At 34.7% G+C, this 60948-nt stretch overlaps 2 protein-coding genes across 3 annotated transcripts in view; one reads left to right on the top strand and one right to left on the bottom strand.

Annotated features, from left to right (window-relative positions):
* Positions 1-5660: 5660 nt before the first annotated feature.
* LOC129257965 (kinesin-like protein klp-3) lies at positions 5661-34664 on the bottom strand. The gene is made up of 17 exons (XM_054896414.2): positions 34522-34664; positions 32213-32852; positions 23934-24041; positions 21919-22149; positions 19454-19567; positions 18297-18506; positions 17497-17568; positions 16823-16954; positions 14706-14865; positions 14019-14158; positions 12905-13078; positions 12168-12365; positions 11278-11492; positions 9047-9233; positions 8155-8250; positions 6568-6679; positions 5661-5775 (listed from the first exon to the last, which is right to left on the bottom strand). Exons 2-17 carry the CDS (start codon positions 32684-32686, stop codon positions 5750-5752), a joined length of 2649 nt encoding a protein of 882 aa, XP_054752389.2. The 5' UTR covers positions 32687-32852; positions 34522-34664; the 3' UTR covers positions 5661-5749.
* Positions 34665-59547: 24883 nt separating this feature from the next.
* The window catches only part of LOC129257966 (interferon-related developmental regulator 2-like), an 18896-nt gene continuing 17495 nt past the window's right edge, over positions 59548-60948 (top strand). For both annotated transcript variants that reach the window (XR_010292869.1, XM_054896415.2), the window contains exon 1: positions 59548-59704. Coding sequence is in view for 1 of the 2 variants with exons in the window: in XM_054896415.2 (XP_054752390.1) it covers positions 59575-59704 (130 nt within the window). In the remaining variant the exon portion in view is untranslated. The remainder of the gene's footprint in view (positions 59705-60948) is intronic.

Below are 60948 nucleotides of genomic sequence, written 5' to 3'. Positions count from 1 at the left end.
TTCACATTATATTTGAATATTTTATTTTTCCACAGCACAACAAATATATTCTAAATTTTACAACAAATATATCCATATATATATAGACTGCTAAAAATTCTAGTCACTTCAAATAAATAAATTACATCCATGATATAAAAATATCTTAATTGTATGCTGGAATACATTATTATATAATTCCTGATATCAAATATTTGGCTTGATCATAATTATAGTCAATTCATTGTCAGTGAGAACTATCATACTTTTTAAAAGACCTTAAAATAATGCTGGAATAAAGTGATTTGATAATAAAACTACAAAAATATATTCCCTGTAAAATGGGGAAGTGAACTATGAAGACACTTCATTTGATTCCACAATACCCTGTTAAAAGCGATTCTCATATAATCTCAAGTATGAATATATATTTTACAATGAAAGCAGCATCTCATAAAACAAACGCATGAAATGGAAACATATCTCATCAATGCATTCCTGCAAAAAAAATATATATATCTTAAATGTTTGACAATATGGAATATCAAAGTAGAAAGTAGAATGTAAATCTTGCTAATCAATGTCTCTTTTGAAGAAACAACACAAGCTGTCTCTTATTTATCAATTTACCCAATAGGCTTTTGTTGCCTGAATGTCTTGATATATTTTTGTGTTTTGAACATATTTTACTCTCATTTAAAGGAAAATGCTGACTTGAATAAATAGAGAAAAATCAAACTAGCATCGTGCTGAAAATTTCATCAAAATCGGATGTAAAATAAGAAAGTTATGACATTTTAAAGTTTCACTTATTTTTCACAAAACAGTGATATGCACAACTAGGTGACTCTGTCGATGATGTCCATCACTCACTATTTCTTTTGTTTTTTATTGTTTGAATTATACAATATTTAATTTATTTATAGATTTGACAATGAGGACCAACTTGACTGAACCATATAGTATTAAACAATGCTAATTCCACATGTTCAGGGAGGAATTAATCGTTGTATCACTTGACAATGAGGAGAAAATTAAAATATTTCACATTTCATATAATAAAATACAAAAGAGATAGTGAGTGGATGACGTCATCAGTCTGCCAATTTGCATACCAGCCAGGATGTGCATATAACTGTTTTGTGAAATGAAGCGAAACTTTAAAATGTCATAATTTTCTTATTTTACATCCGATTTTGATGAAATTTTCAGTGTTATGCTTGTTGGATTTTTCTCTTTTTATTCAAATCAACTTTTTGTTGGGGTGGACTTGTCCTTTAAGGGGATAAGTCTTGATAGGCCTTCACTGGTTCCAACATCAATGTCTGTTAAATAAAAATCTAAAATTCACTCACTCTTTATTTTCCTAAATAAAAAAAAATACAATGGCAATACACATTCAACATTGGCAAAGAAGAACACTCATTTCAAGTGTACAAAAAACAACATAATATATCAAACAATAGAAATATATGAATGAAGCATACTTTAAACATTACAATATAACATAGGTAAATACTGTATATACTTGATATATCACAATTGTGCTATTTTCATGAATTTTGCTAGAAAAAATGTGGAAAATTTCCCTTTATGGAAAAATGGCATACATTTTCAAAATACTTCCCATGTACATCAAATCCAGAAACATTTATGAATGTGATGCATGCGGCAAAAACATTTATGCAAAAGAAAATGGTCCATAGCTTTCATACTAAATATTTTTTATTAATATTGTAAATGGCATTTCACTGACAAGTTTATGGCAGGTAAATTGTTCCTTTTTAAAATGCATTATATAAATGTAATTGAGAACCTAATTACACAATAAATGTTCCCTATCAAATAAAGAAGGACCTATGAACGATCGATGCATAGGCCATTCCATCTAATTTGAATAAAGACTTAATATCATATACTCAAATGTGGGCAATTTTTAATCTTACAATTGAGATAGAATAATTGGTTAACCTTTAATCAACTAATGTAAGTAAAATATATCACAAAATCAATTTTTATTGTCTATGTCAACATATAGATTTTACAACACATTTTTATCTTGTCATAATGTTTGAAGAATTTTGTAAAAATTCTGAATTTTATGCAAATTACTTATTCATGAAAAAAACAGTGACAAAAAGATGTATACAGTACCAGTAGAATAAGCATGTATTCCCCTACAAGAGGGATTTTTTAATAATCTCTGAAAAAAAGCATTAAATCATAAATACATGGTCTGTCACATGAAAGTATAATGTCTTTGAAATTGATATTTTATTGCCATGAAAGACCGGCTGAATGTATAAACCAGCCCACCACATCCCCCTTCTAAATGTTCCATTTCTCATTTTTTCCCTTCTCTCTTCTTTTTGGGTGTCTTTCTGACTTTCATATCCTGTATTGATGTAAGAGGTTCATAAACCAGAAAGGGGCTAAATTGGGGGCAAAACATAATAAGTTACGTGTGCTCTAGTGGTATCTCCAAACGGAAAAAAAGCCGCTTCCCGAAATCTGATTCCAGAGGTTTTTTTTTTTTTTTTTCATTACAGAACAAAAAAAATGTATGCTGTAACCCAATCAACCCTAGTAAAACATGTTAGTTCTTTTTTTTGAAATTCAATTTGACCCCCCCCCCCATAAAAAAGTGCCAACTCACTTTCATTCGCATCAATTTTCTACATTAGAAAAAGTTAATAAAAAATGGCTAATAGCCAAAGGGCAGAACATCTTCTATATCGTGAGCCAAGGACACTTTACTTTCTGACCCCGGATCTCCATATGAAAATAATATCATAATTCAAAATGCACATTTATTTAGACAAATACATGAACGAACTGTAAATGTATGAGACTATGAACATGCACACATTTAGAAATCATCACTGGACATACACTTCAGATATTACCAATATTTCAAAAGTAATTTCAAAATGCAAAACCTATGTATCCTTGGAGTATCAAAGAGTTATGAAAGTGAGAGAGTCCAAATTGCTTTCCATACAAGCTATTCAGACTTAGAAAATGTGTACTGATGACTTTTATTTGTTTATAATATAATCTTTATGAAATAATTACAGGTTTAAAGGGATAAATGAAATTAAAAAAACATTTTTAAAAATCTATCAGGGATTTTATCACCAACAAACAAGCAACGATAGTCACATCTGCAAAGGCAATTAAACTTGTTCACAAACTCAACATTTCAAGCAATTTTGTTACCTTAAAATACATACAATACTTACATATCTTGATTGTCAATTCAATGGACATTACTATAATAACATAACATTCATCTGATGTGTTCAATTGTGTTTTGTTTTAAATTGTGACACATGCCGTGCAATACAAAAGGCAAGCTTGACAATACAGTATATCACTAAGACATCCATGGCCAATAAAAAAATATGAACACAAAGTTTTAAGATGATGTAAGTTTTGATTCACGCAAATACATGTACATATGGTCAGATGAAAAATGTAAAAGATTTCTACCATAAATGCGGACAGCTAAAGAAAGATTAACCAGGATCGCACAGTTCTCTACCAATTATAACTCCAGTTGACAGACCTTTATACAAAGGTAACGTAAAATACACAATTTCTATCATCATTTCTACAAAGGAATAGAAATCCTAAATTGCAACATAAATATGATTCTCTTCACATTCATACAAAATATATCTTGTTTATTTTTTTTAGATAAACTTTGCGCATGTGTGTTATAATCTCTAAATTCATTCACATCTTCGATATTTACACAACACTTTACATGAAAATATTACACTATTACTATGAAAACAACTTTTACTCTGTACCCTTTTTCATGCATATAAAATTTGCCTCACCCTGATCAAAGTACCAGGTCACTTTATGGAATACACTGAGCACCTGTAACACCTTTCATCAACTAGATTATAAATACTTTACAAGCATGGTGTTTATTTGGTGCCAGCCTTTTTGTCACACACATTCTTACACATTTGCATGCATAATGCATACTGATCGTCACTATCATACATATTACAAAAGTACTTCATTAACTCTTTGTGCGCTGGACCATGAACCCCTCTGTGCTTAATTATTTTCAGGGAGGGAAACAATGCATTGTTTCTTTGAGCGTCAAATGCCAAGTTCGCGCGGCACCGAGTGTGCATTGGTGCAAAGTATGCGTGGAAAGAGATAAGGATAGTCCTGAAAATACATTACACAAAGCATTTACTAGCATTAAAAATTGAAATTTAATTCTTTTATTTTACTAAAAGGCATAATTGTGACTGGTGTGATCTGTAAAAAACATGCAGCAACAAGTTTGCTTTCCAGATTGCTACGACTTTGACAATCACAAAATTTATGATAACAATTACAATGCAATTAAGCATTCACTTGTTCAAGAGAGCAACAAAAATAACAAATATACACCAATGTAATGATATACACATATACCAATTTATATTCATACCTATATTTAAAAAAAAAATTATAAGTTGCTATTTAATAACCCTGTAAGGTGTTGTTATTTTCTGCCTTTGATACTATCGACGATGGTTCACTTTGGGATTTTTATTCAGTTTCCTTAATATAAAATAGGTGCAAACAAAAAAAAATCATTGAGAGTAAATCATTTCCTTTCTTCAAATTTTGTTCATGATATTATTGTTGATCATTGTACACATTTCATTACGAAAATTGTATGGGGTGTTGAATTGGCCTAAAAGACTAAGGCCCGAATTCACAAAGGTGGTTTCAATTAAAACCACGGTTTAAAAAAAACCATGGTTCTGCAAAAACCACCTTTGTGAATTCGGGCCATTGAATTCAATTTGCATTTGAAACAATTTGACTTGAATATAAAAGTTGATGCATTTTCATTTTGTTCATTTTTTCAGTGCAACGGTTTACAGACCTTCTTACATGTATCTCAAGTTTTAATGGCCAAGTGAATTACTGCACTATTATAAATAGTGATATTCCCAGTTATCAAAAGTTTCAGGACCAGATTGTAAACCCATTGATTTAAGCCATGATTTAAGTAAGTACACACTCAAGAATATTGTCAATGTGTTTACATTCCTTTGTGAAAGTTCTCATGGCCAGTACTACTATCAACGGCCAAATACAGTATTAACGGGACATGGATGTTTTCTTGAGGCTCACAAGTATTTTAATCTTTCCTACTTTCAGTGTCTTGAATGATGCTGTTTGTTGTTCTTGCTTCATGTCACTTATTGCTGGTAAATTCAAATAAATTCTATTATAACTTTTTCTTTCAAATTCTTGGAAATTACTTTGAATTGTTCTTGCTTTAATTTGTATGAGCAATGTATTAGTACAATCTTTCTGTCGTTTCAATATTCTCATGCAGTCTTCAAACTGACCAGGTTCTCATGCACTTGACTGACATTCACATTCCATGCTGCTCATTACCTTTCCCATTGGCACAATAACTATTTGTATAAACATCATATACTTTAATCTATAACCTTCTTCGGGATTTGATTCTTACTAGCAATACTTTAATGAACGTACTTATAATAAAGCTGTTAAATCCATACTGTCTGACCTTTCCTACATTAAATATCTTGGATGTTACTTATTGTTGTTCTTGCCAGCATAACATAATCCTCTTATGTTTGGTGTCTTGAATGTAAGTTGATACTTGTTGTTTGGGTCTTAATTCTTATTAGCAATTCTATGATTAAATAAAAATACTTATAATAGCTTTAAAATATTCCATATTAGCTGACCTTTCCTACATTAAATATCTTAGATGTTACTTCTTGTTGTTCTTGCCAGCATAACATAATCCTCTTATGTTTGGTGTCTTGAATGTAAGTTGATACTTGTTGTTTGGGGCCTTAATTCTTACTCACAATACTATGATTAAATATAAATACTTATAATAGCTGTAAAATAATCCATATTAGCTGATTCATTAAAGGACAAGTCCACCCCAGCAAAAAGTTCATTTAAATAATATGAGAAAAATCCAACAAGCATAACACCGAAAATTTCATCAAAATCGGATGTAAAATAAGAAAGTTATGACATTTTTAAGTTTCGCTTATTTTCACAAAACAGTTATATGCACATCCTGGTCGGTATGCAAATGAGGGGACTGATGACATCACTCACTCACTATTTCTTTTGTATTGTATTATATGAAATGTTAATTATTCTAATTTTTTCCTCATTATCCTGTGAGACAAAGTTTTATTCCTCCCTGAACATGTGGTATTACCATTGTTATAACATTTTATGGTTCAGTTAAGTTGGTCCTTAATGTCAAATTGGTAAAAATTGAAATATCATATAATTCAAACAATAAAAAACAAGAGAAATAGTGAGTGATGGACATCATCGACTCTCTCATTTGCATGTCACTGAGTTGTGCATATAACTGTTTTGTGAAAAATAAGCGAAACTTTGAAATGTCTTAACAATAACATTCTTATTTTAAATCCGATTTCGATGAAATTTTTAGCATTATGCTTGTTTGTTTTTTCTTTATGGATTCAAATCAACATTTTTCTGGGGTGGACTTGACCTTTAAATATCTTGGATGTTACTTCTTGTTGTTCTTGCCAGCGTTCTTTGTGGCTGGACCCAAGGCAACTTGTCTTGCATTAGATCCAAACTGTAATGTGCTAATTGTTTCTGTCACATTGCTTTCACTGGGACTCACATTCACAAAGAGACATGCCTGTCAATATAAAAAAAAAGATAGTTACCATTAAGGAAAGAATTATGGATGAGCCCGTCCATATCTTGACTTATATAAGTCAACATCAACTATCTATTATTTCCCTATGATTGATCCCACGCAATCTATTTTCAGTGTAGTAACTCAAGTGCAGTAGTATAGCCTTCAAGTAAACATGTATGTGACATGCAGAAAGTCATCTACTCCTAGTTTTACTTAACAAATCTAATTCTGGTTGGTAATTTGATGACATTATAGCACAGACTTACAGAACTGATGTAATTTTAGTATAAATTTAATTTTTTTGGGGGGTCGTCATTGTAAAGGACTATGGAAAACCGTATGAATGGAAAACCGTATGAATGGCACCGTCTATAGATTAAAAGAATCTAATTTATATTTTATAACACTTGTTATTCATCTAATCTGTTGAATTGCATGACACATAATCATTTACAAGCAAATGATAATCAATTGTGAGGTGATTGTGGTGGGGTTTAAAGGTTATATCTCTCAAAAACATTTACATGTATGGTCTTGGCACTTAAAGTTTAGCACAAATTTGTTAAACATCTGATAAATTTGATAGATTAATAGTTCTAGGGAATACTAAACAATTTTTAATCCTAAAAAAATGACAAAATGTTATGGAATGGACAATAGTATATTTTGCTGAAATAAAATGTCTCTTTATGCCAAAGGCCAAATACCTTTGCCCTAGAACATAAAAGGTACAAAGGTATGTAAGTCTATGGTAAAATAGTGTCTTGAGAGGTTAATTTCAATTCTGGATATTTCCTGAATCTGATCCATATTACAGGGCCTATGTTCAACACAGATATGATCATTGATCCGTCTTTAGCAAATATCAGCAGCTCAATATTGTACAACTGATCAATCAAATGCATACATTATTGCAGTTTGCTGTATCAATCAATGTGCAGAAACATTATACAAAATACAAGATAATCTAAATCTTTGCAAAGGTGATTACATGTACATAGAAATATAGTTCCAACTTGCAATTACAAAAATATTTAGGGAAACATTAGCAAGAACTGAATACATGTTTATTACAAACAGAACAAAGAACAGTTAAAGAAGTCAAGAAAATGAAAGAATGGCAAGGGTATTCACTGGTACTTCAATTCAATGGTAGTTCAAGATGGACGAGACACAATATCATTTCACAGGACATATCGTTTGTGCAAAACAATGGGGCCAACCAAAGTTTTGTGCCTTATCCGGCCCGTTGCTGAAAGATTTGTGGTTAAACACAAGTCAAAAAATCAAGTGCAAGTCCCGAATGTGCGCTTTTGATCGGTTAAAAATCATGTTGCGTATAGTTTTTAGAGTTGCATTTGATTGCAAATTTTTCTGCAACTGCCCCTGATCTGTCCCTGCCTTCCAGTCGTGTTTTTAATAATTTTTACAAGCAAAGAAATCAAAGCACAAGTTCTTCTTGGTTTGTTTACCTTAGCATCGCCACTGAGTGATGGTTGGAGCAGATGGGTCAACTTGGAGTTCCTGTAAGGCACATGAAGAGCTCCTGTTCGGAGTCCTGTGAAAACCTGCAAATATTGAATAAATCAAAATATTGAACAATCAAATTCAATTTCCTATTCAATGAGCATGGTTTCTCCATGTTGAATGTATTTGTGAAAATTTCAAAACTGCACAATTGACAAAAGTCATACTGATATTCGTGAAAGTTTACTAGTACTGTGATATAATGTTTAAAATCAGTACTTAAATAACACCCAGCAACAAGTGCATTTGATTAAAATCAAACAAGCATTATGCTGCCAAATTATACTAAAACCCGATGTAAGATAAGACAGTAATAACTTTTAAACAATGGCTTATCATAATAATAATAATAATGAATAGCATTTATGAGGCACTGATTATATAGTTGCCTATTCAATGCTGCACTGTATATTATCACACAACAATAGTAAAGCACAAAAAAAGCAGTTACAAATGTGGGAACTAATGATGTCATCCACTCGCTATATCTGGGATAAATTATTGAAAATGACTGGGAAATAAGAAATATGATAGTTCTCTTCCCAATCACAGCATGGGACCCCTTGTTTAACTTAGCACGCCTCAGTGACAATGGGACATTAAGCTCTATTTATATACATCCCACCGCTGCCACCAGAAAATGCAATGGGACCAATTAGTGCAAAGCACATTTTTCTATACAATTTATGATCATGGGAAACACAATATTATCACAATTAATTACAATTTTAGCAGAGAGAGCATTGATGACCCTGTTTCACCATCCAATTTTAAACTGATTTGCATAATCATGCATATCTTTCAATCAGCTTTATAAGATACCGCCATCATTCTTACCTGACCCAAAGAAGTGAGAGACTTGTTGATAGCAGCGGCCTCTACTAGCGTCTGACCCGTTGCACCTGTCTTGGCTATTCGCTCTGACCCTGCCAGGTCAACCAAGGTCAATGATCCAAAGCTCGTTGCATTGGAAACCTTATCAGTGCCCTCTACAGTCAGCATCAGGAGTAGATGGGAGCGAGAACTGTGCCAGAAAAGAAATCAAGGAGTGAGATTAGGTCAACTTGAATGTCAGGTATTCCTCTAATCATAGTAATCAAGTTCAATATCCAAAGAGCCATTGATTGTTGTGGTTTTGTGGAGATATTGGCTGTGGATGATTTGTTCAAAGGTTTGTGGGAATCACATCAAGTACTAGTAGTGTTTTAGGATACAGTCAATTGCACAACTGATTCAAATTCTATATCTATGTCAAACCATGTACTACAATTTACTATTGATTGTTTGTATTGCTTGTATCACTTTATACTACAGGTCTCTGTGTGAATAACATTTTCTAACCACCTTACAAAAGGTCAAGGTAAAAAAAACTAAACAAGTGGAGCGCCTCTGGCAGTCTCACCTGCATCACGAGATTTAATATAGCAGCAGTGCTGACTTTGAAAACTACTATAAAATAATTATTCACGAAAAAAAAAAACCATACATATAATGATACAATACTACGTTCATTGACAATAAATGACATTTGACCGTGATCATGCAATTTAAGACTTGTCAGTGATAATTGATTTCCCCTATATCCACATTTTATAAACTAATTCTATAAACTTTGAAAGTTATGACAGCAATCTAATAATTACCTCCAAAATGGCCAAAGTTCGATGACCTTAAATGACCTTTGACTTTGGTCATGTGACCTGAAACTAACATGAGATGTTCAATGATCCTTGATTACTCAATGTCCAAGTTTTCTAGACTAGATCCATACACTTTCAGAGTTATGATGGTTATTCAACAAATACCCCAACATGGCCAAAATCCATTGACCTTTGACCTTGGTCATGTGACCTGAAACTCACACAGGGTGTTCAGTGATACTTGATTACTCTTACATGTATGTCCAGGTTTGATGAACTAGACTATTACACAGGTCTACAGAGTTATGATGGTAATTCAACAAATACCCCCAACATGGCCAAAGTTCATTGACCTTAAATGACCTTTGACCTTGGTCATGTGACCTGAAACTTGCACAGGATGTTTAGTGATACTTGATTACTCTTATGTCCAAGTTTCATGAATCAGATCCATAAACTTTTAAAGTTATGATGGTAATTCAACAAATACCCCAATTTGGCCATAGTTCATTGCCCTAAATGACCTTTGACCTTGGTCATGTGACTCAAAACTCAGGCAGCATGTTTAGCAATACTTGATTAACCTTATGTCCAAGTTTCATGAACTAGGTTCATATATTTTCTAAGTTATGATTACATTTCAAAAACTTAACCTTAGGTTAAGATTTTGATGTTGATTCCCCCAACATGGTCTAAGTTCATTGACCCTAAATGACCTTTGACCTTGGTCATGTGACTCAAAACTCAGGCAGGAAGTTCAGTAATACTTGATTAACCTTCTGGGCAAGTTTCATGAACTAGGTCCATATACTTTCTAAGTTATGCTGTCATTTCAATAACTTAACCTTCGGTTAAGATTTGGTGTTGATGCCGCCGCCGCCGTTGGAAAAGCGGCGCCTATAGTCTCACTCTGCTTCGCAGGTGAGACAAAAACCACACAGGGCAAAAGATTTCCAATAATCCTTGATTATCAAAATTTCCAATGGGAATTTCATAAATTCAACAGAATATCACGTTATTAAGTTATTTTTATTAGGTGATTTTGTGATCTTCATTAAGGAGCTAATAGATATTTTTTAAAGCAAGCAGAGGTATAGGAGTACTTGTTCTCATTTTATTGCAACTGAGACATGGACAAGTGATGAGTTGGTGGTAGAGCCACTGCCTGGCAAGTGTGGTAGATGACAAATTCGAATATCGCCGTTGGTTCCAAGATTTTTTCTGACTTATTTTCCAGATTGAATATGCAATCTGACACTTGGTCCAAGCCAAATGTAAATATTACTCAACTTATCCAGCAATAAAAGCCTTTAATTTCATGTCTTTCCGTCATTACATTCAATCCGATAATATATGCAAGGAGTGCACCAGTTTGTGGAAAATTCACTTGTCTTATCAAGACTCCATCCATCTGAATGAATAGCTCACCTAGTGGAGTTCATCTTGGTAGCAGCTACTGAACGATTAGCATCACCCATCTCCATGATGGTAGTGATATCGCCCTCGTTGTTGACAAACTTCTCAGTCAAGCCCTGGAGGTAGAGTCTCTTACCCTGCATCTTAATATCTAGAGGGGACTTGTTCTCTAGGTCTGTATTCAACAGGTCCTTGACCTGCTCGTTGTAGACCTCGATCATAGATACCTACACGAGTACCAAAAGTATCAAAGGGTATCTCTCAATAAAATGCTAGATTTCATATTAATTATTGATTAAATATTGACTATAAATGAATAAAACATCTTGGATGATATAAACAATTTGTTCACTGTATCTCCCATTCTGCCAAAAATATAGTGAACATTAATTTGCTCATGAGTGTTGATAACATTTTATGGAATAGCCTTCAAAACTCTTACGATAACCACTGACAGAATATGTTACTTTAAATCTGCTAATAAGACATATTTATTTGAGCTATGTCTTTACTCAACAAAGTGGTTTCTGGAACTTATTATCTATTAATTTCCTTTTCTCCCCCCAAAATCATAGATGAAAATTCTCAAACCATGTATTTTATGCCTTACAAAAGTCATTTTTAATATATTATTTAGACATAAGGTGAAAATATTAAATCAAATTTTTAAATTTGTGAATTATTAGTTGTCCATGTATAGGCTACTGTTTGCAAAATTATAAAGTGAAAGAATGTAGCAATTGAAAAGAATATTGATGTCATAAATCTAAAGGTGAACATGATAAATATTGTCAAGTTTCATCTTTCCCTGATGTAGTCAACCCATTGTCTACGGGAACCAGGTGGTTCCTGAACAAAGTCTATGAAAATCAAGGAATTAAGAATATAATGAGTTAACTGACCTTGAGTACATAATCGACCTGCTGTCTCTCGCTGCAGATTTTGAGGAGTTCCTGGATAGCTCGAACGTTGACTCCAGGATTGTCTTTGGGACCCATCATGGTGAAGGTCTTACCCGACCCGGTCTGCCCATACGCCATGATACACACATTGTAGCCATCAACGCAGGATGTTATGATAGGCAAGGCTTGGGCAAACACCTACACAAGAGCACAACAATAAAGATAATAGCATTCAACATTTATAAAGGCTCAATACAAATATTCATCTAAGCGCTGCATATTATTACATGTACCCCAGCCTTAGCACAGCTACCCAGATTAGAAGACTAAACTACTATTTTTGCTATTTACAGAGAATCTTCTCTGGAAACTTATATTGTTGGTTTTTGAATGGCTTGTCACATATTGATTACCATGATGGCACTTTGAGAAAATCAAAGCTCATTCACAAGACTGGAGTCAGCAGCCGGTATACTATCAAGATCCTGATGACTAATCTGTCACTGGGTCTAACTGACAAGTAGTCCTAATGCACGGATGATTTAATCTCTGCATTTCTACTTAATATTAGTCTTTATCAAATGAAAATTAGCTTCATAAACCATTCATCTAATCATATAGACCAAGTGGATATTAGACAAAATGGGTTTACCCAACTGGAAATTGGACGAGACCATATGAAAATTCAACAAAGTGGTGTAGACCAATTTGCTAAGGCTCCGAGACACTATATCTACCTGTTCTTGTGTTGACGTAGGAGAGAATACATGATCAAAGGAGTGGGCCATCTTCTTCCCGGCTGGATTGGTGGCTTCTATCTCTATCTCTGATGGGAACTGCAGACAGCACTCGGTGCGTGAATCATACCGGACACGACAGAAGACACGGATGTTCCCTCGCAGCTCTTGCAACTACACATGAAACAAAAGAAATCAAAGAATTGAGAGATGGATATTAATCAGAAACACGAACGTTGTTGCACAAAAAAGTTAGGTCAGACTAAATGTCATGCTAAAGTGCAAATCCACATATTGATTAATGCTTAATCTAATTGCTAAATATGCAGAATAGTGCATCCCATGAGCATAATCTGACCAGTGCAGCGAAGCATTATGTACTGCAAGTAAATGGAAATTAAGCTTAATTTTCACTCACACTTACACTTTGTGAAACACCCCCAGGTCTCTTTGTAAACTATTTTCAATCATTGTCATTAAAGATATTGACCTTACTTTTAACTGACTTGAAATATTTTCAGAGCAATGGGACCAAATCAAACCAGACTGCATAATGCAAATACAAGTTAACTTGAGTATATTGCTGTAAAAAAAAATTTCATACAATTTAAAATAACTTCAATGTGATATTTTTCAAACCTGCTTCACTCATTCCTTTTCCTCCCAAAACTTTTTTTTATATGATAATGTGTTCTATTATTTAACAAATAAATATGTCTACGTTGCACCAGAAATTAATTTTTCAATTGAAGTTATCTAGTTGTGTTTAAAAATTATAAAAAATAATATAGTATTACAGATAATTAACAGAAACATATTTTTGTATATAAATCAATTGGGAAAATAAGCTTTTTACAAATATTAAAATAAATTAAAAGTCCATCATCATGCAAGAACGGTATACTTCATGTTAATAGCAGTCTTTCTTCTAAGCTGACAAAGGAAAGATTAAAAGGAAGAAAATTGAATCTGATCCTACGTTTTATTCAATTTTATATATAGCCTTCATAATTTTGCTTGTTGAATTTCATTCTTTTGAATTTCAAGATAAGGTCTATATCTTAGGTATCTCCAAAGACATTCCTGTCACCATTGCCAATGTCCATTTCTTTACCTTATTATAAAGGAGTTTCCTCTGTAAGCATTCCTTTCTATAAAGTACCCGAAGTTCATCTAACTCCTTCACGTTCCCTGAATCCATCCTCTTCATCTTGCTGAGGGCAGCAGACGCCTCCTTCATCATCTCAATCATTTCTGAAGAAAAAAAAAAAAACGCTCAATACCAGACCCTGGAGCGATTCATAGAGCTGTTTTTTAAGTTTCACATAACTTTAGTTCATGCACAATTGATAAACTCAATATTCTACTATATGAGATACCCCAAATTTTCTGTAAAATTAAGAAAGGTTTTCATTGGTGCTTGTCCACAAAAGCAGGCATTTGGGTACCAACATGTAAAGTTCTGAGTTGGTTTATAGCAATAAAGAGCAGCATTATTTTGGAAACAAAAAAGTGACAAATTTTTCATGATCAACAATATTTTGGTCAAATCATGTTACTGTGATATATAGACATAATCATAAAACATTACTGAATATTCAATATTTGTTCAATATTGCATAATTCCAACAATATTCATATATCACTCGGCACTACATTTTACTCAAGTTTTTTGTCTTCGTCGAATAGATTTCTGTGGTTCCAAGATATTTAATTAAGGCAAATTCAATACCTCCAAAACTAAATAAAACAATGAGAAAAATACAACAAAACCACTTACATTCACAACAGACTAACATACCATTAAATCCTTGCTGTACTTCTTTCTTGAGTGTGAGGTTTGCTTTATCAAGTTCCTTGGCATCCTTGTCTAGCTTCCTCAGCGTTTCTTCATCTACAGTTGGTCCAGCTGGTTCTGCTGGTGTGTCTGGGACAGAATCAGAAGGCGCTGTCTCTATCACCTGAAAGGCAAAGAAATTGTTTTTCATATCATTTAACCATTTGAGTCATTAATAAAATTGTGCACATAAATCAACCTGCCACATTTCAAACAGTTTCCTAAGTTGAATTATTCATTTATTATTAAGATTATGCAAAGCATGTGTAATTTGCATCTTTTGAATCAAATTTCATCAAAGTTAGACAGATAGTGGAGTCCCAAGAAATTTGCTTAAGTAGTTTCACATGCATTTGCCTCAATGAATTTTATCACATAATTTCAAAGCCTGAGTGAAGTTTGGATAATTCTAATAAACTTTAAATTCATTCTCAGGTAAAATGGAAGATTATATAATCTAATTACACACTATGTTAAAGATGCACGTATGAACTAAACTTAATAATAAATAAAAAATAGACATACAAATACACTATATCAGGTGAAAGTTAGGGTCCCAATAAGTTCAAGTTTTTGTTCCAAAATGAAGGTGATTTTGGTTTACTTTCTACATTTTAGCATACCAACCCTATTTTCTGGAGGTGTTGCCTATACATATGCAGCACCCCCATAAAAAATTGAAACCCATAGCATCACTACTTTCCAGGGCCATAATAACAAGTGCAAGTATGAAATAAGACTAAAATTTAGCATTATATGCTTTTACATGCATACCTTAAAGATAAAAACTAACAAAGAAAAGTGTAAAGAAGAGCCTACATTAAGAAATGTAAGAGAATTATCTTGAGAAGATGTTAAATCCAATCTGGGCCCTGTTGCATAAAAGTTTGTATGATTGTATCTTTGCTATGCAATGGTATAACCAAGATGAAACAGCCAATCAAAATCAATAGTTTCAGGGAAGTCAACATTGGATAGCAAAGTTACCATGATAGTAGCTCTTGTGCAACAAGCCCCCGTGGTCATATTCAAATTTCCATGTAAACTCAATCAATGAAAACACTATTCACTTTTGAAACATTCATAGTTCCTTACAGGTTGCACAACTGAATCTCAGGCTTTAAACCTTTACACCAAAATTTGTTTCTCCATGCGCAAAATTCTTAGCCATGGTAACTAGTAGAGGGGGGGGGGGGAGGGGGACAAATAAGACATGGAAGAAGCAAGTGATGGAGACTAGGATGGTTGGGTGGAGGAGTGTGAGGTCAATCAAGCCCCCCCCCCTTGTATTAGGCTACTAGACTGGATTCAAAAGCAGGGGAGCATTATATTAACATTTTTGACCGACAAGTTGTAAGATCTGGGCCCCGTCTTACAAACAGTTACGATTGATCCAATCAATCGTAACTCTATGGAAATCCATCAGTGTCATAATTTTTTCTACAGGAAATGCGCAAAATGTCCTTTGTAAACAAAGGAGAACACACCTAACTGTCAAGAAATCAATAAATTTATGGATATACATTAATATCTTTAAAAAATTGAGCAAACATGCATTTTATATGTTGACTTTGCTGGCTTTCCATAGTTGCGATTGATCGGATCAATCGCAAGTCTTTGTAAGATGGATGGGCCCCAGGGCCCTGTCTTACAAAGAGTTGTGATTGATCCGATCAATCACAACTATGGATGTCCAGCAACGTCAACATGTATTATGCATGTTTGTTCAAAATATTTTCTAGCTATGATGTTTATTCATGCATTGACTGTTTTCTTAAAAATTCACTGTGCTTCTCTTTGTTTACAAAGGACATTGTGCAAATTTCCTGTAAATTTATGACACTGATGGATTTCCATAGAGTTACAATTGATTGGATCAATCGTAACTCTTTGTAAGACGGGCCCCTAACATGTTTCCTTGATTTTGATCGGCTGAGAGGCACTGTTCCTTTGTTAACTGTCAGATAAAACGGGACTTGTAGAATAAAACGTCCGAAACAGCCCTTCATGAAACGCTCCCCTGGATGACCGACAGAGAAAGAAGATAATAATTGATAGAATAAAGACGAGAAGATAATTACCGGAGGCTCTGAAGCCAAGGATGTCCTTGCCCGAGCTGTTCTGGGTCTTTCATTCTGTAGAGCTAAAAGCTTATGGTTGGCAGTCTTGGCCTCCACCTCTAGACTCGCTACTTTTTCTCTCAGCTGATCCAACTAGAGTTGCAAAGAGGTAAAGAAAATGAAACACATACTTTAGCCTATATACAAAACTAATTCTTTCTCATTGTCACCTTGGTTTAACACCAAGCTGTATGATCAGAAAAACCTAAGGGGTACGTATTTGATGTAATGTGCAGAATCCAACTGAGAATAAGGAAACATATAGGAAATTTGCTAAGTGGCAAAGTCCATGACGTGAGAACCAAAAGTCATTAGAGTAGAAATATAAATGAATGAGACTTCAAATCCCCAACCCTATCATGTGAGAAACATACATGATATGCTGTTACCATGACAACCAAATTCTAAACATATTAAAGTATTGTATCTTGTTCATCTTCACTCCAAAATCAATTAGAGTGCCAATCTAATGAGCATCTACTTGAAGCTGAGGATATGTATAGTTCTATCTGCAAGATTTGCACTGGACACACCAACCAAACAGTAATCTGTTTAGAGCCCATTCAATATAGAGCAAATCCTTATTTCATAGAAGAAACAAATATTTCATAAAATATGTTGTTACATCATTGTACCTCTTTCTGCATCCTGTCATTGTCTTGCCTTAGTTTCTTGTTGTTCTGCATAACCTTGTCATAGCTTCGATGCTGAAAAACAAAATAACGAATTATTATAAATCATGAAAGGAATCAGTGCCTCATATATTCATACATCAATTGGATTATTATTATTTTTTTTTTATTATTATTATTTAATCAGCAATAGAAATACAAAATACAATTACATAACACAACTGAATAACTATGGTAATTGCCTTCTGACCTAGTTACAAGGGAATGGAAAAATACTACTACTAATAACAAATACAATATAATAGTATTAAAACTCTTTATACACATATTTTCAATTTAAAAATACTACATGTAACCGACTCATATATGCAGGTAATACGTTTTCAACTGTTTCTAAATTAATTTAAAGACCATATTGACTAATGGAACTTAATGTAGACTTGGTCTATCAGATTTTATGTCTATTAGACACCCTTTCATAGATATCAAAGGTGGTTTATCAAAGTGCTGCATTTTTCATATAAACGATAAGAAAAATAGACGATTTGATATTCTCTTTTCTCAAATATGGATAGTTTATAAGTGACTCATTGGAAATATTTTTAATAACAATTTTGTTCTTCTTTTCCTAGACTACTATTTCCTTCCAAAAATAGTTGTTTGTTGTGTCATTCATTCTATGTAATACTTGTGTATAATTATTATACATTCATTTCATACTAGTTTATGAACAGTCTATGATTTCCCTATCGAAAATTATTTTTTGCTGAGTTATTCATTATCATTATTATTCTATTTCATACCATTTTTGCCAGCTTCTCTTGCTGAGCAGCAATCTTCTGGTCTTTTTCTTTGATGAGTTTCATATCAAATCCTTTGAGACGATCCGGAGTGTCCATACACCCTGTATCACCAACGGTCAGGTACGTCATGACTGTGTCGTCGACGTCGTAGTTACTCTTCCTCAAGGCTGCTACAATGTCATAGCCATCTTTCCAAGATGGAGTTTGATCCTAATACGAGAGATCGGAGAGAAAGATTAAAAGTTTTAAATATCACAATTATTAATTCAAAAACACCCTAAATTTTAAACCTCTGTGTGACCTTTTAAAGAGAGTTAGTTTCCTCATGAGAAGGGAGGGCAACATTCAGTTCAATTCAATTCAATTCAATCATGGTTTATTTCGTATAAAAACAATACATGTTACAAAGCCAGAAGGCTGAAATTAACATGTTTACAATAAAACGTTCACAAAGCATGGATAAAAGCAAACAATTACAATTTACAATGTACATAGATAATAAATAAATTTTAAAGAGCAAGTGTACATAAAAAATCATTAAAAATAATAAAATAGAACGAAAAAAAAAGAAATACAATATTGAAAACTGAAAATGATTCTTCTACAAACACAATAAATCTTACAACTTCTCTGTCATTTGATAAAGATAGAGTTTGATTATTTATGAGAAAAGAAAACAAGATTCAAATTAATGTTTGAATAATAAAAATGATTCATTTAAAGACACAACAAAATAGGCAACCTCAATATTTCAATCATCTATTAATGATTTTCACTATTCCATATGATGCAAAGATTCTCTAATATTAGGAACAATATCCGAGAATGAATTTTTTCTCTTCTCTTAACAGTCATCTATATGAAGTTTTAAGTGCGAAACAGTATAGATCTTAATTTATTATTAAGAAGAAATGAATTTGGAAATTGCATAGGCCAATCTAATCACAACTTAAAATCATCTTGGTAAATATCATTTTTATTCTGGCATATTTTCAGAAATAATCATAAATAATGAATAACAAGGAAAAATAAATAAAAAGAAAACTGATTTTTAATTCATGCATATCAGATGGAAAATTAGACTGTAAGTCTTCAATTTGGGTAAGAGAAAGATTAATCATTTGTCATCGTTTTAATAACAAATATATGAATCTAACCTTGACTTGTTTGATCAATCCTTTGACGAAGTCCGTATGCTGCTCCCAACTGATAGGCATCTTCACCCACATACCAGAGTTATCATCAAAGAAACAATGGATGTTACGCTTCTCCTGTTAGAGAGGAAATGGAATGGAAATGATCAGAAATGAAGAACTCCTGATAAAATATATATTATCAAAGAAACAATGGATGTTAGACAGAAAATGGAATAGAAATTATTACAGTGTATGAATGAATGCTTCCTGATCAATATGTATCATCAAAGAAACAATGGATGTTACATTTCTCATGTTAGATAGGAAATGGAAAAGAAATTATCAGATATTAACTCCTGAAAATACTTATCATCAAAGAAACAATTGATGTAACTTATCTCCTGTTAGATAAAAAATGTGGAAAATATTATCAGAAAAAGAATAATTACCAATAAATACAAGAAAATTTGACACTATGGAATGCCAACGTACGGGTATTAAAAACAATCACAGTGCAGCTATATGTATGATGTGGTGTTTTGAAGACAGAAAAATAATGCAGGGAAACACATTTCATGGGTTTTAATTACCCCTTCCTTTTATATTTCATTTTCATTCATTTTTTCCTTTTATTTATTTCATTTTCAACAGAATATAAGCCAAGTAAATAATGTAACAAGTCAATGTCATAAACAATACATGTATATCAAGGTTGTTAAATCAACTTAAAATAGACAAGTTATAAATATAATGAAAAGATACAATGGATTATGTCAGGGGCGTCGATCCATTTTTCAGATTGGGGGGGCAAAATCATAAACGTTCCAAAGGCGCTCGATCGAACAAAACACCCACCCACACACACACACACACACATATATATATATATATATATATATATATGACTCATGAGACACAGACACGCATCTCACTACACAGATAGTACGAGTGCCGAGAGTGAGCTCAAATTTCTTTATATTCTGAGCTGAAAACTTGATATTCTAAGCATTTTTGGTACCAATGATTAAGATTTGTATCTAAAAGAAGAATAGATGCGAGCGCGAAGCGCGATCTGAAAATTTTGACATTTCGATCTGAAAAATGACAGTTTACTGGACGTTTTTGATAAAGAACAAGCTATATATCCAAGAAAAGATGATTGCAAATTGAAGCAGTTCTTTTGAGGCTTAGAACTGAAAACGGGACATTTACATTCACCAATTTAATCATGAAAAGTATGGGTTTTTGCTACAGAAATGATGCGAGCGCGAAGCGCGAGCTGAAAATTTTTATATTCCAATCTGAAAAGTGGACATTTTGAGCACGATTTTAAATAAAGAACGAGTTGTGTATCTCAATCTCGCTTGCTGAATATTACAATCTTGTTTTTTTTAATGCATATCCGGAATTATTAGGGGGGCAAAATGATATGTTTGCCCCCCCAATATTTTCATTGGTGGGGCGATCGCCCCCCCTGCCCCCCCATGATCGACGCCTCTGGATTATGTTATATTACTGACATTTAAAGTCTCTTTAAAAAGTCCCTGAAATATGAAGCATATAATTCAAATACAAAACTGTCTTGCAAATTTGTAATATATTACAAAGTAATCTTTTGAAAATAATGGAAATAATAAAAACCTCAAGCCATATATTTGTCCTCAGCCTTGCAACTGTATTTCATTTGAAATGCACTGCAGAGGTTATAATATTTATAACACTGGTCAAAGATTAAGTAAATAGCTCTTAGAAACTAACACCTGCCACTAACTAATTTTAGCTAAGGAGTTGCGAAGAGGTAGGCAATGCTAATGACCTGCTCTGGAATTGTATCCAGAATTGGTAAGATTAAGGGTGATAATGAAGAGAGAGAGAGAGAGAGAGAGAGAGATACATGTAGGAGAGAAAAAAATAGAGAGGAAGAGAGTGATGAAAGTAATGGAGATATTATAAGAGAGATAATGGATACAGGAGAGAAATAGAGAGAGATAAAGGGGAGGGGTAGCAAAAGGAGAAAGAAAGAGAGGGGGAAAGGCATGTATTGACTCAATAGTGATATCAGGTAGAATAGGTGTATTATTTCAAGCATTCCGATTGGTCAAAACTCAATAGTGATATCAGGTAGAGTACATGTAGGTGTATTATTTCAAGCATTGTGATTGGTCAAAACGTATCACATAATATTTCAATTTTTTTAGAATCGCACTATTGAGAAAAATAGGTGTGCACTGAAAATGGCACGGCATGCTTCAAAACACTATCAATATCGTGACATAGTAAGAAAGCACCAAAATGTACTAATATTTTTAACGACTTGAGTTTTCTGTGTCGCTATTTCATAAAACAAATAGTGCACTAGCACTGTGAATTGAAAACTCTTTATATCCTGGATGATGCACACTTGGCACTTGGCCACCCTTATATACGGTATGCATGCTGCAAAAGAACAATCTTTTCCATTATAAAAATAGATAAATAAATCATACCTCAAATATATAGGTGAGAAGGGTTCCTCTGGTGGGGTGCATGAGTGACCCTGCTCTATCGTCATTGGTTCCACCCAGACCCCCTGAAACCTCTGCCCCACTGCTCTCATCTCGATGGCTGTTTCCTCCGCTCTCATTGGTGGTCTGTTCAGACGACTCAGAGTAACCTTGATCACCATCCCGTATGAACACACCCTGGCTCATCCACTTATTAGGAAATGGCTGCCAGTTCTATTGTTGAGAAATAAATAGGAATTATTCATTATAAGCATTATTGTATGTCAACCTACGAAAAGCCTCGAGCATAGTGTAGACCAAGGGTTGGACACATAGGGGGGGGGGGTGCAGCACATGGAGACATGAATATCATGACAGGATCATAAGGACAAAATGAGATACAACAGCCTTTATTAATGTTTTAATAGTTTTTGTATCTCTGAAAAACACAATTGTGTACAATAGTACATTATACATTAATTTTGCAAAACCACTGAAAATTTCCTTGAGCGCTGAAGATACTGTAAAAAATGGCTCATGCAACATTTCACTAATTAATCACTCCACTGCATATTCCATAATAATGAATCATTACAAATTAGAGATCATTATTGTGGAATGAAAATGTATTTGAACTTTAAAGACACCAATCATACAAGATAAGTTTCCTGCATGCTCAATTATACATCTTACAGGTAAAATCTCAATTTTCAAAGCACTTAGAAATTCATAGCAGTTTTAGTTTGATCTCTCGATGAACATAAAAATCTATCTTAGTAATTACTACATGGTGCCTGGATATTTTGATATGCCCATAATGCCCCAAAGATGACATAATTTCTCCCTAAATTGAACATTATGAGCATTGAAGAGTAACATGACCTAGACCATTTTAATGCTCTTGTTTAAATAAATTCCTCCTTCTCCCTTCTTCTTCTTTTTCCCTACTTTTCCTCTCCCTTTTAATTTTTTTGTTTACGACTGGAAAAATCATAGGGCGGGCAGTGCATGGTGCCCCTGCCCCCATCAGTCATTATCCCGGAATATAGTTGTACACATTGCCATATACATGCATGTCAGAGACACTAATGGTTGACAGGCCGCATTTGTGAATGATCACCTCCCCTTGACTTGCATTCATTTAGGAGGTATCAGCAGTAGAATTAATATTATTAGGCAAATAAATGATGCAGGCATGTTGGGTGTATAAGCTAGCTTCAAGTGCTGTGTTAAAAGATTTCTAATTGAATTGTCAGCTTCAAATTGAATTTGCGGCTGGTTTTAAAGGGAGGGTTAAATGAAATTGAAGGGGTGGTGGATGTACATTTGAAAATTAAATCATTTTCTGAAGGTGAATATGGAATGGGGGTTACTTAAATTGAAATGGATGTTGGTTAAGGATATTAATGATTATTAAAGTTAAATTAGTTAATCAAGAAGAAAAAAAAAACATATGCACACATTGGTATCAATAATGCATAAAGCATTTTCATAAAAGTGCAATCTAAATAAATTGCCTTGGTCAAGGGTAGTGCTGGGAATCAAACCTATGACTTTCATGGTGTCGTCTGGCATCTTGAACCACTCAGCCTCAGCACCTAGGCAGTAATTAATTACTAACTACTGTGTTGTGTTTAATGAAGAAGTTTGGTAAAGCCAGGTACACGTATGAATCAATTAAAGATTTGCAGATGTGTTAATCTGAGTTATACTGTATCTGTTTATTTTATATATATATATATATATTCCCTAACAAAATCACATAAAAGTATTTTTGTTTATGTTGCCAGTACCGTACAGATTGCCTTCTACATGCATAGCTCAAACATCTAATTTAAAATTACAAGAATGGACCAAAATCATATCATTGATACTAGCTCAACACCAAGTGAGACTATAGTCCCTACACCAGCATTCTTTGCTGTGCTGATATAAACAAATGGCCTAACACCAACACCAAACTTTAAATCAACCAGTGTTGTGTGATTTAAGAGTGATAAAAGTGCTTATGTACATACCTGAGTGTCCCAGCTATCAAGGTAGTGTCTCTTTCCGCCTTGCTTGATACAGGTGTATTTCTTGCCGTTGTTATGATGAAACGTTTCAAAGACGATATCCTCATCACCCTAAAAGATACACAGATTATTGGTGGAAAAAATATCAAACATACACAGATTATTGGTTTAACAAAAATAGCATACACAGATTATATCAAACATTATTAAAAAATAATTCCACAGTTAAACTTAGAAGTTAAATGTTACAGAAATATTATCATTTAATGAAAACCAATTAAGTTACAACAAAATAATAGGTGAAAGTGGTAGAAAACCCCTTGATTTGACAGACAAACTATTGTATGATATTGAAATACAAAATCACTTTATGCATACTGTACTTGGATTGCCTTGTAAGTTAACAAGTACAACTGTATTTTGCAGAGCTTTAAATTTCTGGACCCCCCCCCCCCTCAGAAAAAGACAAATTAAATAGATAAAAAATGAATTAATCATAAATGAAATGAAATAAAACAAAATAAAATAACAAACAAAAACAAATTAAATAAGCAAATTAAAAACTAAGAAGTAGGGGAGACCGGGGTTAGTTGGAACATGGGGTAAGTTGAAACATTGTAATTTTCTCTAATGTCTTTAAATAAATTTCTGCAATACTGCCCTCAATTTATTGTCATTATCAACAGCCATCCACCATATTACAGACAACATATATGCAAAAAGCCTGGTGAAGTTAGAAAGAAATTTTTGTTTTTTGACCTTCTGAGTAATTTTTTTCTTGTTCAGAAATATTTGATTATCTCTGAGAAGTTTATAGATCAAGTTGGCCAGTTTGGGGGTATAATAGACACTTATACTGAGCTACAAAATGAGGTTATTGATATGCCATGGTGAAGTCCCTTTTTTGTGCTGTAAGCTTATAAACGTCAAATGGGCCTCCGGGGTTAGTTGAAACAAAGTTGAAGGGGCTAGTTGGAACATGTTCCAACTTACCCCAAACATATTTATGAATAAAAATATTGGATTTGATGAAAAAAAAATATATAAAGTATTTCACACTCTTTTGAACATGTATTGTATACCATGCTTGTTTTGTTTATCAGTTAGGTCTGAGTGTGCATTTAAGGCCTATTGTAGGCACCTAATGCAATATTAACCCTTATCAAAATGGGGGGGGGTGTCAATTTGAGCCCCCCCCCCTCGAGAAATTTCGTCATTACGCTGTCGCACAAAATTTTTTACTACACTGCTCGCTGACTTTTTACTTTCAAGTCTTGCGCATCATTTGAGACCAAATTTGCGATGTCTGTGTGCGCGATTTCAAAATTACCCAACAAATTGTACGTGCATGTTCGGGCCCAAAATTGTTCAAAAACGTGATTCCATGTACAAGGTCAATGCAAATTGTGTTTTTCAACCAAAAGTCATAAATGTATGATTAATTTTTTTACTTTTGCTGGTACAAATAGTTTAATTTTATGCTATTTATGATCGCAAAAGACTCCTGACAAAGTCCATCGGAAAAAACAAAGGTTTGAAAAAACAAAAATACAAATAAAAGACAAAAAATACATAAGAAATTGTATTTTTTGCATTTTTTGGTGGATATTTGTTTTGTTAAAATTGATACTCTCACCAAAAATTAGCATTCTACTAGCTTAATATATAGAGTTAAAGGTAAAAACTAAAAAAAAAAATTTTATATGCTTATTTGCATAATTAATTATGAAAACAATAAACAATTAATTTTTGTCTTATAAATTTGATGCAGAAGTACATAAAATTGCTGATAGCACACTTAATTGTATGTAAACTCAGATGCACCCAAATATTCGGAATTCTACTACACAGTCTGTTTGTGTGAGTGGCTGTATAAAAGAAAACATAAAGTTCAACGAACCCACACTTTAATATTTTGAACTTGAATAAGATAAAGCAAATAGGCTAAAACCATGTAATATTACAGTTTTAAGTAGTTTTAGTATAATTCTTAATTGACCATCCAGTGTTCCAACTTACCCCATACCATGTTCCAACTTACCCCGATATGGGGGTAAGTTGGAACGTTTGCGATGGTCTTGTTAAAGGTGGATTTTTTCAGTAACCATAATAGAGTTAAAAATTTTATGGGGTACATTTGAAGCCCTGCGATATATGCTTCAAGCTGATATACTGATTGTTTCTCGAGTAAAGTCTATTTGGATTTTACCGCTATTTTTGTCAAAAATGTTCCAACTAACCCCGGTCTCCCCTAAAGGAATGAATAAATGAAAATGATAAATAAACAATTTAAAGTAAATTTTTTTTTTAACCTAAAAATACCACAATGGCTGAAATGGGGAATATTTTATGATTTTGTTGACTGATGTAAGTTCAGAACATCTCTTTCATTTCAGTATTTGATACTCATTTGCATGGACCTTTGACATGAAGAGGGCTATTTATAAATCCACTTTCTTTTTTGCTTTATATTCTGATTCTCCTATCATTTCACTTTCATATCTGAGTGTAATTGAATGTATCCAATCAGAAGAAATTATGTATATTATGATAGTACATGCTATTTTATGTCATCATCGTCATGTAATTGATGCTACATGTATGTAAGCATTGACTAAATCTCCATTGGGCATTTAAATCTATTCTACAATATTTTATAACTTATAATTCTAGTAAAAAGACAAACAAAGCATTCAGAAACACATGCATTGGATTCTATTCTGTATGATCACTACTGCTGAGGATAAAATCCATGGAATCATAGTCAATGTTGCCATAGAAACGATGTAATCAACCGAAAGATTGCACAAACTGCTTTGCCCTTGCAAGATATTTATGCCTCAGTTTCCCAGACAACTGCGATGACATTTCATTTGCAGTTTCAAACTGCCTTTCATAATGCACAATATCTAGCATTTATACAAGAATCCAATAATCATTATATTTGTAACGGTTTTGAAATACATTTATCATACATACTCGTAAATTTCTTTAAAGACTTACTCATTATATATTTCTTGATCTACTACATAATAACAGATATTTTCTCTTTCATTTGGAGACATCTGTGATTACTTCATTTCAAGCTTTTGCAATTCTTTTAAAATAAATTCTATCCCATATGTTGAAATTGTAATGGAAGTTTACAAACACAAGCCACATTATCAGCACTCACAACATGTTTCTGCTCTTCTATGTTTTTGCTAATAGTAGGACCGATAGCTCTGTTTTTTTATGTATGTACTCAAATTCCATTCAATTTATTTTCCATTTGTAAATACTTTATTCAATGAAAGATAAATTTCTATATTGCAGATGAATAAATCAAATTCAATTCATAATTAATCACAAGTGATTATTACATGGAAAATGTATAAGAGATAGATCTGCAAATTTACATGTATGTGCATAATATCTCTGAGGGTATAGATTACTTAAATTGTGATGATTTTAAAAATGCAATAAGTCGAATCCTTCAAGAGGAACAGAAACATTTGCCATATACCCCATGGGCCTGTTTTTCATTTTCATTCATTCTTGGATGGGAGCGCCTTGGAGATACTGGGAGTATTGTGGCTACAGAACGGAACAGATCAATAAATCAATGACTCAATAATACACTGCTAAACCTAGGACGAGAATACAACGAAACAATGAGATGCACTCCAGCACTTTGGCCAATGCACAGCTGCAATAGAACATATGTAGGCTTACATCTTCAAAATACCACTGAATTCTGCATGCTTACCAACTAATATTTTTCAAAGATTCTTTTTAAAAAATGATTAAAAAATTACAGAATAGTTTTGAACTATTGTCTATGTAATCTGGACTTAATTTGCCTGAAGAAAAAAAGAGCTAAAAATAGTTCCTCCATATAATGTTCAATCAATTTTCATGTAGGTAGATGGATAATCTCATTAAAATGTGATACTAAATGAAAACAATGGGGTTTCAAACATAATTTTTTTTTAGAAACCCCACAGTCTATTTCCTTATATTCACGTACATTTAAGACCCCCTTACTTTGAGTTTGTAGTTAATTGCTAATGTTTGTAAATATTGGACCATTTAAAAAAATGAGATCATTTTCTGGTTTAAAAAAAAAACACACACAAATGTACTCGTATGTAGAAGACCAAGAAGAAAAATTCATCCAACAAATCAAATAGTTTAGCACTTCTGCCATGCACACAATAAGGGTTAAAGTAATTTTCTTTGATCATGGTCTAATTTTCGAGGAATATGATATGTTGGTGAAAACAATCTTATATGTCTACAGGCTATGTACATACCTGTGCTGTGCAATAATCATTAAAAAAAATAATAGATCAAAAGACATTATAATATAAAAATAAAGATGTAAAAACAACGAAATATGGTTGTTAAAGGGGAATGAAATCTTTGGAATAAGTAGGCTTGTGTCGAAACAGAAAAATCAAAGAAACAGATCAACAAAAGTTTGAGAAAAATAGGACAAACAATGAGAAAGTTATGAGCATTTAAATATTGCAATCGCTAATGCTATGGAGATCCTCCCATTGGCAATGCGACAAGGATGTGTGATGTCACATGTGAACAACTTTCCCTTTGATGGACTATAAAATACCCCCAAAATGTCTCTTTGTGCTTTTTCTTATGGTGATACAAACTCTTTATCCATGATGTATTCTTTAACAATCTGTATTACAAGCCCTCCTATAGAAAGAACAAATGATCTACTGATAGATGTGATAAAAGAGGCAATTATAAGTGAAATATATACTTAAGTAATGGGGAGAGTTGTTCACAAGTGACATCACACATCTTTGTCGCATTGCCAATGTGAGGATCTCCATAGCATTGGAGATCGCAATATTCAAATGCTCATAACCTTCTCATTATTTATCCGATTTTTCTCAAACTTTCGTTGATCTGTTTCTTTGATTTTTCTGTTTTTACACTGTAAGCTATTTTATTCTGAAGGTTTCATTCTCCTTTAAGGTCCACATAACAAATGTGCCCTGTATTGAGGAGCATTTCATCAACATGTTTTGTCTGACAAGGTGTCAGATCGTACATCTATCTTTGATTTTGATTGGCAAAGGAGCACTTTTCCTATAATAAGGTGCATGTCATTGTCAGATAAAAATCTTGTTATTATTTTTGTATTGCTGTATTGTAAAGGTACTTATATTTTATGATATAAGGTCAGCTGTTAAATATGGGTCCTTTCCTTTCTGGCTGCTTCCTGCCAAGCAACTTTTTGTATATTGTTGGTTAAAAAAAAACTTAATTGACAATGACATTAAATTTAAATGAATAATTGGGGAAAATTGTAAGCGGCTTATTTTTCTCCTTCATTCCTTCTTGGTTGTTTTTTTTCCAATTCTCCTTATAAACACTTTGTTAAAGGTCACGTCCACCCCAGAGAAATGTGGATTTGAATAAATAGAGAAAAATCAAACTAGCAAAACGCTGAAAATTTCATCAAAATCGGATGTAAAATAAGAAAGTTATGACACTTTTAAGTTTTGCTTATTTTTAACTAAACAGTTATATGCAAAACTCAAATAAGAAAGTTGATGATGTCCCTCACTCACTATTTCTTTTGTTTATTATTGTTTGAATTCACAATATTTCATTTTTTCATAGATTTGACAATAAGGACCAACTTGACTGAATCATATAGTATTAAACAATGCTCATTCCACATGTTCAGGGAGGAATTAATTGTTGTTTCACTTGACAATGAGGAGAAAAATATAATATTCCCTATTTCATATAATAAAATACAAAATAAATAGTGAGTCACCTCATTTGCATATCAACCAGGATGTTAATATAACTGTTTTGTAAAGCAAAACTTTAAAATGTCATAACTTTCTTATGTTACATCTGATTTAGATGAAATTTTCAGTGTTATGCTTGATGGATTTTTCTCCTTTTATTCAAATCAACTTTTTGTTGGGGTGGACTTGTCCTTTAAGTTTGTTTTCACATTCTTACTCTTTGTTTCTTTCTTTTAGTTTTATTCTTTTATTCTTTTCTTTCTTTCATTATTTCATTTTTTAAAGAATTGTTATCGACCTCTTTCTATTTTTTTCTCTTTCAGAAAGACCACTACTTTTAATAATTCAAGCTCATTAAATTCTACAGAGGAAGTCTCTCTTTCTGAAGAGAAACATGAAATTATCAAAGGGCATCACATTACACTCTCTATTCTATTTCATCAAAATGCAAAAAAAAACACTTTTAAAGCATCACAACAATGTTTTAAGGCTATATTTGTTGGACTAGTGGTTTGTCTGAATTATGCTTCTTCTTCTTCAGATAACAGTGCAGGCCTCCATCTGGTGCAATGTCATACTATTAAAGTGCAGTGTGCAAGTGCAAACGTACAATGTCCAATAAAAGATTGCTTAGAGCGTGCAAATAATACTGACTATAAAAGATCAAGTCCATCCTAGAAAATGGTTGACTTGAATCGATAGAGAAAAATCAAACAAGCATAACGCTGAAAATGTTATCAAAATCAGATGTAAAATATGAAAGTTATGGCATTTATTAGTTTCGCTTATTTTTCACAAAACAATATATGCACAACTCAGAGATATTATGAGAGAGTCGATGATGTCCCTCACCCACTGTTTCTTTTGTTTTTGTTTGAAATATACAATATTTCAATTTTTACAGATTTGACAATAAGACCAACTTGACTTAACAAATCTGTTAAAATAATGGTTATTCCAGAGAGGAATGAAATTTTGTTTCACATGACAATGAGGAGAAAATTTGTTTTTCATATTTCATAAAATACAAAGGAAATAGTGAGTGGGTGATGTCATCAGTCTGCAGATTTGCATATATACCGAACAGGATGTGCATAACTGTTTTGTGAAAATTAATCATAACTTTCTTATTTTACATCCGATTTTGATGAAATTTTCAGTGTTATGCTTGATGGATTTTTCTCCTTTTATTCAAATCAACTTTTTGTTGGGGTGGACTTGTCCTTTAAGTTTGTTTTCACATTCTTACTCTTTGTTTCTTTCTTTTAGTTTCATTCTTTTATTCTTTTCTTTCTTTCATTATTTCATTTTTTTAAGAATTGTTATTGACCTTTTTCTATTTTTTTCTCTTTCTTTGTTCAAACATTTTCTGAATATTCTGACTATAAATAAAGACCACTACTTTTAATAATTCAAGCTCATTAAATTCTATAGAGGAAGTCTCTCTTTCTGAAGAGAAACATGAAATTATCAAAGGGCATCACATTACACTCTCTATTCTATTTCATCAAAATGCAAAAAAAAAAAACACTATTAAAGCATCATAACAATGTTTTAAGGCTATATTTGTTGGACTAGTGGTTTGTCTGAATTATGCTTCTTCTTCTTCAGATAACAGTGCAGGCCTCCATCTGGTGCAATGTCATACTATTAAAGTGCAGTGTGCAAGTGCAAACGTACAATGTCCAATAAAAGATTGCTTAGAGCGTGCAAATAATACTGACTATAAAAGATCAAGTCCATCCTAGAAAATGGTTGACTTGAATCGATAGAGAAAAATCAAACAAGCATAACGCTGAAAATTTATCAAAATCGGATGTAAAATATGAAAGCTATGGCATTTATTAGTTTCGCTTATTTTTCACAAAACAATATATGCACAACTCAGAGATATTATGAGAGTCGATGATGTCCCTCACTCACTGTTTCTTTTGTTTTTGTTTGAAATATACAATATTTCAATTTTTACAGATTTGACAATAAGACCAACTTGACTTAACAAATCTGTTAAAATAATGGTTATTCCAGAGAGGAATGAAATTTTGTTTCACATGACAATGAGGAGAAAATTTGAATTTTTCATATTTCATAAAATACAAAGGAAATAGTGAGTGGGTGATGTCATCAGTCTGCAGATTTGCATATATACCGAACAGGATGTGCATAACTGTTTTGTGAAAATTAATCATAACTTTCTTATTTTACATCCGATTTTGATGAAATTTTCAGTGTTATGCTTGTTGGATTTTTCTCCTTTTATTCAAATCAACTTTTTGTTGGGGTGGACCTGTCCCCAAAATACCTTATTACTGAATAATTTCATCAAATATAACACTTTAAGGGGTGGTATCCTTGAATACTTTTTTTTTCTTCTTGCTTATTAAATTTTGTGGAATGTTCTTCAAGCCAGCTTCACCCTCTCTCCTCTTAAAAATCTTGCACCTATATAGGCTTAATTGCAGACATTAACATAAATTGTGATTCTATATTATAATGACGGTTTAAACTTACCATTTCTTGCAACTGCAGAGCCATTGAAAGGAATTCATCAGGGTTTTGGTTAGGCTGTGGTACCAGCTGTGACTGTTGCTGAAACGTATCAATAACTCTCTGTTGCTGTTGTACTGACTGGCCACCATACTGCCACATATCCTGAGGTCCACTATTTTCATGTTGCTGGTACCCGTCGTAACCTGCCCCCAGCCCTGTGGCGTAGCCAGGATCACCACTCCCGCCATATTGCACATTACTCCCTTGACTATTTGGCACATCCTTTGGTTTTCTATCTTGTTTCTGTTTGTTCCTTGAAGCAGCATCGTCCTGTCTTGGTTCAGCTGATTGGGACACTGAAGGGGCGTTTGGATCCGTCAGCTGCACCTCTTCGAATTCCCCCCGCCCCCGAGCGCGCTTCTGGCGCTTGGGTTGAGGGGTGGGTTCCGGCATCCTCTGTGAAGTATTTGGAGAACTGCTGGACCCACTTCCCATTAGGCTGACGGTGGTCAAGCGGGCAACTGGTTCTTACACCAGCTGCTAAAATCGCTGGTCAGTCAGCCTTGACTGACCATGAACAAAAAGTATCAAAGAGACCCTTCTATACTCAAGAGATCTACATTCTGCACCAGATGCTTCAGATTCACTTGTGGAAATAAGCCTGGAAAAGAAAATGGAAAGAAATAATGGTTACCTAGACCTCATTAAAATCACTCTTTAAAGAAGGTAGTTGAGTAAACACTGATTTCATGAGATAGTGTGCAATACCAAGGCCTCGACTAAACTGTGAAATCATGATTCTAAGCTGAAAAACAAATTGAACATCATCAAAACAGCACATGTGGGATGGTGTAGGCCTATTATCATAGCTTAGAAAAAGAAGAAATTTACTAGAATTTCATGCTTATTTTGCTTATTTCTCTGCAATTACACAATTTCTTCCAGAATCCTTTGGCACAGACACAACCCGGGGGGGGGGGGGGGGCACTCCCATTGACGAGTGGATACCATGCGCGACCATGGGGTCTCGAAAAGCACCCTAAACACGTATTTTCCAAATTCTGAAAATGCACCCCTTAACAAGTATTGGCGTGTGAAACCCTACCCTTTACAAGTATTGGAAACAAACCGATACCCTTGGTAAGTATTCCCTGAATTGAACCCCTAAACAAGTACAGCGATATATGTCACGGACGTTGGTTTTACCTTTACCTACATCATTGGGCTTTGTACGGCCCCATCTCCCACCCCTCATGCAAATCAGGACTCTAAACACGTAGTGTTGCGGCAAAAAGTACATCTTTTATATTTTAGTCTTTACCCTCGCAAATATGACCCTAAACACGTAGCTTTCCTAGCAAAATAGATACCCTTTTTTCATTATTTTAGTGTTTTTGACACCCTTATTACGTTACGTACATAACGTGCCCTATCTTGAAAAAGACATCCTTTTTATGTGTTTTTTGGGTCACGCATGGTATCCACTCGTCAATGTAAGTGGCCCCCCCCCCCCCCCGGGAGACGCAATTGAATTCCGTTCAAACTTATTTTGAAATCGGAACCATAGCTGGAATTTATCTTAAATAGTAGTAGGCTTATGCCTAACTAAGAACCAAAACGTAAACGGTATTAACGTCATAGCGACATGAATGTATATATATGGTTATGCTTCAGCACTGGCGGCGATGTACACAAATAAAAATTTCTGGCAGATTTGGCAACAAAAATTGTTTTCATGATCAACCTTCGAGTTTGTGTATTGTGTTTTGAAACAATCTAAATGTCAAAAATCACATGCATAAAGATAAAAGAATAAATCTGAAGTAAATACACTGCTGCTGGTAAGTCCTATCACTGGAAATTAATTTACTTATTGCTTAGCCCATATCCGCCTAGAGTCTACATGTAGATCTAGACCTAGATACATTTTGCATACAGGAATTAGAATCATATCTTTAACTCTGGTAAAATATAGAATAGCCTAGAGGACTCTGTGATCATATTTTTTATGATTTTGATATGACAATATCAAAATCATATGATCATGGAGTCCTCTAGGCTAGGTAAAATAATACCATTTATTTACCAATCAATTAATTTCAAACATACAAATGATGGAGTCAGATAAATGAAAAAAAAATCAAATATATGATGATTATGAAACTACATCATTGTTATCACAATGCAGAACTCGTTGCGTTTTGAACTCAACTACGGTCATGATTCTACTTTATATACTAGCACATCGGCACTCAGAAGTCAGAGTGAACCCCACCCCATGAAATAGCCGAAATGCATGATTAATATAAAACAAAATATAACAAACCAACCATCCTTTTGTCGAGATTCGCAATGTTCGACGGCCAAGATCCAGCGCCGGGTCTATGCCTAATAAATAGTACTACTAGTATGTCTATGGGGCGTCTCTAGCAACGAAAGAGGGGCTTTACCTAACCGTATACCAGATACCAGCGCCGCGACCAAGCACGCGCGGGGGCGCCGTTTTACTTCTTACGCGTCATGGTTCATCATCATCACCATCCATACTTTATATATATATATATTATATATAGCGCATTATCAAATTAATCTGTTATATTTCCGCAGTGGTGGTGGTCACTTGACCGGCGCGGCAGAATGTATAATTTCCCGGGCGTCCAGTGTCACCAGGGGAACAGGTAGGGGGAGCCTGAGGGAATGGGGGGGGGGGCGGGGGATCGATAGATCGACACTAGCTTGCCCCCCCCCCTCCCCGACATTTTGAAAACTGAAAAAAAAAAAGTACCAAGTAAAATTGTCATGAGCATCCTACTCAAGCTGTAAAGAGCACCAAAACAGCATGTTTCACTCATTAAATTCTCATCCGGTCACATGCAGTTGTTGTTTGCCAACATACAGGATATAGTCAAACTTAGCTTGACTTATAATAAAGCTGACTCAGTTTATATCATGCCATATAGGATAGAACTGCTTTACAATTCTATGATTTGCCATTAAAAAATCTTGCTATACAGATGAAACTAAAATTAATTTTCGTAGGTATATTGGATGCCATAAAATCCTTTTTCCTGATTACCAGATTTTATAACATTTGCATCATAGCCTTTCACCAAAGAAAATTCAGCTCGCGCTTCGCGCTCATATACTTTATTCTTTATTATTAAACGTGCTTAAAATATCAAGTCTTTAGATCGGTATATAATCCAGCTCGCGCTTCGGGGGCCTCGAAGGGGCTCGCGTCATACATTTAGGAAGAAAGCCATCCTACCATGGTGACTAAACGTGAATAGAATGTCTCGTTTGTTATTAGGTCAAAAGTTTCAGTTGGCGCATAATATTAAATTATTGTTTATTGGTATACAAAATCTTGTTCTTTATAACTGTTATAATCACAAAGAACTTTTGCTTGAAATGTCAAGTTCTTAGGTCGGAATATAACATAAAAAATCAGCTCGCATCGTTGATTGGTGATATATGTATGAGTCACGACAAACAGCGCACTTATAAGTAGAAGTGGAATTAAGTAAGCATTCGGTGCCAGGTCTATGTGGTTGGAAAAAATGTCAAGATAATGTAAGTTTTGTTTTTTTAATTTGTAAATAGGTGGTTAGTATACTTTCAATTACATTCATTACCTTGCATAATTTATTTTACTCTGATGTGTTTTTAAACAGAAATACACTGTATGCTTATCATGGGCGGAAATCCCAGGGGGGACAGGGGGGACGTGTCCCCCCTACTCAAAATAGTAGGGGGGACACAATACCAAATGTCCCCCCTACTATTTTGGTCTTTTATGATGGTACGAAATACATCATTCTAAATCGAAATAAAACATGTATTTTGGGACGAGATGACCTTACTTTGGCGACGATAACCTTTTTTTTTTTGCTTGTCAAATTTTCCCGCCCCTTGTCCCCATAGGCAGATCCATGGTGTCGAGGGGCCCGCCCCCTCCTCTTGGCGGAGCAAAAATATGAAAAAGGGAAAGAAAGAAGGAAACAAGGAGGGAAAAGAGAGGAGAAAAAGAAGAGGACGACGAGTGCATAAAATAAGATGAGGGGAAGACTTGGAAAATTAAAAGAATCTTTCATTCAATTCAATTCAATTCTTTTATTTTATTTCCATTCAAAACATGCCACTATATAAAATTTTCGCTCGCGCTCGCATTGCCTGTAAGGTGATTTACCCAATCTTGTTCAATATGGAGTTCGAATATCAAGTTTGGAAGTCAACATACAAAACATATTTCACCTCGGAAAACGAACTTTCATTATTTTGTGTAATTTACAAATTGGTTTTTAAAATGTGCTCTGTAAAAATGTCAGTTTTATGGTCTGAATGTTAACATTTGCTGCTTGCGCTGCGCGCACTCAAAATTTGATTTATCAGGTACCTATTATTTATGTGTATTCCATAAAGTGTTAAAAATATTTCCCTTTTCAGGTCTGATTGTCAAGACGTATCAGCTAGCGCGCTGCACGCTCGCAATTTGATTGGCGAGTTATATAAATGTTTCAATATAGATTATACAACAAACTACTTAAAATCCCCTTTTCATGACAGTTTATCAAAAAGATTTAGCACGCGATTTGCGCTCGCATTAATGGTTTAAAATATATTAACTGATGCATCCTATTCATAATCACAAATATGAAATGTCCAGTTTTTATGCCATGATATCACCAGATTTCGCGCCCTCATTAGGCATTATTAAATATGATATTAATTTAATAATTAAATTGTCCCTTTTGTTTCATCTCGCGCTTAGCAAGAGGAATATGAAGATAGTCATTATTTTCATTTGATGACATGTCGTAAGGATGTCCCGGTCCTATGTCAAAACTCAAAGTAATAATAATATCAGCTCTTTTTTAAATGCGATCCATATCCACCTTACAATTTTTCTTCAAAGTGCTTGAAATATAAAGCTGAAATTTACTCTTTTTTCAGATCGGAATATCAAAGTTTCATGATTTTCATGATTAAAGTTGTATTTAGAATGCCTAGATTCTAGGTCTTAATATGAAACACGCTCGGGCATGTTTATTCAGATACTCAACTTGTTCTCTAATTTAAATCATTATCCAATTTTTCTGCTCGCGCTTTGTGCTCGCATTATTAATGTAGGAAGACCCCATATTACTCATCCTTTTGATGATATACAAAACATGAACAGAGTGGCCCATTTTTAGGTCTAAATCTCGAGAAAAAAAAATTCTGCTCGCGCTTCGCGCTCGCATCAATCGTTAAATTATATAGCTATCCTGTTCACGATTACAAACACTGATTAAAATTTTCCATTCTTTCTTTAGAAAGTTCAAAAACTTTCAGCTCGCGCTTCGCGCTCGCATTTTTTGATTGTTGAAATATGTAACGCCTTCATGGCTAAGTGCAAGCAGTCCACAGGTACCAGTTCAAAACGTATATAAAAATTTTCTGCTCGCGCTTTGCGCTCGCATTATTAATACTCCTCCTTTTCAGGATTTACACAACATGAATAGAGTGTCTCGTTCAGTAAATAGTATAGGACTAAATCTCGAAATTTTCCGCTCCCGCTTCGCGCTCGCATTAATCGTTTACTTATATACCTATTCTGCTTGAGTTACAAAAAGTGCTTAGAATTTCCATTCTTTTGGTGAAAATGTAAAAAAAAATCGGCTCGCGTTTCCCGCTCGCATTATTTGATTGTTAAATTCTACTTAACATGTATCTTTTCCATCAGTTCGTTCCTGCTCGCGCTTTGCGTTCGTAGTTATTATTAAGTTGCATACACATCTTTTTCAGGATAACAAACATTGCCCAGAATCAGTTCAAATTTCCAAAAAAAATACATAAAATTTCCACAAAAAAATAGCTCGCGCTTTGCGCTCGCATCATATAAATAAGGATTATGATATTATACATTAATATATAAGAATAAAGCTAAGAAGTGACTAATGAGGACTACCCCTTCAAAGAAACAAACAAAAATCATCTTCGAGCTGCCGATCGGGGAAAATATGGCTGAAACAAATTTCCGCCCCCCCCCCCTATTGGCGAAGGCTGGATCCGCCCCTGTGTCCCCCCTACCTTTTGGGAGAGATTTCCGCCCCTGATGCTTATGTGAAAGTATAGAATAGGTTTACGCCTTAACAGGATAATAACTTGGGATGACTTCATGTTGTACAGATTTTGACAAAATAGGCCTCCTTTAAAACATCTGATTTTTTGTTAAATCCCTCTTTGTAAACTGCAGCAGAAACATTTTGATGAGGGCTTGATCTGTGCCTGGACCCCACCAGCAGGGGCGGATCCAGCTTTCGCCAATAGGGGGGGGCCGAAAAATATTTTCATCAACATTTTTCCCGATTGGCCGCTATAATCTGATTTTTTGGTTGGTTTTTCAGGGGGTAGTCCTAACAATAGTCTGAAGTTTCAAGTATATGTTAGTTTTTATTGTTATAAACAAGATAAGGTATCTCATGTGGTCTTAATATATAATGCGAGCGCGATGTGTTAGCTAAAATTATTTGATATTTTATGTCCTTAGAACTGAAGATTCCGAGCATTTTTTATAATCATGAACAAAGATAAGTATCCAACTAAACAATGCGAGCGCGAAGCGCGAGCCGAAATTATATTATAGTAACGTGAAAAGGGACTCAATTAGGACTGTTTTAGTGATTAATGAAGAGGATATAAGTATCACCAATTAAATAATGAGAGTGCGAAGCGCGAGTTCAAAATTTTTGATATTCCGACCTGAAAACTGGACAGTCTAAGCGGGTTTTTATTTAAAGAACAAGCTGTGTGTCTCAACAATTAAATGCGAGCGCGAAACACGAGCTTAATTTTTTGATATACTCACATGATAAAGGAGCATTTTGACAAATTTTGGAAAGAATTTCCAAAGAGGTTAGGTATCTCATAAATTAAACAATGCGAACGCGCAGCGCGAGCTTATTTATATTTATTTTGTTTTATTTATTTTATACTGCAGGGTAGGCCTGTTCAGTTCTTAAAACTGCTTTACAAAGGCGCCCTGCAGTTTAAAATACATGTCAAGATAACTATGAACAACAACAACAAACAACATCAAAAATACAAAATACAAAATATCTAACATCAGAAACAATTAACACCAAAACATAGAGTGGGAAGTGACAATTTAAACATACATAGCATTGTAAATCAATGGAATATCATTTCGCTCTTTATCAATTCGTATGAAAGGCTTTGCATAATTTTTTAAAAACTAACAACTTTGAAAAGCTGAAAACTTTGATATAACAATTGGTGTAAATCAAACAAAATAATGAAAGCTTGATGTACGAGCTAAAATATTGTGTGCAAATTGATTTCAGAACTGGATATATTAAGTGTCATTTAATCCTCTTGAATGGGATTCATTACACAGGCAATGCAAACGCGAAGTGCGAGCGAAAATTTTGATATAAAGTCTATTTTCTAATTCTTCCCCTCACCTTTTTCTCGTTTCCTTTCGGGGTCGGGCTGGCCGTTAAAAGGCTGTAAATTACAAATCATGGGTATAATACCTCTTTCCTACTTTTTAGGTGATCTGTCTGTTGACAGATCACCTCTTGTGTTTCTACGAATTTTCTTTTTTATTTATTTATTCTTTTTATTTCTTTTTCTTTTTCCACCCTTTTCTTGTTCCACCAAAATCAGAAAAACTGTTCTATCAATTTTCATCAAATTATTATCAATTATGCACAGTTATAATGCGATGTGTACGAAACAAGTTCAACGTCAAATGGTCATCGTGACGTCATCTACGCGCCATTTTGTAAAATCACATTATCAACAATATCTTCATCATCAATCATCAAAAATGAACAATATTAACATGAAATTAACTTCAGATCATGGGTCAACTGTCCATGTGATCAAACGTCATTAACACGTCACGACGCGCATGTACGCGCGCGTCAAAATTTTAAAATGCTCAAAATCACTTTTTGATCAAAGTATACCGTGTTTACACTTAATCGGCATTTGAATCGGCTCGCGGTTCTGAACCGCGAGCCGATTCAGCATCGGCTTTTTCATAGCGTGTAAACGCGAGTAACTTGAATCGGCTCGCGGTTCTGAACCGGCAATTTGCACCACCAAAGTAGTAGGTTCTGAACCGCGAGCCGATGCAGAATCGGCTTTTTTACTACGTGTAAACAGAAAGCCGATTCTGCACCGGCAATTTGTGCGCATTTCAATTACTTTACCATTGTGACGTAATTGTAAGCGCACTGATCCAGCGTTGTCTTTATTATGACGTATATATTGTTGGTATGCGTATCATTTCAGGTTTTTGCATCGGCTCGCGGTTCTGAACCGCGAGCCGTAACAATGTGTAAACGCAATCCAAATGCCGATTCTGCATCGGCATTTGGTTCAGAACCAAATGCCGATTAAGTGTAAACACGGTGGTAGAGTACGAATCAGGTCATTTGAAGCATTTCAAGAATTTGCGCGCTCACGCGTTTTAGCGCGCGTTCACGCGCGTAACGTCGTTACGCAATGTAAAATCGCCGTTTCTTTTACATCAATGCATTTATTATAGTCCGGTCTGTTAGCGTCAAAAATGCCCTACTTGTGGACACGGTGGACAAAAGCATGATTTTTTCTCCAGACCTTTGTTTATGTATAAGAATTAAAAATGGGGTATATGCTCCAAAAAATCTGGCTGCAGGAACAGTGAAAAAATAGGTGAAATTGTCAGAATTTATGAGTTTAGATTGGTCTGATATATAGACTACAGCTAGTGCGAAACTCAATAGCAGTGCATTATTTTCATTGGATTAGTTCTTGAATTCAGACCCTTTTTGAACAGATCTTCTGTTTGTCCTCGCATCTCAATGCACCAAATATCTGAATGCAGATGCTAACCAAGCCCAAGGGTGGCGGTGGAGGGGATTGAATGTTGGTGTGTATGTACATATTTTGGTCTTGGGGTAAAGATGTGTAAGACACATTTTTTGCATGTGTTGGAAATGGTGTCGCCATGGTAACAGTGTATTATGGCAAAAATAAGGTAAAAATCTTGCAGTTAGAACTACTTCCTCTGTTTTCATCCGATTCTCATGAAATTTGGCGCACACATTGGTCTTGAGGTGAAGATGTCTAAGACACATTTGTGTGTGTCTTTCAGAAATCTTGTTGCCATGGTAACAACATATCATTTGGTAAAAATTTGGGAAAAAAACGTACAATTCAAACTGCTTCATCAATTTTCTATCAATTCTCATGAAATTTGGCACACACATTGGTATTGTAGTAAAGATGTACAAGGCACTTTTTGTGTGTGTTTCAGAAATTGTGTTGCCATGGGAACAACATATCATACGGCAAAATTTAGGTAAAAACCTTGCATTTGAACTACTTCATCAGTTTTTTTGTTTTGAACCAATTCTCATGAAATAATTATGGCTCACACATTGGCCTTGAGGTAAAGATGTGCAAGAACCTTTTATTTTTGCATTTGTCAGAGCGTGCATTGCCTTGGTAACCACATATAGCCAGAAATATGGGGAAAACTCATTGTGGATCAATCTATTTCTCAGTTTTCAGCCTGTGCTCATAAAAGTTGACACAAATATTCATTTTGTGTAAAGATTCATATTCAGTGGTAAAAGTGAATCCAGCCTTGGTCATAATGTTGTGTGCATGGAAAAGGAGAAAAATAAGAATGGTGAAAGTTTGAACGAAATCGGACAAGCAAAATAAAGTTATGGCTGCTTTAAAATTAAGATCCCTAAGGCTACTAGTATGTAGAATTCAAATTGACAACTGGGTAAGTAAATTATGACGAGGGGTGAGGCCGCAAGGACAACTTTCCCATAAGACTGGTACTTAATTATTAGGATTTTTTGTTTTCTTCAATTCATCATTATCTAGCAACAATTATTCCATTTTGAATGCTTACACCTATACCGAAATATAATACCATGACATTTTTTTCTTCTTTATAATCTTTTAAACTCCATTTTTGCTACACTCTGTCGATACTACATGTATTAGCAATATTTAATTTCTAGTTTAAAGAATTGAAGAAATGACTGTCGTGATATTATATTTTGGTAAAGGTACATCAAATTCATATTAACAAGGTTGCAGCATTCAGAATGGAATAACTGTTGCTTGACAAAAATGGATGTAGTTATTTTCCGAAAATCCTCTGTGAAAACTTTAGTTTTATATCATATCACTGAGTTTTCCCATTCCTGCAGTTACCACCATCTGAAAGTGATATGACTAGAATATAATTATATGTAGAGAAATAAAAATTTCTCTACATATAATTATATTCTAGTCATATCCCTTATAAGTTTGTCTTTACTACTACTATTTGTTTTTATGACAGTCAGAGTTAACATAATAATCATTTTTTGACAATGGCAGATGTAGGATGTATAAAGCAGGGGCTATCACAGAAATATACTGAAAAAAAATAAATGAAAGAAAATATATGGCTAAAATCTATTGTGCACATATGTATATTTTTGATATGGTATGTTATTGAGTCATGGATTTGCAAGTGAATTTCTAAAACAAGTGCAGAGATTTTTGTATATATTTATATTTCTATAATCTGTTGCACGATTAAAGGTACACTTTAAAATATGTCAGAAAAAAAAACTTGGAGAGAGAGAGGAAACAGAAGGAGATGGTATGGTGAAGCTCAAAATCAAGAGTGATGTGAAAGTTAAAAAGATAGAGTAGGAATGGAATATGAATAAAAGACTGAGTAGGAGAATATAAATAAATAATGGTTAATTGGGTACCGTAAACATTTTTTTTATCAAATGAGAATGCATCAAACTTCAAATGAATGGTCTGAAGTGCAAAGGACTCTTCTTACCTTTTAAGGGGGGCCGGGGGGGGGGGGCATTTTCTGCTCAAAAAATATATCAGCCCCCTATTTTTTCGGGAGGGGGGTGAAGTTCCTAGTCATAATCCTTAAACTTAAACTTTTAACTTTTATGAGGTAATTTTCTAAAGACCCCCCCAAAAAAAAAAGAAAAAGAAAAAAAAAAGAGCAATGTCTAGCTTTAAAAATGCAAAGACACCTGAGGGGCAAAGGTGTGGGTAGACTGGTTTGGGCATGGGGAGGTAGAACTAAAAGTGGTATGGGGAGGGGTGCACATCTTGGGGAGTTGGAACTAAGGTTTGGAAAATCAGCTGTTGAAAGTAGAAGGGGTACACATTTTGTTTTGCTTGCCAGTGTTGGAACTCCTCTGCCTCAGCGGAAGGTTTCACATTCACCCAGTGTACCTCCAGCCTATGCCCTTGAGGGGATGCGTATTTTAAGAGTGTTTATCATGTTAATGTTTCTAATGGCCACCGCCTTTAACCTTCTTTATTTCGATATCAGATCTTAAGGACCAATCACGCCCCTCCCCCCAAAACTTAGAAATATGAAGGTGATTAGTACCCCCACACTCTGGCGTGAACATTTTAATGCAGAGAAGACATTTAGAATTTAATATGAATCTTTACCCCAAGATGAATATTTCTTCCAACTTTTATGAGCACTGACTAAAAACAGGGGAAGTAGTTTGATCCACAATGAGTTTTCCTGCATTTCTGGCAATCATATGTGGCTACCCTGGCAATGCACTCTCTGACAAATGCAAAAAAAAAAAAAGGTTCTTGCACATCTTTACCCCAAGGCCAATGTGTGAGCCAAATTTCACGGGAATTGGTTCAAAACTGATGAAGTAGTTCAAATTGCAAGGTTTTTACATACATTTTGCCATATAATATGTTGTTCCCATGGCAACACAATTTCTGAAACACACACAAATATGTGCCTTGTACATCTTTACTTCAATACCAATGTGTATGCCAAATTTCATGAGAATTGATTGAAAACTGATGAAGCAGTTTGAATTTTACGTTTTTTCCCCAATTTTCACCATATAATGTGTTGTTACCATGGCAACAAGATTTCTGAAAGACACACAAAAATGTGTCTTAGACATCTTCACCTCAAGACCAATGTGTGTGCCACATTTCATGAGAATCGGTTAAAAACAGAGGAAGTAGTTCTAACTGCAAGATTTTTACCATAATACACTGTTACCATGGCAACACCATTTCCAACACATGCAAAAAATGTGTCTTGCACGTCTTTACCCCAAGACCAAAATATGTACATACACACCAACATTCAATCCCCTCCACCGCCACCCTTGGGCTTGGTTAGCATCTGCATTCAGATATTTGGTGCATTGAGATGCGAGGACAAACAGAAGATCTGTTCAAAAAGGGTCTGAATTCAAGAACTAATCCAATGCAAAATAATGCACTGCTATTGAGTTTTGCACTAGCGGTAGTCTATATATCAGACCAATCTAAACTCATAAATTCTGACATTTTCACCCATTTTTTCACTGTTCCTGCAGCCAGATTTTTTGGAGCATACCCCATTCTTAATTCTTATACTTAAACAAAGGTCTGGAGAAAAAATCACGCTTTTGTCCACCGTGTCCACATAATTTCGCTAACAGACCAGACTATTATGAAATTCTGATTAATTTGATACCTTGATCAACCTTCTACGACCAGTAGTAAAGGAATAAGCTTCTATCAATTTTTTAATAACGCGCGCACGCGCGCGTTCACAATAGGCCAAATATGTGGAAAAACATGCCTTTACAAAATTTAATATAACTCTTCGGATAGTCCGTTGACCCTCAAATATTCTTTTATATTCCGATAGAGTATGAATTGTAGATGTGATTTCATGTCACATTTGACCCTAAATTTTATCATGACGTCATCAAAATGGCGTCGGAACTAAAATTTTCCATTTTTGTTTTATGACGTTTTAATAATTTTGCAAATATGACTATAACTCCGTAAATATTGGTCAATTTTCGCCTAGTTTTTTAATATGTTGTAGCTGAATACATACTCTTTCTAACTTAATGGCTATATTAACATTTAAAGGAACGGATCATCCTAAAAAATGGCAAGTTATAGAGGCATGTCATTTTCGCTCATTTTGTGTGCAATCTCTATGGGAAATGGCTTTTTCTCAAAACTGGATTTTACATTCCTCTATTTCGCGAGCCATATCTCCATTTCTAATCGTCGGTTTTCTCTTAGCTTGGAGTATAATGTAGCTGAGATTGTAAGCTATCGCAATCTGGTCTTATTTTTCTGATAAAAAGCCGGGATCATGCCCGTATTTTTCTTGAAAAATTGGATTTGAGATCCCCTCAATTTGCTTATGTGTAAAGTCGATGGGAAATAGTGCTTATGTGTATTAGTCTATGGGAAATAGTGTAGCTCAGTTGATAAGGCACCAGACTTGCGTCCTTAGGGTCGAGGGTTCGAGCCCAGGGGTGAATATGAGAATTTTTTTTTCTTTTTTGTTTATTTTCAACATTTCACAAATGGTCCTTTATGACCATTACAAGGTATATATTGCACAATAAAATAGTTTTAAAACCCTTTTATTATAACTTGTACATATACCATGTGTAACACTTATTTCACAAAACTTTTCATTTCCCTCTTTTCAAGGGTATTCAACATGTTCTCTTCGTAATAAAAGTTCAGTTTTCAATATGATCATCGTATTGATCTCAATAAACATGGTGATTGTATTCGTGATCACGAAAATCAGAGACAGATCACCTAATTCGTCCTCATGACGAATTAAAGTTCTAGTCTGTCTGTTTTTCGTAGTTTCTATCAAGTTAAAGAGTACTTTTTTTCTGCAAGTTGTAAAAAAAATAGGGGGGGGGGCCGGGGCCGGCTCGGCCCCCTCCTGGATCCGCGCCTGACCAGTGACCCAAAGTTTGTTCCTTGTGCTCTATATCGTCTCTAAAGCTCGCTCGCGATTCACACTCGATTTATGAAATCAAAAATAAATGTTCGCCTCTGCCCCTAACATTGTCTTTTCGCCCCCGAAAATTCTGGTGCCACCACTGCGACTTTTCAAAGTGGATGTGTATGGTGTCGTCGCTTGGGTCACTGCATGGAGTCCGAGTGGTGGTGCATGATGGGGGGGGGGGGGGTGCTTCATCTTGTAGGGGTACTTTAATGTTAAACACAATAAAACAAAACTTGTTCTAGGATATCTCCTCTGGAGGTCGACTCCGGCATGACCCCTGGGGAGATCGTTGAATTCCCTCCTCGATACCTTCATAATTTTGTTTTTGTAATTCAAATTTCTTCGTCTTTTTATTAACTTTGTTTGTTAAACAACAGTTCATTTTTTACCCGAATGTTATTTGTGCTTCTATTCTGTATGACTATTGATTAACTACATTGCTGTAATTATCTTTACTATTTTTTCTCGTTTCTTTCTATAGACCATTAATTATATTGCTAATGAGAGTCGTAATAAATTCATTCGTATGATCTTTTTAAATCATATATATGAAAGTATATTTAGATGTCTGCACTGCAAAAAAATATTGGGTAAAATTTTTACCACCACGAGGGCAATCATGTGTCCAACCAATTTGGGACAGTATTTTAGCCAATGCGGGATGCATATTGTCAAGTAAGGTTAAACAAAATAAGCAGCAATTACTTTAGAATTGGCAAAATTTTCATCACACTGGATAAATAAAAATGCCCCCAAATATGCCTAATGTTGGTCGGACACCCTCATGGAGCACTTTTATCATGCCAAAGAAAAAAAAATGATTTCGAGGAAAATGGTATATCTGCATGTATCCAAAACTTCTATAAATATGACACAAAATTAATAATCCATAATGATAAATGTTTGGGTGAGCACATGCAGCAGGCGCGGTTTTAGACTAAACGATTTTTTTTTTTTTTTTGGGGGGGGGGACTTCTGGGGGCTTGAGATTTTTCGACGTTGTTTTATTAAATGCAATAAAAGTGGCCTATAATTGTGGGTAGCTTTATACTGACCAAGCAGCTAGTCTCCCCCTTCCTATAAAACAAATATTTCTAATATCATGCGAGGGAGCGTAGCGACCGATCGAAAAAAATATCAAATTTTCAAATTGCTTGAGAATTTTTCATTTATAACATGCATCAGGGCATGATGGGTATTAATATAAGATATAGATGAAGGCATTTAACGATAAGGGGGGGGGTAGGATTGGTTATCAGGATAGGTTTGTTACTGTTAATTGTTACCCTCTCCATTTTTTAAGGGCGATATTCTCAAAATTTAGAGACTTTGAACATAAAAATATATAAAAAAACATAGCAGGAGATGGGGTTTTAATGTTCATGACACCCCTTAAGAATATTATTATTATGAATCAATTGCAAAAATGTGTTTGAAAAAAAATCTGAAAGCGCTATATATGAAACCATCAAACTTGTTATAAAGATACAATCAAACATAGGGCCGATACAATTTTCACGGTGTGCTTTACGTGCAAAATTCTACATTATAATTTGGAGCGCAGAACGTACGCGCCGTCAATTTTGGACTTTGTCTTTACCCCTTTTCGACATCCGAAAAATGGATCGACACCTCAATCAAGGAGTATAATAGCGACAGAGTCATTTTTTTAAAAAAGTATCCAGAATAAACAAAATTCGGAGCGCTTTTCACAAAACAACAATGAAGGACAGGTTTAGAGTAAAAACTTAAATTTTATAGTATTGTTATTCAGTCGTGGTGGGTGAAGTATATAGTAGGGAGGTTATTATTATTATTATTTTTTTTTTTTGGGGGGGGGGAATACAATGCGGTCAGTCTATTGACTCCCCGTACTTTAAGAGAGCATTAATGTATTCTGCATTTAGATTATTTGCGAGGAGCGGTTAGCGACCGAATGAGAAAATTTTCGAATTTGAATAGTAAAAACTTCGATTTTAGAGCCGCTTGACGACATGAAAGGAATACTACATTAATCGATACATTATAATACGCATAGGCTACATAATTATATATCTATTATTTTTCTTTGTGGTCAATTTTTGTTGTTGATGGGCTTCAGTCCCCAAAGCCCCCCTAAACTGCGCCTGTCATGCAGCCTTTTTTATGGTTGAGAAAACGAAGAAATTTGTGAGGGTGAGTCATTTGGAGTTATGTATGTAAATAATTAAATATAAATATATATATATATATATGACGTATCCTTATGACGTATCTTTATGACGTATCCTTTTCGTCATCCTTTGTGCGCTTTTGCTAGAAAAACATGCTCACTGTTTTGGATACGCGCATCTTTATGATACATTATTTTGACGCAATCTAATAAATTTGTCATAACTTGACAAAGCTCTATGGGCGAAAATTCGTTAAAATATATTACTGTCCACGGAGTTTTTATACTTTTGTTTGTTTGAACCTACTTATAATCTCCGAGCAGATCATAAATTATGACTTTATATATATATATATATATATATATATATATAGTGTGATGATAAGTTTACTTCTACCAATCGCTGTTGAGTTGGCCTCGCCTCATCTCATTATATATATATATATATATATATATATATATATATATATATATATATATATATATTTATATAGGGGCCGGCCGCGGAACGGTTTTCAAAGTGGGGGGCTGAGCCAAAAGTGGGGGGCTGAAGCCCCCCAGCCCCCCCCCCCGGTTCCGCGGCCCCTGTATAAATAAATATATACATTTTTTGTTTTCATTTTGAACAGTACTTCGATGACCCCGACTCGATGACTAGATCGTGATTTTGGGGATACTTTCGGCCGATGACGTAAAACTTTTTTTTACGATACACACATCATCATTCGAATGAATGAAAATGACAACAGAGATTGCAACACCGGTTACCTTCTTCGTAATATTCTTTGTGTACCCATGATGCACGCTTCCATTGCTTTGAATACGCAATATTGCGCGCGTATCTCTATGTATTCAATACATATGAGGTAAACACAAATATGTACGACGAACGAACAGGAATCTCTTTCTTCTTTTCCCGGTTTGATGCCGAAATTTTTGATAAATACGCTAGAAGTATACATATATCTCCCAAATCCTGAAATTTAGGTTGTTCATATTGTAGTTAATCTTATTTATAGTGACGATGCCGCGGACAAATAAGAAGAAAAAGAAGGGTAAGCTGTCTTATTTTTCATAGTCTTGTCCAATATGCTATTGCACGTGTGTGTGATCGTGAGGGATGCCGGCCGGCGCGGCGCGCGGGAGCGGCGCCGGGTGGTGCATGGTGAACGTGCATGACGTGTGATTGTGAACATGGTGAATGATGATGAATTCAAAAGAAAATGACATTGGAAAACTAGTTGAGAGTGAGACTAGCCAGGAGGTACCCCCACTAAAATTGAAAATAAAAACATGGAGAAGGTTCAGAAATTATATATCTAGCCCATGTAGCCCTGGCCTAGTCTTGAAGTTGAGGACTCCGTGAGCATATTTTTTATGATTTTGATATCAAAATCATAAAAAATATGCTCACGGAGTCCTCAACTTCAAGACTAGCCCTGGCCCACTCACACAACATGCGAGGTTAGTATACTAACCTCGCACAACACATGTGATTTCATAGTGCATTTTGACGTTTTCATTCATCACACGAATGTGAGGGACTAAACTACGCCAAACCTTTCAATATTTGTCCACTATGTTAATCTTGATCGTATGATCAAGTTTATTAGAAAAAGCAATTATAAATTATTTATTAAAGTGTTTTTATCGCTTACCTCCAAATCTCAACCAGGATACTTCGCTCGGTCCGTCCTTAGTCATCCTTCGTACTGCGGTGGAAATTACGCAAACAACAATCGAAATGCGAAATTTTCCTATTGAACATTCTCGATTCAAGTCGTCGGCGCATAATAGGAAATTGTACCAAAAATCAACATAGTTCTCTATTTATTCAAACAATTTTTTCTGGGGTGCACTTGACCTTTAAGAGATTTTCCAATGAAAATATTACATGGAACTTGGAAATACAAATCATAATTTGGTTGAACAAAATGTTTTCTGTTAAAGTATAAAACAGAAGAGGAACATATCCTTCACGTATTTTTATATCCAAAATATGTTGCCTTAGTATGGAATAATCACAATGACTTAAAATGAAAATGGGTAAAGTACCTTTCTAATGATCATTGAGATTTCGCCTATGGAATCATTGTTTGATAATTTTCAAAGCTTTAAATAGATGAAAATGTTCATTGAGAAAATATACATATATATGTATGAACAAAATGATAATGTCCCGATTGTTTCGCATTACGTGTGTTAGATTGCGGGCGTTTGTGTGTGTGTGTAGGAAGCAAGATGTTCGTGTTAATGTTTGCACAAAAAAGGAGAGGGAAAGGGAAAGGAAAAGGGAGGGGGAAAGGTAGAGGAGAGAGAGGGAAAAGGAGACCATAAAATAGAAAGAAAACAAAGGAAAGGAAGAGGGGAAGGGAGAGGGAAAGAAAAATGGAAAGAGCGAGAAAAGACTATAGGGGAGGGAGAAAGGAAAGAAAAGAAGGGAAAGGAAAAAGCGAGAAAGGGAATGGAGGGGGCGGGAAAGGAAAGGAGAGACAATAAAAGACAGATCAGGGGAGGGGGAAAGGTAGAGGAGAGAGAGGGAAAAGGAGACCATAAAATAGAAAGAAAACAAAAGAAAGGAAGAGGGGAAGGGAGAGGGAAAGAAAAATGGAAAGAGCGAGAAAAGAGTAGGGGAGGGAGAAAGGAAAGAAAAGAAGGGAAAGGAAAAGCGAAAAAGGGAAGGGAAAGGGAGAGAAGAAAAGAAGGGAGAACGAAAATGGGGAAAGGGAGAAGGAGAGGGGATAATGAAGGGGATAGGAAAATGTCAAGTTTGAAGATCTGAATATTAACACTAAAACAAAATTAGACTCCCATGTTTTATTTATAAAAATACCATCTTTTTCATGATTATAAAGGTTCAACGTCCCTGTTCTAGGTCTAAACTTCAACATAAATCTACTGGCGCTTCGCGCTTGAATTCTGGAGATCATTCCTCTTTTAAAAGTATAGGTAATCTGTCGGACTTTTCAAATCCCAAATTTAAATCTTAAGCGCAAATGCCCTCGCATTATTTTTCATTTAGATACAGTCCTGTCATCAATATCAAAAACATTTTTGTAAGTGACATTTATGATGTTGTTCATATTTTAAAAATGCCCATTTGTTGAGGTTTAAATGTCCAAAAGTTCAGCGCTCGCATAATTTGTAAGGTAAATAGACCTACCCTTTTAATTGTTATACAAAGGCGCTTATACAACGTCCAGAATGCAGTTCGGAATATTGAAAATAACTATTGGTCCCGCTATTTCTGCCCGTGCGACAAGCATTTATCATTTTTAATCATGAGATTCACCTTTAAAATATGATGAAAAAGTATTGTTAAGACTGAATTAAGAAAAAAAGAAGCTCACGTTTCACGCTCGCATTTTAATTGATCCGTTAGCTTGTGATAATAATGGTGACTTCGTTAATATATCTTAGCGGACATGTCCACCTTTTGGTGCTTCAAGAAAAATAAACACAACACACAAATAATAATAGAAAACGAACAAGAATAGAATAGATAGTTACCTATCCCACTCATGAATTCTTATTTAACAGTCCCCAAAACGTATTTTTTTCGTGTTAGCTTATTTCATATACATATATATATATATATATATAGGCGTAAACAAATCAAGCATTTTATATATATATATATATATAGGTCTCCTCATCATGGTTATAAAAAGTGCTCAGAATGTTTTATTTTCAAGTCCTTGTATCAGAATTTTCAGCTCGGGCAGCTCTATCGCATTTTGATTACTATCCTGTTGATATATTTACTTGAACAAAATATTTAAAATGTCCAGCTTTTAGAACAGATATCAAAAAAAGGTATTCACCTTTGATCATAGATGAGGAAGAAGAAAAAAGTGAAAAAAAATAGGAAACAAACTAACGAATTAATGTGACATAATTTTTCTTCATTTCAAGGCGACTCTTTACATTTCATCATCGCTGATGGCGCTACAATAGAAAATACCGCTTGACAGCAAAAAAAAAACAGAAAGAGGAAAATAATGCTGAGCGTCTAAAATGCAGCTAGCAGTACAAGCTGCAGAACCGTAAACAAACATCTTGTGAATAATATCGCGCGCCCTCTTTAAGCAAAAGTTTACAACCACAATGACCCTGCGGTATCTACGTGAAGATCACGAGAAAATGCATTTTTTTTCTTAAAAACACACCAAAGAGAAGACAAGAAACGATCCATATGGTTCGGTAAGTGTCATAGCACAATTAGAAACATTATTTTAATAGGAATGGCTTAGTTATTTTAGTAAAAAGGGTGTGAAAAATTCGCGTGCACCATGTGCATATGAATCCTTCGCACGCGAGATGCATTGATCCCATGAGTGGCCCTGGCCCTAATATAGAACATAATTGATGGGGGAGTGGAAAAACATACCGAAATATGGCTTTAATTCCATCAAATTTCGAGCAGGACACTGGAAAATCATCCATACTAGTCTCTGTGTACAACGGAAAGACCATCTCCGCTCAGCGAATCGGAGACCGCTGATTGGTCAATCACGCAGATAATGTCATGACTCCGTGGTCGCCAAAATGATTCCTCGGACCTGCGGAAGTATCGATAACTACATCTGGACACATTGTCTACGCAAGAAATGGTCTTGGTTTGTGATCGGATCGCTCCAGTATCGATCGAAAATTATCGAGACTCTGCAATTTCATGCATATTAATGCGATGCTCCGAAACCCGGAAATCAATTGACTTTGTGCACGTTGCGATAGACTACAAACTCCAACGAACACGATGCCATATCGCCGCTAATTCGTAAGATTTTGATGGAAAAGCAAGAAGTAATCGAAATTCGCTTGCCTGTGTTCTGTGTTGTATCGGTAAGAAAGTAGATCCTCAGAGAATACCTTTCATATTAAATATAGGAAAGTGACATTCTAGGTCGATTTTGGTACGAGGTGACAGAGAATTGCACACTTGTTTTGGTGGAATACTGTGTGGGGCAATGGAAGGCTTGCACTGCGCATGCTTATTTTCATTCATAAATTGGCTCACGGCAGTGGCTGGATGACGTCATGTAATAAGCAAAATGTACATGCCCGCTTGCGCTGAACACTCCGCTATCCGTTCTACAATGTACACAATTTGCCACTGTGCAGGATCTAGTGTGTGTAATTGTCCATAGACATCGGTTTATTTAGTCAGTAAAGGGTCTGTAAGTCAAGACTAGTCGAACTATCGGCTGATAATCGATAAAATACCCCTTCTGGTATCAGCGCTTCTCGCTAGCATAGCGGGAAGAGGTCTTGACTGCAGATAAAATGAGGTAAGTTTGAGTCCCAACTAAGGTAAGCAACAGTAAAAAAATGATAGAAAAATTCTGAAGTGAACAAACCGGAAGTCTCAACAATCTTTTGTTATTTTTGGTGGGGGGTGCATATGGAACTCTTTCCTTAATGTCATATCACTGACATGCTTAATCTCCACGGAGCCAGGGATGGGATGCCATTGCTCTATACGCATCGAGTATACTGGTTACACTTCGTAATTCCGAAGGTTCTTTATTCCGAAGGTTCGTAATTCCGAAACACGTAAATTGCCTATACCGCGATGTTCGTTAATCCGAAAACGTAAAAGGGTTCGTTAATCCGAACATTTGTGGCGTTATTCCGAAGGTTCGTTATTCCAAAGGTTCGATAATCCGAAAACAAAATAAGGTTCGATGTTCCGAAGGTTCGTTAATCCGAAAACGAAATAAGGTTCGTTAATCCGAAAACGAATTAAGGTTCGTTTCGTTGTTCCGAAGGTTCGTTAGTCCGAAAACCAAATAAGGTTAGTTATTCATTTAGTTTTCAGACTAACGAACCTTCGGAATTACAAACCTCATTTCTTTTTCGGATTAACGAACCTTCGGAATTACGAACCTCACTTCTTTTTCGGACTAACGAACCTTCGGAATTACGAACCTCATTTCGTTTTCTGACTAACGAACCTTCGGAATTACGAACCCTCGGAAATACGAACCTTCGGAATAACGAACCTTCGGAATATCCGAACCTTCGGAATAACGAAGCTTCGGAATTACGGTTGTATGCGGAGTATACTATTTGGTTTATCGCTAATCAAAACTGCAACGCAATGCATCATGGGATCGTAGCTAGCTCTGCGCGCGCAGACTGTCTGTAGTGCGCAGAGCTAATCTGATTGCCCCCTTTTCGATCCCATAATGCATTGTGGTTCTGATTAGCAATAAACCTTGTTTTGGCAACAATAATGTTGCTCCAAAATACTTGCTTTGTTTAGGCCTTTGGAACCCAAACTTATGCCATGAGCTACAATACCATTTGGACCCTTTTGGCACTACACTGTAGGGTCATATTTTAAAATAATATTGAACATAAAACACTTGAAAATATTAAAAGTAGAGGAGCGTTTACTCACAGTCTGTTAATGTCGCCATCTTGCCGTCTTTGTTATCGTAGCCTAGCTACAAGACTATAGAGGGCGACAATGTCATGAGCAGTGCTAACTTAGATTTAAAGAAATACTTGCTTCAGCCGATAAATATCATGAATCTTAATGATATTTATTGGCCGATGCAAGTGATTATTAATGAAAAATGAAGAGGGGACAGCCAAAGAGGACATGGAAGAGGCAAGTGGAGTGGAAAGGATGTATACACTGAATTGGCAAAGTAGAGGGATGGGGTAAGAGCAATTGCTGCGAGTGAATGATGATGATGATGATTGTAGGATGGTTATAGGATGGTAGGATGGTTTTAAATGGATGATCCCGGCTGAAAATATTTATATCTAAATAAATATAGTAAAATTCACAGAGCAAAATGCTGAAAACTTCTTCAAAATCGGATAACAAATAACAAAGTTATTGAATTTTAAAGTTTATCATTATTTTGTGAAAACAATATGTACATGGTCATGAATATTCATTAGGTGGGCTGATGATGTCACATCCCCACTTTCCTTTTCTTATATTATTACATGAAATCATAAATGTTTCATTTTTTCATACATGTGTGAATGATGTGTCTCCATTATGATAAAATAAGTTGCAGCAATAAATAACTAATGCACTTAAATAGTTTGTGGTAGAAAAATGTTGAATAAACCTAGTTTCATATAATAAAATACAAAGAACAAGTGGGGATATGACATCATCAGCCCACCTAATGAATATTCATAACAACATTCCTAGAACTGTTTCACCGGAATAATGCAAATCTTTAAAATTCAATAACTTTGTTATTTGTTACCCGATGTTGATCAAATTTTCAGCATTTTGCTCTGTGAATTTTACTCTATTAAGCTTTAAATATCTCCAGCCTGGACCATCCCTTTTAAACCCTACAACTGGTAGCAGCGGTGTTCGAACCTTATGCCTCGTATTTTCTGTCCGCCACAAACTTTCTATCATATTTCGTCAACTTTATCATCATGTTCCTGTTTGAGAAACTTTTAGCCCTTCACACTTCTTGCCTGATTGATGCTATAGCCAGCAGCTCGCCTATAACTTCAATGTCAATGCTGTTGCTTGTCTAGTAGGATGTGCTACTACCAGCCAGTCTTCACCTTTAGCTCTATACGTGAGTGGATGAAAGCCTTGCCTGAGTACCAGCTCGGATCGTCGCCTATCGCTCTTCGTGAGTGGATGAACGTTCTGCCTGACTACCAGCCAACTTCACCTTTTTCTCAACGTGAGTAGATGAAAGTTCTGCCTGCGAGTCAGCCTCTCGCCTTTTGACTACAACCATTGCCTGACTACATGAAGTGGATGATGTCGCTGCCTATTTGTCTTCATTCAGTCTCTTCAGCTCAACAGTCTCCTACCTTTGCCTCATGATGCCTTCCAGCCTCTCGCCTTGTTTCTCTTCGTCGAGGGGATGATGCTGCCTTTTGGTCTTCACGTTGCTTTGTCCCTTTATCTTTGCTCGATGCATGACACCTTCCAGCCTCTCGCCTGTTACTTTGTCACCTACGCATCTATGAGTCGATGATGCTCTGCTTTGATCTTCGAAGCCAGCTCACCTTTCGCTGATCAGTTGCTCCAGCCCACGAATGGATGATGCTGTTCCCCTGGTCTTCATGCATACAATGAATCTTTTCTTGCCCCCAAGAAGGTCCGATATTCAACAACTTGAACTTGATGACTCCATTTTACCACCAAACTCTCCAACTCTTAAAAACTTCTACTGGAACTTAAGGACAATTGATTTCCCTGATGGTGAGAACAGTATAACAATTTTGATTGAATTTTGTCACAGACATTAAATTCTTAAAAAAAATTAATAATTTCTGATCAAGATATGATTTCTGTGATTATTAAATTAACTTAACTTTAGATGTACAAAATTTTGTTTATTAAATAATTTTGTATCAGATTGATCTATGGAATAATCTTGCCAAATGTATTAAAAACTTCTTTTGAATTGGTTTCATATAAAAATGATCGAATAGCCAAATTCTAAATTGTAATAACATCAACCTTTAGATAAATCATGTATTCAAAACTGATCTTTATACATGTATACTGTAAAGGCATGTGATACACAAATTCGAGTTTTATTTTAATGATATTAAAGTGTAATACACAAATGAATTCGATTTTTGTCTCACCTGCATAGCAGAGTGAGACTATAGGCGCCGCTTTTCCGACGGCGACGGCGGCGGCGGCGGCGACGGCGGCGTCAACACCAAATCTTAACCTGAGGTTAAGTTTTTGAAATGACAGCATAACTTAGAAAGTATATGGACCTAGTTCATGAAACTTGGCCATAAGGTTAATCAAGTATTACTGAACATCCTGCCTGAGTTTCATGTCACATGACCAAGGTCAAAGGTCATTTAGGGTCAATGAACTTAGACCATGTTGGGGGAATCAACATCAAAATCTTAACCTAAGGTTAAGTTTTTGAAATGTCATCATAACTTAGAAAATATATGGACCTAGTTCATGAAACTTATACATAAGGTTAATCAAGTATCACTGAATATCCTGCATGAGTTTCACATCACATGACCAAGGTCAAAGGTCATTTAGGGTCAATGAACTTTGGCCGAATTGGGGGTATCTGTTGAATTACCATCATAACTTTGAAAGTTTATGGATCTGATTCATGAAACTTGGACATAATAGTAATCAAGTATTACTGAACATCCTGTGCAAGTTTCAGGTCACATGATCAAGGTCAAAGGTCATTTAGGGTCAATGAACTTTGGCCAAATTGGGGTATTTGTTGAATTACAGCCATAAATTTGAAAGTGTGTTGGTCTAGTTCATAAAACTTGGACATAATAGTAATCAAGTATCACTGAACATCCTGTGCGAGTTTCAGGTCACATGATCAAGGTCAAAGGTCATGTAAGGTCAAAGAACTTTGGCCACGTTGGGGGTATTTGTTGAATTGCCATCATATCTCTATAAGTGTATTGGTCTAGTTCATAAAACGTGGAAATAAGAGTAACCAAGTATCACTGAACATCTTGTGCGAGTTATAGTAGTTTTCAAAATCAGCACTGCTGCTATATTGAATCGCGTGATGCAGGTGAGACGGCCAGAGGCATTCCACTTGTTAATATAAGCAATCAATATAATTCCAATTTTTGTATCAATTCAAACCCATATTTGATTCTTAACTAGAATGATTCACATCCCTTATTTTTATTACCGGTAATGTTAGGCTTATACATGTACATAGAAACATTGTTTTTAGATAGTAAGATCATTCAAATTCTACAAAAGTACATTTTTTTTATTGAATCAGATAATTTTCTTTAGCATTTGTCTTGGAATTGGAGTCTTAAAATGGTGTCTCAAATGTACATAAATTGAAATATATTTATAATTTGTAATATGGATCAAGTGATGATAATGTGCAATATATATCAAAATCATAATTTTCTCAGGTCAATATTGTATCTGAATGTATTTTGATATTACAGATGTTTAAATATTTAAATTTTGTCAATTGTGAACTAAGTGCAATATACGAAATTGTAAAACTAAAAAGGAGATTATGACAACTTAATTTTAGAAATGTTTCATCTGTATAATGCTTAATGCTCAAAATTATTTCAATTTTTATTCACTGTATAATTTACTGAAGTTTTATCAATGATAGTGCACAAAGTCAGACTGAATTTAATGTTCAATTTCAAATCATTTCTGATCATTTTTAGACTGTATTTATAGAAGTTGTATTGTAACTTTACAAATTATACAAAATAAGTCTTATTTTTTAAAAATTTGTATTACTAAGTATTAAGTAATTTATTTTTGTTACATTTCGATAGTTTTAATATTTAAATGTGTCCAAATCATTGAATGTGTCTGTTTGGAATATTTTTATGTATTTCAAAATTGAGGACAATTTTTGGGAAGAAGAAAGTTTTGTGTACATGTAGGATGGTGATTTTGTCATTTTTCTATTTGGTTCATTTTCTTTCACTTGTGTTTTCAGCTGTTTTACATTTCTGTTCCGTCTAGACTTGAGTTCATTTGTATTTCTTTTCAGTACTGCCCTTGCAGTCTGAACTTTATTTCTATATTCTTATTTTTATATTTTTATTAAACTTTGAAGATTATTTGAGTTTAATTATATTCAGTTTTCATTCATCCTCCACATTGGATTATTTTCCTCTGATTCTCTTTTGTCACCTTCATTCCTTCTCTATTCAGGTGTTCCACTCATTCCATCCGTCACCTGACTCCTAAGTTTCATGTAATGCGATTATAATCACCCATACATTTTTTATCACCTATCTTATTCCTCATTGGTTTATATTATGAATTGGATTACTACATTTCAGTTGGGTTCTTCTATTTTCTTTCATTTTATTAGTTAGCTTTAAGATGATTTAAATAATGTTATATTACTGTAGCAACAATTTTGATGTGGGCCGAGGAAGGCCAAAGGTATAAATGAGAGTATTTTAATAAATGCACAGACACAGACACAGATGCACAGATACGACACTACAGATCCAGTCTCCTCGTTTAGTTATTCTCTGTCTTCTGTTCCTTATATGTAATGTTTGCTGTTAAGTTCCTGAGTTATGCTGTTGTTTTAAAACTGATTATTTAAAACTGATTATAAAACCATGTTTATACAAAATCATCTAGGACAGATTTCTATAAGGCTTACTATCATCTTTGGGAATCACAACAGATGTTCCTTAACACACCACCAGTGCATACATGTACATAAGAATGCCAAGGTGTCGGTCCATGTAGGTCACATATTGACATTTTAATCGGTATCATCGGCACTCTACCATATGTTTTCATAACAACCATAAGAATTCCATTGACAACTTTGCCATTTCACTTGAAGTGTCCAACTTTTCAGATTCGCATATTGTGAATGATTGTGAGTTGATGGGATATTGTTTGAACATTTTTGAGAAATGAAAGGATCTCGTCGTTTTCTTTCACCAGGCGGTGCCAGGGCTGGCGACAGCAGTGAGTGCGATACGGCTGAGGAGACAGCGAGCGTCACCAGCAGTCATATATCAGAACCAGACAGTATCGATGAAGGTAATTATTATGATTTGAATTATAACAAAAATAATTTAAAAATATTTTTGAATAAAAAATGGTAAAACATTTGTTACATTATTTTTTCCCAGTGACCTTTAGTGTTATGGACATCATCAATATATTCTTTTTTTGTTTATTCATTTGCTGGTTTATATTTTCATAAATCTAATTGTATATTGATATATTTTCTTTGTCATTCTGTTTTCTACTTTTTAGGAGGGGTGGATGTACTTTTTAAAATATTATTACAGTTCACTCTCATCTCCCTCTCCCCCTAAAAAAAATAGATGATATGCTACAGCATATTGTTTTAAACAATATCTGAATATCAATTGAATTGTCAAGTACTGTTTGGTATTGGTAACAAGGATCTTTGCCAAGTCCTTTGGATTAGAAATGTGATATTGCAATGGGAAGTGTGTCATCACCATCGGTTGCCAAAACAAGACCTTTTCAGTAATGTCAGTTCACAGTTACTTTCCATTTCCAAGTTCTCAGGAAGTGCCTACTAAAGAATTTCAAAGGGGAAAATACAAAATTATGGTTCGTGGATGAATGGATGAAAGAAGAACAAGGAAAACAAACAACAAAAAATCTGTATTCTGATACATGTACAGAATTTTTCCCAATGATATGGTTTAGTCATTGCACTGTGACACAAAATTTTGTGATCGATTTACCAGCTTAACTCAAAAATAGAACATTGGTCATTCAAAAAAATACACACATGACATTGGTCTTCTATTGTACGTTTGGCGATTGATTGCTACATGTCTGAAGCTCAGCTCTGTTGAAATATTAAAGTAATATTATGACAGCTGGTTGTGTGCGGGAGCTGTGAGAATAGACTAGATCACTACTGAGCCGTCATATGAGAGTGTAATGAGAAAGGTCAGAGATCAAGTTCTGCAGCATACTGAATATTACTTGTGACTGTTAACGGGGCAATTCCATACAGTGTGTATTTCCGACCCCCTATATGTGGGACCTTCATGAAATTTTCTGTCTCTGATCTCTTGTTCTTTAGTCTGTAATGTTCTCAAAGGACAATGCCTTGGTCAGTTTATAAAGTGATTTAAGACTTGAGAAAAATGGGGGTCGGACATACAAAAAGGTTGATCATTTTATGGAATGGCCCAATGTACAATGTTCATTTACATTGACATGTAGGCCTCTGTCATAAGTGACGTGTAGGCTGACACAGATGACTTTCAAAATGATATTTCATCTACAGTAAATAA

Source organism: Lytechinus pictus, chromosome 3 (assembly GCF_037042905.1).
Source record: "Lytechinus pictus isolate F3 Inbred chromosome 3, Lp3.0, whole genome shotgun sequence".
In the NCBI taxonomy this organism is placed as follows: Eukaryota; Metazoa; Echinodermata; class Echinoidea; order Temnopleuroida; family Toxopneustidae; genus Lytechinus; species Lytechinus pictus.
Note: the sequence above shows the minus strand (reverse complement) of the source record. Positions and strands in the feature narration are given on the sequence as shown.

Excerpts from the sequence above, each read along its gene's own strand:
- LOC129257965 (XM_054896414.2), bottom strand. The coding sequence starts at position 32,686 with ATGGGAAGTGGGTCCAGCAGTTCTCCAAATACTTCACAGAGGATGCCG. Across the intron at positions 24,042-32,212 it reads CTCTGCAGTTGCAAGAAATG|GGTGATGAGGATATCGTCTT; the intron begins GTAAGTTTAAAC and ends TGTATCTTTTAG. Across the intron at positions 17,569-18,296 it reads AAGAGAAGCTGGCAAAAATG|CATCGAAGCTATGACAAGGT; the intron begins GTATGAAATAGA and ends TTTGTTTTTCAG.